The sequence below is a fragment of the Theropithecus gelada genome, chromosome 1 (assembly GCF_003255815.1).
Source record: "Theropithecus gelada isolate Dixy chromosome 1, Tgel_1.0, whole genome shotgun sequence".
Taxonomy (NCBI): Eukaryota; Metazoa; Chordata; class Mammalia; order Primates; family Cercopithecidae; genus Theropithecus; species Theropithecus gelada.
Window position 1 is genome coordinate 51,033,714 of NC_037668.1, and position 71,025 is coordinate 51,104,738.

Genomic DNA, 71,025 nt, shown 5'->3' on the forward strand with positions numbered 1-71,025 from the left:
AAATCCTGACTCAGTCACTTACCGGCTGGTACCCTTGGCCACTTTCTGGATCTCCATATTAAATCCATATTCAAGGATTAATTAGGGCTACAGATGCTCACCTTCCAGGGCTTTTTTTTTTTTTTTTTTTTTTTTGGAGACAGAGTCTCACCTTGTCGGCCAGGCTGGAGTCCAATGGTGCAATCTCGGCTCACTGCAAACTCCGCCTCCCGGGTTCAAACGATTCTCCTGCCTCAGCCTCCCGAGTAGCTGGGATTACAGGCACCTATCACCATGCCCAGATAATTTTTGTATTTTTAGTAGAGACAGGGTTTTACCATGTTGGCCAGGCTGGTCTGGAACTCCTGACCTTGTGATCCGCCCACTTTGGCCTCCCAAAGGGCGGGATTGCAGGCGTGAACCACAGCACACAGCTCTTCTAGGTCTGTTGTAAAGAATGACAGCTCCAATGTCCTCCAAGAAGGAATTGTTGATTGTGTTCATTGCTCTATCCCAGGGCCTACCTAGAATGGTACTTGGCAAATAGTAAACCCTTAGTAAATAACTGCCAAACAAATGAATAAAAGTCCTAGTACAGTGTCCGGCACATAGTAGATACTCAGTATCTGATCACTTTTTTTTTTTTTTTGAGACAGGATCTCACTCTGTGGCCCAGACTGGAGTGCAGTGGTGCAATCTCAGCTCACTGCAACCTCCACCTCCCAGGCTCAAGTGATTCCCCTGCTTCACCCTCCCCAGTAGCTGGGATCACAGGTGCACACCACCATTAATTTTTCTATTTTTAGTAGAGACGGGGTTTCGCCATGTTGGCCAGGTTGGTCTCTAAGTCCTGACCTCAAATGATCCACCTGCCTTGGACTTTTTTTTTTTGAGACAGGATCTCGCTCTGTCACCCAGGCTGGAATACAGTGGTGTGATCATGGCTCACTACAGCCTCAACCTCTCAGGCTCGAGTGATCCTCCTGCCTCAGCCTCCTGAGTAGCTAGGACTACAGGAGTGCACCATCATACCCAGCTAATTTTTGTATTTTTTGTAGAAGCAGGGTTTTACCATGTTGCCAAGGCTGGGCTCAAACTCCTGGCCACAAGCAACCCGTTCATCTTGGCCTCTCAGTGTTGAGATTCCAGACGTGAGCCCCTGTGTCCAGCCATCACTGCTATTATTGCTAATTCCTGAAAGGGACCCCCTCATCAGCTGACCTCAGATTTCCTGCTGTTCAGCCTCTAACTCTCTCAGGATCAGTTAATGTATCAGTTTCTTGTATATTGGTTGGTCTTGGGTGGGTTAACTTGCGTGAGTCGGTGTCCCAGAGTCAGGACACCTGGGCTGGTAGAAGCAGGCTGGGCAAACAAGACTTTGATCTTGCAAAGTTCAGGAGGAGGATTGGGGCATCAGGGCCTTGCTGAGGGCTGCTGCTGCTTGGGAGGCTCAGCTGGTATAGGCAGCTCTGCAAAGACTCTTCTCCCAGGCCTCTCCTTCCAACTCCATACCTCCGGAGATGGTCCCCATGAGTGATCTCGCCTTTGGAGGATAGGAACTTTCCTTCTGCAGCTGTGGTGAGGGACAGAGAAAGCACTTTGATAAAAATAGGAAAACTGGTGCTGGGCGTGGTGGCTCACACCTGTAATCCCAGCACTTTGGGAGGCTGAGGCCTCACTTGAGCCCAGGAGTTCAAGACCAGCGGGGTAACATGGTGACATGGTGAAACCCCATCTGTACCCCCCAAAAAGGGAAACAGGCTACTGGCTCCTTGTGTCAGTCAAGGTTCCAGCCATCCAATAGGTGGCTTACTCAAAGGAGCCTCTGGAGAGAGCTGAATGAAGGGACTTACCTATAAATGGAGGAGTAAGGGGGCACCCAGGGACCAGCAGCAGCAGGAAGTCCTGGCACCATTATCCTGAAGGCAGGAAGGGAAGGAGTGGTGAAGAATATATCTGCAATATAGGAGCTGTGGCCTTAGGGAAGGGGACTTAACACAGCCAACCAGCCCAGTAGGAAGGAGGGAGCCAGGAAGATCCAGGCCCCCAACCCTTGCTCTTCCTTGAGACCCCAGTTTTTTGCCATTGCTTCCATTGGCTAAACCCAAGTGCAAGCCAGACTCAAGTGAAAGCCAGAGGCCAGGGAAGCCCAGGAGCTTCCCCAGGTAGAGAAGGAGGGGCTGCTCTGGAGGGGCAAAGGCAGAATACATGGTATGCTTTGTTTCTGTTTTGTTTTGTGCCTTGGGGGGATTTACATCATTATTGTTATATGTATTACATATATTCTGACAGTCCCTCTGGGGGGTGGGGAAACCAGAGAGGTGAAGTCACTTGCCCCAGGTCACGCAGACAGGTAGGTCTTTTGAGCCCCAAATCCATGTTCTTTCTATGCAGTATCCCCTGATGGAGCTCACACTGACTTTCTGGCTGATATGTTCTACTTTCCAATGGAAATCTCTCTTGACCAGGTGATGCTAAGACTCAAATGGGAGGAAACTGGGGGAACAGGAAACTCAAAAGGGAGGAAACTGGATGACGGGGAAGGTGTTTCACTGTGGAGCATCTGTGGTGCTTCTCAGAGCAGAGGCCAGCCCTGTGGCTGGCTCCAATTCATTCTGTGATTCAATGGCTGTGAAGCCGACAGGGCAAGGGGAGCAGAGGCTGGGCTTGGGAGGGGGCATTGCCCTCATAGAGATGAATAAATGATTAGGTAATTACCACCTTACGGTTCCTGTCCTAGGGAAATACAGACACACGTACCAAGATGACGGCTGCAGCTTTTCTATAACACAAAAGTTCAGACCCTCTACATGCCCATCATTCAGGGTTTTAATTGTGGCTAGGATTTAATTTAGAGAGATGATGATGCAATGAGGTCAAGGCCATTGAAAAAGTTTTACTCCTTACGGTTCCCAAGTGGGGGTGAAGCGGGCGCACTGTGTCACACAGGGCCACATGGGGAATCTCTGGGATCGGTCAGAAGGCAGGAATGCAAGGAGAGCATGGCCCAGAGCCTTTAGTGCGATTTTTGCGGAAAGGAATGGGCGAGGTAGGGTAGGCAAGTTTGAGCAAGTTTAGGACTGGACAGTTTGAGTACTGTTAGCAAGCTCTAGGCTCTAGGGGTGGTCTCTCGTTGTCTAGTACCTGACCCTGGGGTGATGCAGGGCAGGGGAGATATTGGCTTGGCGTATGAGAGTGGTTAGTTAGTATATGAAAGGCATGTTCACAGGCAAATTGTTTACCATCTCTACGAATTAGCTAGCCTGGGAGGGGCCATCTCTCCAGGATTAGCAAGGCCCCAGATGTCAAAGCATCGTAAAATACAGAAAATAAAAACATGATTCATACATTCAGGGAATGATTGGAAAATGACATTATGTACATACTTTGGAATACTATGAGGTAGGTAAAAATAGGAAGGTAGGTCTACACAGATGACCTCCAAGACATTAAGTTTTTTTGCTGTTTGTTTGTTTGTTTTTGAGACGGGGTCTTGCTGTGTTATGCAGGCTGAAGTACAGCAGTGCAATCAATCACAGCTCACTGCAGGCTTGACTGCCCAGGTTCAAGCAATCCTCCTGCTTCAGCTACCACGCCCGGCTAATTTTCTTTTTTTGTAGAGACAAGGTCTCGCTATGTTGCCCAGGCTGGTCTCAAACTCCTGGGCTCAAGTGATCTGCCTGCCTTGGCCTCTCAAAGTGCTGGGATTATAGGCGTGAGTCACCGTGCCTGGCCAAGACATTAAGTAGAAAAAAGAAGTTGTGGAACAATACTTACCCATATGATTCCATTTACATGTGGAAAAAATGAACAAATAAACCTTAAAATTCTATGTATTTCTGTATATGTATGCAATGCACCAAAGAATGTATGAGTGGATAGACACCAAACTAGCATCAACGGTTATTCTTGGAAAGCAGGGGAGTGGAACTGGAAAAGGATCAGAAGGAGGTCTTTTACTACATCTGTATGTTTGAAGTTTTTACAATAAATACATGTTCATGTATTATCTGTGTAATTTAATATAAAATAATTAAATCCTCCCTTTTCCTCTAGATAATGTTAAACCCATTTGATGGGGAAGTATAGGGGCTGGCTGGTGTGTAAGCAGAGAGGCAGGTCCCTTACCCTGATTAGGCAATCAGGGAGGACTTCCTGAAGGAGGTGAGTCCTGGATTATGTTTTGAAGGATGGGTTAAAATTAGCCAGATGAAGAAGTAGAGAAAGAGTATTCTAGATAAAGAGGATGGTGTGTCTGGAGAAGTGATGAAGTAGCTATATTTAGGAGTGTAAGATTGTGAGAAAGAGGAGGGTAAGGGATGAAGCGGGAGATGTGAATGGAAGACCTCGAGGAGCCTCATAAGCCCAGCTGAGAGGTTCCAGTTTCACCCAGAAGGCAATGGGGAAGCCTCAGAAGGGCTTTAAGTTTTGCCATGCGTGGGCCAGGATGGAGAAGCAGGGAGGAGGAGGCGGGGCTGGAGTGACGCTAATATCAGCTGCCATCAACCTCACCCTCCCACACTCTAGCTACACGGCTTGCTTTCTGAGCTCTAACTCACTGATCCTAAACTTTCAGGTGCATCAGAACCACCTGGAGGGTTTGTTAAAAACTCAGCTTGCTGGGTCTCACCCTCAGAGTTTTAGCAAGTCTAGGGTGTATCCCAAGACTGGACATTTCTAGCAAGGTCCCAGTGATGCTGATGCTGCTGGCTGGGGGAACTTCCTATGAGAACCACTACTCTAACATACCTTTCCCTTCCCACCTCAGTGCCTTTGTTTGTTTGTTTTGTTTGTTTTTGAGAGGGAGTTTCACTCTTGTCGCCCAAGCTGGAGTGCAATGGCGTGATCTCGGCTCACTGCAACCTCCGCCTCCTGGGTTCAAGCGATTCTCCTGCCTCAGCCTCCTGAGTAGCTGGGATTACAGGCATGTGCCACCATGCCCGGCTAATTGTTGCATTTTTAGTAGAGACGGGGTTTCTCCGTGTTGGCCAGGCTGGTCTCGAACTCCTGACTTCAGGTGATCCTCCTGCCTCGGCCTCCCAAAGTGCTGGGATTACAGGCGTGAGCCACTGCGCCCGGCCAACCTCAATGCCTTTGCACTTGCCTTTCCTTCACCTTGAAATGTCTTCCCCACATCTTTGTCACCTCCTTAGGAAGCCTTCCTTGACCACTCACTCAATTAGCCACTTGGTCACTACCTTCTTGTCCTGTGTTATTTTCTTTAGGGCACTGGCCACCGCTGGAGATGATCTTGGTATGGTACCGGCTGGCTTTGTTCGTTGTCTGTTTGCTTCTATTAAAATGTAAGCTCTAAGAAGGCAGGGATCTGTCCCTGGGCTCCTAGGGCCGTGTCTGGCCCACAGCAGATGCTCAGGAGTCTGGTACGCTAACAGCTGGTAGAGTGGGTTTCTGCAGCCTGGAAGAGCCTGATGGGGCTGGGGCTTTTTGACGGTGGAGGGCTGGTGATGGGCACCAGGAAGGACAGCTGTTTGGATATTGAACTGAGCTGTTGACACAGGTTAGAAAAACTCGTCCTCTTTTTGGGGGAAGGGCAGGGTGGGGTGAGAAAGAGTTTAAAATAGGTGACCTTTTCAAGCAGATGCGGGAGGAAGGAAGAGCCCGCTGACATCACAGCTGAGAGGCCCAGAGCTCAGTTGTGGCCCAGGGGCCAGCGCTACCAGAGCAGGCCCCCAGCCTGAGTCACTCCCACCTGTAAGTCAGGTGACCAGGCCAAGCCTGGGGGCGGGGGCACTGTTCTGAGAGGCATGGGGCGGGCACCCAGGGCCTCCTCCTTTCTTCCCTCAGGCCTCCTCCAGCCATTCACTGTCCTCTGCATTATGGAGGCCTGGGTAAGGCACAAGTCTTCAGTTTCCCCATCTGGAAACAGGAGTAGAGGGAGAGGAAGGGTTTGGGCTCAAAGGTCTCAGAGGATCAAATCCAGGCATCTCTACTTGTCATAGATAACCTTACTCCAGCTATTGATCTCCACTCCCTTGCACCCACATCTGCCTTGTGTTCCTGTCTCTGGGCCCCCATTCAAGCTTTTCATCCTTCTCTGCCCCCACTCCCCAATATACTACTACCTCCTCTCCTAAGCAAACACTTTCCACCCTCCAGGCTTGGGGAGGCTGGGTACAGGAGAGGAAGGAATATGGGCTTTGGAGCCTGACAGCTGGTTCCAGATCCGGTCTTGTCCCTGACACCTTTGGTCTATTGTCACCCTTTTGACCTCAGTTTTCCTTTCTATAGAGTGGGTACATCTACCTTCTAGATTGTGGTAAAGATTTTTTTAAAAAGCCCTGTTGTGAAAGTTGGTTTCCTTTGCCTTTTTTTTTTTTTTTTTTCTAGTTTGTTCCTGCTGCTCTGAAGCTTTTCAGCATTTCTTAAAACAATGAATTCCAGTAACACTGATAGCTCTTGGCCGGCTCACCATGAAGCCCTTGATCCCAGCCTGGCTGAGAGCAGAAACTGTTTCACACATCACTAACTCTGCCCCAGCCTCTGGCTCAGAGCTAGTAGCAGGACATGAAGGTTTACTGAACACCAAACAGATGGTGAGTGCCCTGCTAAGAACATCACATACATCTGCCTCCTCCATCCTCCTCACTGTGAGGAAGTGTCATCGTCCCCACCAGAAAAACAGGCCTGGGAGGTGTCCTGACTTGCCCGGGCAGAGACTGGTGAGTGATGAGGCTGGAAAAGTGACAGGGCCCAGTTCTTGAAGGGCCCTGAATGTATTTTATCTTTTTAATCATTTTATTATTTTTAGAGAGATGGGGGTCTCACTATGTTATCTACGCTGGTATCAAACTCCTGGCCTCAAGTGATGCTCCCACCTCAGTCTCCCAAAGTGCTGAAATTACAGGCATGAGCCACCACGCCCAGCTGAATACACTTTACCTTAAGGGCAATGGAGAGGTTTTAGACAGGGAGGCAACATGATCAGACTTGGGCTGAAGGCTGGGTGGGGTTGAGATAGGTAGGGAGGAAAGAGAGGGGTAACAGTTTGATTTCTGCTTCCCAGAGTTGTAAGAAGGGTGAGCCTGCCCTGTCAAAGAGGGAAGGTGATTGGGCAGGGCACATGGGAACACAGCTAACACATGTGAACTGGAATGAGCCACGTGAGCTGGGATTGGGTGAGAAGCTTGGGATGGGCCCATGTTGCCTAATACATGGCCTTAGGCAAATTATTTGACTTCTCTGAATCTCAAGTTTCTCATCTGTAAAATGGGCTTAATCACAGTATAACTTCCTGAGGAGCTGTGAGACTTCAGCAAGATAATTAAGACATGCAAAGCACTTACTTGGGCCAGGGCCTGGCACAGAACAAGTGCTCAAGAACCACCAAGCATTGTGAAAAGTGAGACATCATCATGATTTTTATTGTAATCCTCATGGCTCCTGAGATAGCCCTTCCAGTCGGCTGGGGGCTTCAACTCCCAGGAGCATTCCCAAGCCCAGCGATTTCAGGTGGACTCTGCTAGCTGACGTTTCTCTGCTTCCTGGCAGGGGGGTGGGAATGGCAGCCAAGAGTGCAGGTGTCACGTCCCCTCCCTCCCCATCTATTTCCAGCGTGGCTGCCTGAGGCCACTGCCAGGTGTGGGTGGTGAGTCAGAGCCAGGCTGAGAGGACAAGGCAGCCCTGGGGGCCTGAAGCTGTCCCAGCTGCCCTCCCTTGGCCTTTCCCATGGGCATTTTGAAGGGGGACGGCTGGGCCAGTGCCTAATGGTCCTCCATCAGTGTCACACAGAGGACACAGGGCAGAGCCCCAAGGACCCCCAATCTACCTGTTTGCTGGCTGGAGGTGGGGGCAGAGGCCATGTTCTATTCATCTCTACCTCCAAGAATACCTAGGACAGGGCTTGGCACGTAGTAGGGATGCAAGAAATGCACATTGACTGAATGAGGCAATGTTTGTTCAGGACTTTAGAGGAGCAGGATTTGTTCATGAGAACAGACTATGAGCTCTGCAGACAGACAGACAGATAGACAGATAGACAGGGTTAATATGACCCTGGACAGGGGAATTTGCCTCTCTGAGCCTCAGTTTGCTCATCAGTGAAATGGGGATAGCAATGTGTACCTTATATTAAGGACTATTGTGAGGTGTAAATTAGGCAACCTCAGGAAACTGTCTACTGTGCCTCAGACTATATCTATAATAACATCGATTACATTTTGTTGCAAGTATTTATTGCCATATTTGCCCCTCTCTGGATGGTGAGCTCCTCTCGGGTCAGGACAATAGTAAGTAGAGGCTTCTGAGACAGGAAGGTATGAACTTGAATCCTGGACCTATTTTTATTTTACTGTGTGACCTTGGACAAATCACCCACCCTCTCTGAGCCTCAGTTTATTTGTGAAACAGAAATGATGGCCGTAGAGGCCACAGTGAGGATTAAAAGAGGCATGTTGTGCAAAGCACCCAGCCCAGTATCTGGTACCTGAAGGCAACTATATCAGGAAGAGAAACAGGCTTGAAATGGATCAACAAGGACCAGCCCCATGGCTGGGTGAATGGAGAGATCTTGGACTGATAGTGAAGAGACCTGGGCTCTGGAACTGACTTTGAAGCCAACTGGCTGAGTGTCCTTGGACAAGTCCTTCAGCCTCTTTGGGCTCAGCCTCACATCTGTAAAATGAAGGGCTTGGATCCAGTGGCCCAAGGGTCCTTCTGGCTCAGCATCCTCTGAGGCAGGTAGCCTTGGCCAGACCCTGTGAGCTGACTCCTCAGTAAGAAGCAGAACATGGAAGATCTTGGTGTGTCCTAGACGTGTCTTGAGTCCATGAAGGTAGTCAGTCAAGTGCATCCTGGCCCTGGCCCCAGCAAGCCACAGGGATGAACCTGAGGCCTCTGCAGGCAAAGAAGATGTGCCCAGTGCACACAGCTAATGAGCGAGCAGGCAGGTGAACCATGCATGGCTGGTCCTAAGATCAAGGCTCGCCACACTGCTTCCCGTAGGCTGCCCTCCCCCAACCCTGCCCTTAGCCACCTCTCATCCTGGTCTGTCCTCAGGGCACGCTGCGAAGGAGGCCTTGTTCCTCATTTTATTAATGCAGAAACAGGCCCAGCAGCACTCAACTGCAAAGTCAAGGAGACAAAACTTGAACTTGGGGCCTCCTGCTCCCAGGCCTTTCCTGCTACACTTAGGACCTTTCGCAGGGAACTTTCTTTACCCGAACGTCACTGCCCCCTGCTCTGACCCTCTCACCCACCCAATGTCCTCTCCTTGTCCTCAGCTCATCTTCTTCCAGTCCATCGTCCCCCTGGCTCTGACTGAGTTTCCTAAAGTGGCTCTGACCATCTTGCTCTCACCTAATGGCATTCATTCATTAATTCATTCATTCTCTCAATAAATATTTGTTGAATGGCTTCTATGGCACCTGGCTCTGTTCCAAGCCACCAGGAACACAAAAAGATGGACAAAACAAAGTCCCTGTCCTCATTTTGCATTCTAGTGTTGGGGAGGAAATAGACCATAAATAAACGAATAAAATACAAATTGCTCTGAAGAAAGAGAAAGCAGGATAAGAGGGTGGTGTGATGGATGCTATTTGAGATGGGGGGATGGGTATCAGGCATATAAACATCTAATTACCATGTAAGGTGCCAGGTGCTGATTCAGAGTTGGGTACAAAGTGCATTGGGAGCTTGAGGAACAGAGCAGGTCATTCCTGCTGGGAAGGAGGGAGGGGCTTTTGAGAGGGTCATTAGGGAAGATATCTCAGAGTTGCTGCCATCTGAGCTAAGCTGTGAAGGATAAGTGTACTAAGCCAAGAAATTGGGGAACAGCATGTGCAAAGGCAGGGAGGTTTATGTTCAAGGGGGCAGGAGCATGGCAGCAAGGGTAGAGAAATAGAGCCAAAACTGTAGCCAGAGGGTAACAGGTGATGAATGTCGAGCTCAGGAGTTTGGACTTGATCCTGAGGATAACGGGGAGCCTTTGAAGGGTGTTGAGCATGACAGTGACCACTACAGATGGGTTTTAAAGCCCTTAGTGGGGTGGCAGTGCAAGGAACTGAAGGGCCTGGGCTAGAGAAGCTAGATATAGAGCGGTCTGGTTTAGGCTGGCCCTGGGGATTGGAGCTTGGAAAGTTCTACCCATGGAATCATGGCCTATAAACATCCAGAACTGCATTCAGCAAGCTGAGAGGACCTGATTTAATGCTGATGGCATCTGAAGAGTGAGGACTCCCAGATTTGAACTGAGAGAAGCAAGCAGGCCCAGGATTAGACTTGGGAAAGTTAGACTAAGGAATTCACTGGTGGCAGCCCAACCTGTGACCAAGCTAAGCCTCATGTCTGAGCCACACACAGCTCCTACCCTAAAGAGAAGCCGGCTTTTGGCTTATTAAAGAACCTACTGTATGCCAAGAGCTTTGCAGTACATTTCATCAAATTCTTACGGCACCACAGGAGCAGGTCCTACTCTTAGCCCCATTTTACAGGTGAGAGGACTCACTTGCTGAAGGTCACATGTTGACCTAGTGGTGGAGCTGGGCTCAGACTGCAGTCTGTGTGGCTCTGTGATGTTCTGCATGGTCCCTGATACTGCTGGCATAGACAGAAGTGGGAGTCAGGGAGTGCTAGTGGATTTCCTTGCTCCTTGCTGATTTATGCTGCCTTGAGATAGCCAGGATCTCAGGACTGTGATGGCCTGTCATCTATGCACCCCCACCACTACTGGGACTTTTTTTTTTTTTTTTTTGAGAGGGAGTTTCACTTTTGCTGCCCAGGCTGGAGTGCAGTGGCATGATCTCAGCTCAGTGCAACCTCTGCCTCCTGGGTTCAAGCGATTCTCCTGTCTTGGTCTCCCGAGTAGCTGGAATTACAGGTGCCCACCATCATGCCCAGTTAATTTTTTGTATTTTTAGTAGAGATGGGGTTTCATCATGTTGGCCGCTGGTCTTGATCTCCTGACCTCAGGTGATCCACCCGCCTCGGCTCCCTAGAGTGCTGGGATTATGGGCGTGAGCCACCGCGCCTCGCCAGTACTGAGGACTGTAAGGGATGGGACTACGCTATTGTTTGGATGTTTGTGTCCCCTCCAAAATTTGTGTTGAAACTTAATCCCCAATGCAACAGTATTAAGAGGTGTGACCTTAAGGTGGTGATTAGGCCATGAGAGCTCTGTCTTCATGGATGGGATTAGCAACCTTATATAAGGGCCCAAGGGAACTAGTTAGGCCCTTTTTCCCTTTCGTCCCTTGCACCACGTGAGGGCACAGTATTCCTCCCCTCCAGAGGTTGCGGTAACCAGGCGCCATCTTGGAAGCAGAGAGCAGCCCTCACCAGACAACTGAATCTGCCAGCACCTTGATAGTGGGCAGCCCAGCCCCCAGAACTGTGAGAAATAGATTTCTGTTGTTGATAAATTACCCAGTCTCTGGTATATTTTGTTTCAGCCGTGATCTGGTTTCGATGTTGGTCCCCTCCAAATCTCCAGTTGAAATGTGATTCCCAGTGTTGCAGGTGGGGTCTGGTGACGGGGTCACAGGGGCAGATCCCTCATGAATGGTTTGGCACCATACCCTTGGTGATGAATGAATTCTCGCTCAATGAGTTCTTGCTCAGTGAGTTCGTGAGACATCTGGTTGTTGAAGAGTCTGGGCCCTCCCCCTTCTCTCTCTTTTGCTTCTGGTCTTCTTGCCATGTGACCTGCTGGCTCCCCTTCGCTTTCCACCCAATGTCCTCCCCTTGTCCTCAGCTCATCTTCTTCCAGTCCATCGTCCCCCTGGCTCTGACTGAGTTTCCTAAAGTGGCTCTGACCATCTTGCTCTCACCTAATGGCATTCATTCATTAATTCATTCATTCTCTCAATAAATATTTCTACACTTTCTGTACAGCCTGCAGAACTATGAGCCCATTAAACCTCTTTTCCTGGCCGGGCATGGTGGCTCATGCTTGTAATCCCAGCACTGTGGGAGGCCAAGGCCGGCAGATCACCTGAGGTCAGGAGTTCAAGATGAGTCAGGCCAACATGGCAAAACCCCATCTCTACTAAAAATATAAAAATTAGCCAGGTGTGGCGGTGGGCGCCTGTAATCCCAGCTACTCGGGAGGCTGAGGGAGGAGAATCGCTTGCACCTGGGAGACGGAAGTAGCAGTGCACCGAAGTCGCGCCACGGTACTCCAGCCTGGGTGACAGAGCAAGACTCCGTCTCAAAAAGAAAACAAAACAAAATAAAAATCTCTTTTCTTTATAAATTACCCAGTCCCTGGTATTGCTTTATAGCAGTACAAGAATGTACTAAAGCCCGGAGCAGTGACTCACACCTGTAATCCCAGCACTTTGGGAGGCCTGGGTGGGCGGATCACAAGGTCAGGAGTTCGAGACCAGCCTGGCCAACATGGCAAAACCCTGTCTGTACTAAAAATACAAAAAATTAGCCAGGCATGGTGGTGCATACCTGTAATCCCAGCTCTTTAGGAGGCTGAGGCAGGAGAATTGCTTGAACCTGGGAGGCGGAGGTTATAGTGAGCCAAGATCGCGCCACTGCACTCCAGCCTGGGCAGCACAGTGAGACTCTGCCTCAAAAAAAAAAGAATGTACTAACAGGGGCTGGGCCTAGTGGCTCATGCCTGTAAACCCAGCACTTTGGGAGGCCGAGTGGGAGGATCAGTTGAGGCCAGGAGTTCAAGGCCAGCCTGGGCAACATAGCGAGACCCTCTCTCTAAAAAAAAAAAAAAAAAAATTAGGTGGGCATGGTGGCACATGCCTGTAGTCCCAGCTACTCAGGAGGCTGAAGAGAGAGGATCACTTGAGCCCAGGAGTTTGAGGTTGCAGTGAGCTATGATCACACCACTGTACTCCAGCCTGGGTGACAGGGAGACCCTATCTCAAAAAAAAAAAAAAAAAAATGGACTAACACACATGGCACAAACTAACAAAACCAGACTATGTCTCCTTCACCATGGGATCTTCAGTGCCAAGCACAGGGTCTAGCGTATAATAGGTGCTTAATATGAGTTTCCGGGGAGAATGAGTAGCCTTTGACCTTTTCTGTTGACTGGGGGGTCCCACACTGTTGGGACAGCACAAACAACTTCACTTAAAGGCAGTTTCTGGGTACCAGTGCAACCCAGGCTGGCGACGCAGGCATAGAAGCAGAGCTGAACTGGCTTCTTAGTCACGGCCAGTGCTTTCCTCCATTTTGGATTCTGTCTGTCCAGCCCCCAAGCTTAGCCTTTCCCAGATTGAGTCCCCCTCTCTGCCGTCTAAGACACTGGAACACTTCTTCCCCCCACCCCATGACAGCTCTCACACTTGGCAAAGCAGAGACTTGCTTTAGAAGTCACTGAAGCAGTTATGTCAGGTAGGCTGGGCCTTTTACTTAGTTCCTTTGAGTCTCTGAGCCTTTGGCTATTGCTAGCACAGTGGTGGGCCCATCATAGGTGCCCACTATTTGTTAAATGAATGAACAAAGGAATGATGAATGAATGAGAGAGTGAATCAGGACTCAGTGAATCTGTAGCTCTACTGAGCTCTCTGCTGGTAAAGCTCTGGATTGATGTGTGTGTGACCTTGGCACTTCTGGGCCCTGGTTTGCCCACCTTGGAAATGAATAGGTTGGATGGAACTGTCAGGGGCATTTGAACCAGCAACTCCATCTTGAATAAGGGCTGGGTAAAATAAGGCTGAGACCTACTGAGCTGCCTTCCCGGGAGGTTAAGGCATTCTTAGTCACAAGATGAGATAGGAGGTTGGCATGAGATACAGGTCATAAAGACCTTGCTGATAAAACAAATTGCAGTAAAGAAGCCGGCCAAAACCCACCAAAACCAAGATGGCGATGAGAGTGACCTCTGGTCATCCTCAGTGCTACATTCCCACCAGCACCATGACAGTTTAAACACAAATGCCATGGCAACCTCAGGAAGTTACCCTATATGGTCTAAAAAAGGGAGGAATCCTCAGTTCCAGGAATTGCCCACCCCTTTCCCAGAAAACTCATGAATAATCCATCCCTTGTTTAGCATATAATCAAGAAATAACCATAAAAATGGGCAACCAGCAGCCCTCAGGGATGCTCTGCCTACAAGTAGCCATTCTTTAATTCCTTTACTTTCTTAATAAACTTGCTTTCACTTTACTGTATGGATTCACCTCAAATTCTTTCTTGTGCGAGATCCAAGAACCCTCTCTTGGCATCTGGATTGGAACCCCTTTCTGGTAACAGAACTGGCCCCATCCACCCGTGTCCATACTGGCATGCTGGACAGACAGGGAACATTGCCATGCTGAGCCTCCCTGCCATGTACACACCCAGACTTTGATGAAACTCAAAAATTGTGTGGAAAGCAAAGCCCTAAAATGATTTGCAACCATCACAATTGGTGACCCAGGAAATAGCAGCTCACTGTGGGTTGGGGCTTACAATCCTCAGTGCAAGAGCAAGACTTCCTTTTGTTCTCCTCAAGGAAGCAGATGGCAGAGCCTAGGGTGTGAATGACATTATTACAGGGATTCAAGTGTTCGTCTCTTTATCTAGTTAACTATTTATGGAGCATCGTCTAAGTCCTTGGCCCTGGGGATGCAACAATGAGCAAGAAGCCCTTTTGGAACTTACATTCTGGTGGGAGAGACAGGAAATTCAAAAATAAAGATACATATTAAATGAGAGGATCGCTGATAATAAGTGTCATGAAGGAAATCACCCAGTGCTGGGTTAGAGGGGGCAAGGGAAAGGGGGTTACCTTAGCAGGTTCCCAGAGCTTCACTGAAGAGCTTTATTTGAGCTGCAACTAGAGGATGAGAAGGTGCTGACCTTGTAAAAAGCAGAGGAACGAGCACGGCAGGCGGAAGGAACAGCATATGCAAAAGCTCTGAGGGGGAAAAGGGATGGTTGGGAATCCTTTTTATTTTTCTAAACAAGCAAATCAATATAAAACTATAATTATTTAGTTATTAGTAGTGCCAGATTAATTTTTTCATTCAGCAAATCAAGCCCCTACTGTGTAGACGGCCCTGGTTTAGGCCCTGGGGACAAACAACGATGAATGAAAGCGACATTCTTGTCGCACAGGTCCTCAGCCTGGCACCCCATGGAGATGAGCTGGTCTGATGTTTGCAAAGGGCTCCCCAGCTTGGATCCTTGGGGAATCCAAATAAACCCTGCGGGTTCTGGCATCCCAGGCCTCCCTCCAGCCGGCTGGCGGCTCCAGGCCTCCATAGGCAGGCGGCTTCTCTGTTTCCTGCCTTTCCCTCCCCCACCCACCTGGGCACAGAGGGTCTTTCATCCATTGTTACTGCTTCCTGCCCATCCATCTCCAGCTGCTGGTCTGAACCCTGCAGATTTACACTGACAAGCGGATGCTTTTACCAGGACCCTCGAGGGGGATAGGGAGGGGAGTGATGTGGAGTGTTGGGAGGAGAGGGGGGAGGGAGGACAAGAGCTCTGTGACAAGGAAGAGTTTCCTGCTCTGAAGAGGTGTTAGACCCTGAGGGCTGAGAGGACGGGAAGCAGGCCTCTGTCCCCAAAGCCTCCCCCACCACGCTGGGGGAAGGGGTGATTTATGACCCCTGACCTGGCAGGGCCTCCAATCCCCTTGGACTGGGTTTGGGTTCAGCTACATCTTCCCCGGCTGAGGGATGCATAAAATGAGCACTGAGCTTGGAGTCAGGAGACCTGGGTTTCCGTACCCTCTCCACCAACTATCAGCTGAGTGACTTAGGAAAGTTTCTTAGCCTCTCTGGGCCTCGGTTTCCTCACTGGAGAGGTGGGTCTGATAACCCATGCCCAGCAGAGGTTATTGTGAAAATGAATATGATCATGTAGGATAGATGGTTGCAAAATACCATAAAATGAAGAGCATTTCCTCCCCTGGAGCTCTTTCTCCTTCTATCCGAAGAAGAAGGTTATAAGCTGGCTTCTGTTAAGACAGACTTGATTGAGCACCTACTATGTGCCAGCTGCTGTTTGGGGTATTGAAGATAAGGAGACACAAGTTCTTGCTTTTTCTTTTGAGATGGAGTTTCACTCTTGTTGCCCAGGCTGGAGTGCAATGGCACGATCACGGCTCACCGCAACCTCCGCCTCCCAGGTTCAAGCAATTCTCCTGCCTCAGCCTCCCTAGTAGCTGGGATTATAGGCATATGCCACCACGCCTGGCCAATTTTGTATTTTTAGTAGAGACAGGGTTTCTCCATGTTGGTCAGGCTGGTCTCGAACTCCCGACCTCAGGTAATCCACCCTCCTCGGCCTCCCAAAGTGCTGGGATTACAAGCGTGAGCCACCACGCCCGGCCAAGTTCTTGCTCTTAAATGAAACAGACAAACAGACATTCAGCATGCAATTGACTGCAGCATTTGGACACAGCGGCCAAGAATGTGGCTCTGGAGCCAGGCTGCCTGGGTTCATTTCCCAGCTCTGCCACTTACTGGTTGTGTGGTCGTAGGCAAATTAGGCAAATTACTTAACCTCTCTGTGCCTCAGTTTCCAGTCTGTACAGTGGAGGTAATAATTGCCCACTGCATAAGATTGTTGTGAGGACGAAATGACTTAATACTTTTTTTTTTTTTGAGACGGAGTCTTGCTCTGTCACCCAGGCTGGAGTGCAGTGGCCGGATCTCAGCTTACTGCAAGCTCCGCCTCCCGGGTTCACGCCATTCTCCTGCCTCAGCCTCCCGAGTAGCTGGGACTACAGGCGCCCGCCACCACGCCCGGCTAGTTTTTTTGTATTTTTTTTAGTAGAGACGGGGTTTCACCGTGTTAGCCAGGATGGTCTCGATCTCCTGACCTCGTGATCCGCCCGTCTCGGCCTCCCAAAGTGCTGGGATTACAGGCTTGCGCCACCGCGCCCGGCCCGACTTAATACTTTTAAAGCATTTAGTATATGCCTGTCATACAGAAAGTGCTCCATAAATAAAGTTATTATTATAGGTGCTGATGAAGTCAGCGTGGAGTGGGGAGGGCATGGCCAGCCTACAATCCCAGCACTTTGGGAGGCAGAGACGGGAGGATAGTTTGAGCCTAGGAGTTTGAGACCAGCCTGGGCAACATGGCAAAACTTGTCTCTACAAAAAATACAAAAATTGGGCCAGGCACGGGGCTCACATCTGTAATCCCAGCACTTTGGGAGGCCGAGGTGGGCAAATCACTTGAGGTCAGGAGTGTGCCTGTAGTCCCAGTTCCTTGGAAGGCTAAGGTGAGAGGATCACTTGAGCCCAGGAGGCAGCGGTTGCAGTGAGCCGAGGGTGCCACTGCACTCCAGCCTGAGTGATGGAGTGAGACTCTGTCTCAAAAACAAACAAACAAACAACAACAGAAGAAACATCACCATGTTCGTGAGCTGATTCATTCAGCTGCTGGTCTAGCTTCTGGCTTCATTCATCCACCCACTCTTCGGTGAGCACCTACTATGCGCAAGGCACCTTCCTGAGCACCTACTATGCGCAAGGCACCTTCCTCGGTGCTGGGGCTATAAAACAAAGCAGAGCTGGTCGCTGGCCCTGGAGCTCACCATTCATACAGGGAGGAAATGAGGAAATAACCTGTTTCATCAAATGACCAGAGACTGCTACAGCCTCTGGAGCTGCCCCCAGGCAGACTCTCGGTGGTTTGTACACTTCTCAAATGAACATGCCCCAAACCAGATTCCCACACTCACCCCTCCTGCTTGCAGGTTCCCCTGACTAGAGAATGGCACCAGCACCTCACAGGCGCTCAGGTCAGAAACCTGTGTGTCCCCTCCGGTACCCTCCACGCTACCCCACCACTCATCCCATCCATCTGCAGCCCCTGTGACTTTTGTTTCAAAAGGACATATTTGTAATCCATCTTCTGTTCTCTCTGTTTTCCCATCTTAGTCCAGGCTGCCATCACTGCTGCCTGGATGCCACCACGTCCATTGCCTAACTTGCCTTCTTGCTGCCTGCCTTCCCCTCTAATCCTTGTCCCACACAGCAGTCAAGAACAGGCTTCTCCAGGCAGGGGGCAGTGGCTTACGCCTGTAATCCCAGCACTTTGGGAGGCCGAGGGGGCAGATCACCTGAGGTCAGGAGTTCAAGACCAGCCTGGCCAACATGGTGAAACCCTGTCTCTACTAAAAATACAAAAACTGGCCGGGCGTGGTGGTGGGTGCCTGTAATCCCAGTTATTCGGGAGGCTGAGGCAGGCGAATTGCTTGAGCCCAGGAGGTGGAGGTTGCAGTGAACGGTAATGGAGCTACTGCACTCCAGCCCAGGCAACAGAGCAAGACTCCATCTCAAAAGAAAAAAAAAAAAAAGAAAAGAACAGGCTTCTTCAAAGGCAAACCACATCCCCGTTTCACTACTGAAAACCTTGCTTCAGTAGCTTCCCACCGCTCTGGAATCAAACCAGAAGCCTATGCACATCCTTAAAGCCAGCACACGTCTGGCCCTGCCCTCTTCCAACCTCCTCCTGCAAGTCTCCACCCTTTTCCCCCTGTTCACTGGCTTTTTAGTTCCTTGAGCCACCAGACTCCCTCTCCTGGAGATCCTCTTCTGTTCTTTCTTTGCTGGGCTGGCTTCTTCTCACCCTTCCGGTCTCAGCTTGTATCTTCCCTCCTTCCAGAGGCCTCCCTGCCCATCCCAGCTAAAGTAAATCTCCCCTGTCAGTTTTTTGTTTTTTTGAGACAGAGTTTCGCAATCTCAGCTCACTGCAACTTCCGCCTCCCAGGTTCAAGCGATTCTTCTGCCTCAGCCTTCCTAGTAGCTGGGATTACAGGCATGAACCACCATGCCTGGCTAATTTTTGTATTTTCTGTAGAGACAGGGTTTCAACATGTTGGTCAGGCTGGTCTTGAACTCCTGACCTCTGGTGATCCACCTGCCTCAGTCTCTCAAAATGCTGGGATTACAGGCATGAGCCACCACTCCTGGCCCCCTGTCAGTCTTTCTCAGCACTGTTTGTTTCCTTCATAGCACTTTGTAATTATTTTATTTGTTGATTTTTATGTCTGTCTACCCCCTCTAGAGATCAGGCTCTCCCAAAGGCAGCATCCAGGCCTGTCTTGTTCCTTAGGGTTCCTGCAGCCGACAGCCTACTAGCCTACAGCCTACAGTGCCTGCCAGAGCCGGCCCTCTGTTCATGTTGCCAAATACTGAGACTCGGTGGGTCCAGACCACTCTGCTCAGTCACCCGCAGTGACTCCCAGCTCCCTTTCTGCTCACCCAGAATCACGCTCTCTCCTCTCCCCAGTCTCAGTGGAATAACTTGTGGGTTATCTTGTCATCTATCAATCTCTAATAAAAACCAGATTATTTTTAGAACAGGTGAAAGCAACGATCTAACATCTCTGAGAGGATTTTCCACTCCCATCTGCCTTTCTACTACAATTTGGTTTCCTGTGGTGGTTGCAGAGGCTGCCGAACCAGCCAGCTTTGTTATTCTGGGGTGCAGAAAAGAGCCTCAAAAGAAAGCCAAGCCCCTCTTCTTCCACCCTGCAGAGAGAAAGAAATGTGGTGTCTAGTGCATGTGCCTGGTGTACAGTGGGAAGCCTGGGATGAAGCCTTGTGCTCATTTGCTGTGTGACCTTGGGCTGGTCACTTTCCCTCTCTGAGCCTCAGTCACCCACCTGTAAAAGGAAGGGGTTGGAGCATTAATTACTAAAGGTCTGTGACAGCGAAAATTTGGATGGCACCATGGGCATCGGTTACACTCTTGGGCATCGGTTACGTGACAGTCCCAGTTCTTTCTATGAAATGAACTGTAGTTGGTGCCTCTTTTAAGTGTATGTGCAGATGTATGCAAATTAACACAAAATAAGAACCCCAGAGGCTCTCGTTCACAGGACCAACGTCTGGCCAGACCTGGGATGAAAGAAGAAATGTAGCTCATATTTTCAACACTGCTTGGTGTCTTTCCCAACATCGCACTCTTACAGAGAGGAAACTGAGGAGGGAAAGTGACTTGCCTGAGGCCATGCAGCAAGACACTGACAAAGTATAATTAGCAGCCAGGTCTCCATTCTAGCACTTTCCTGACCTCATCTTCCTGCCATTTAGCCATAGGCCTGGGGCTAGAACCTAGCTCTAAGGAAAGTTTGTCCTCTAGTTGACACAAAGTGGACTGGGATGAGCTTCCTAAAGAAGTTCAAACAAAATACTTTTTTTTTTTTTTGACAGAGTCTCACTATGTTTCCAAGCCAGAGTGTAGTGGCGTGATCATTGCTCACTACAGCCTCCATTTCCCTGGCTCAAGCAATCCTCTCACCTCAGCCTTCTGAGTAGCTGGGAGTATAGGTGTGTGCCACCATACCCAGCTACTTTATTATTTTTTTAATTTTTATTTTTTTTTTGAGACGGAGTCTCGCTCTGTCGCCCAGGCTGGAGTGCAGTGGCCGGATCTCAGCTCACTGCAAGCTCCGCCTCCCGGGTTCATGCCATTCTCCTGCCTCAGCCTCCCGAGTAGCTGGGACTACAGGCGCCCGCCACCTCGCCAGGCTAGTTTTTTGTATCTTTTTTTAGTAGAGATGGGGTTTCACCGTGTTAGCCAGGATGGTCTCGATCTCCTAACCTCGTGATCCTCCCGTCTCGGCCTCCCAAAGTGCTGGGATTACAGGCTTGAGCCACCGCGCCCGGCCTACCCAGCTACTTAAAAAAAATTTTTTTGTAGAGATGAGGTCTCACTATGTTCCCCAGGCTGGACTCAAACTCCTGGGCTTAAGCAATCTTCCCAAAGTGCTAGAGTTACAGGTGTAAGCCACCACACCCAGCCCCCAAATACTCTGTCTTCGGAGCAGGGAGAGGTGGGTTATTTTGGTTATGTGCCGGGGGCAGGGCGGGAGGCGTCGGGGAGGGAGGCAGGGGGATGAATCAGAATGGAGTTGCAGAGAGACCATTCCATGTAGGGGGACCAGCATATGCTAAGATGCAGATGTAGAAAAAAAGCACAACCAAGCTCAGAAGTTGTTTATAAAGACAACTTCAAGACATGTCAGCCGGGCACATGGCTCACACCTGTAATCCCAGCACTTTGGGAGGCTGAAGCGGGTGGATCACCTGAGGTCAGGAGTTTGAGACCAGCCTGGACAACATGGCAAAATCCCATCCCTACTAAAAATACAAAAATTAGCTGGGTGTGGTGGCGAATGCCTGTAATCCCAGCTACTCAGGAGGCTGAGGTAGGAGAAGCACTTGAACCCAGGAGGCGGAGGTTGCAGTGAGCTGAGACTGTGTCACTGCAGTCCAGCCTGGGTGACAGAGTGAGACTCTGTCTCAATTAAAAAAAAAAAAAAAGACATGCCTCCCCACTGTGTCCCTTCTAATCAGAATGCACCCCCCTCCCCGTCAACTAAGTCTCTTTTAATTAGAAATTCCGGAACCTCCATTACCTGTAAGATAGAGCATGTGTAGAGAAATCATGAAAAACAAGCCTGGGGACCAACTTGTAAAGCCTGAAATGGCAACGCTTAGGAATACAGACTTTATTCTGAAAGTAATAGGGAGCCATTGAAGGTTTCATGGCAGTCAGAGAAGTGATCAGATTCATATTTAGGGTGATCCAATTACCTGCTGGTGGCAAGGAAATCAGTCTGAAGACTGAGGCCGTAGTTCCAGAGAGAAAGACAAAGGCCCGAAGCAGGTCTACGTGGCAGGGTTGGAGATGGGCATTTGTCTGAATGGAGCAGACTGAGCCTGTTTGGATGGGGAAGTGAGGGAGAGGGCTGAGAACTGTGGGTTCCACTTAATCCAGTGAGCAAGGGCGCTGAGGCCCCTCTGTCCTTTTTGTTACTGGCTATTTCCCCAAGCCAGTGCCCAGGCAGACGGTGAGGCTGGGGTCAGTGGAGCAACTGCCCGCCACCTATACAGGACAGAGGGCAGCTTGACTTTGTTCCCTGGAAACTTTTACTCTATTATTTGGGCTTATTAAGGAAAGACTTTAGGGCCTTAGGGGACCACAAGTCAAGTATTTCTCAAACCTTCATTTAGTACCCGCTAGGGCAAAGTTCTAGTGTAGTGGACAGATATATTGAGGCTATATTTTCTGAATATCAAACTGGGACACATGAACTGCATAGGAGTTTTTCAAATTTGACATTTATTTATATGAAAAGTCCTTTAATGACATTTTTTGGGTTGAATTGTGTCTCCCCAAAATATATGTTGAGGTCCTAACCTGTAGTGCCTCAGAATGTGATCTTACTTGGAAATAAGGTCGTGGCAGGTATAATTAGTTCAGATGAGGTCATACTGGAGCAGGATGGGCCCTTCATCCCATATGACTGTTGTCGTTATAGGAAGAGGAGAGAGACACAGGGAGAATGCCACGGGATGACGGAGGCCGAAACTGGAGGGGTGTTTGTCAAAAACCTGGGAATGCCAAGAACTGACGGCCACCACCAGAAGCTAGGAAGGGGCAAAGAAGGACTCTACTCAGATTCTCAGGGATAGCACAGCCCCGAGGACATCTGCATTTCAATCTCTGGTCTTCGGAACTGGGAGAGAAAACATTTTTGTTGGTTTAGGCCTCCCAGCTTGTGGTACTTTGTTATAGCAGCCTAGGAAACTGATAGTGTCTACGTTAGGCCGGGCGCAGTGGCTCATGCCTGTAACCCCAGGACTTTGGGAGGCCGAGGCGGGTGGATCACCTGAGGTCAGGAGTTTGAGACCAGCCTAGCCAGTATAGTGAAACCCCATCTCTACTAAAAATACAAAAATTAGCCAGGCGTGGTGGTGCGCGCATGTAGTCCCAGCTACTTGGGAGGCTGAGGCAGGAGAATTGCTTGAATCTGGGAGGCGGAGGTTGCAGTGAGCCGAGATCATGCCACCACACTCCAACCTGGGTGACAGAGCAAGGCCCTGTCTCAAAAAAAAAAAAAAAAAAAAAAAAATTAAATCACATATAATTGTCCGTTTGGGCCCCTACTGATCACCACTTCTTTTTTTTTTTTTTTTTTTTTTTTTTTGAGACGGAGTCTCGCTCTGTCGCCCAGGCTGGAGTGCAGTGGCCGGATCTCAGCTCACTGCAAGCTCCGCACCCCGGGTTTACGCCATTCTCCTGCCTCAGCCTCCCGAGTAGCTGGGACTACAGGCGCCCGCCACTGCGCCCGGCTAGTTTTTTGTATTTTTTAGTAGAGACGGGGTTTCACCATGTTAGCCAGGATGGTCTCGATCTCCTGACCTTGTGATCCTCCCGTCTCGGCCTCCCAAAGTGCTGGGATTACAGGCTTGAGCCACCGCGCACGGCCTGATCACCACTTCTAAGGGAGGGCGCTTCTCTAGAACAACCGTGCCTATAGGTCCCCAGTCCCAGAGCAATGCTTTGAGGGGCTTTTTGCCTGGGCTCTGACTGCTCCCTGGCCCCTCCACTCAGCAGCCTCCCTCCCGTCCCCTCTCGGCTCCAGCACATCATCTTCTGTTTGGGCTTCTCCTCCTATTGCGCCCTCCATGTGGCCCCCCTTTTCTCCCAACACCAGCTTCCACTTCCCCTTCCTCAGTGGAGTGGGTAAGAGCAGACCGCTTGGTTTCAAGTCCTGGCTGTGCCATTTTCTAGCATCCAGCAGTGAGAACTTGGGCAAGTTCTTTCCTTCTCAATGCCTCAATTTCCTCATCTATAAAAGGGGAATACTAGCAGTTCCTAGCTCACAGGGTTGTTTGGGGATGGAAAGGTATTAAAAAGCCTTACGAGGGCTTAGCTCTTTAATCTGGCTTCTAGTAAGCTCACAAAAGTGGTTGTTATTATTATTATTATATTATTTTAGAGATAGGGATTATTGTAGAATGCAGTGGCATGATCATTGTACACTACAGCTTCAAACTCCTGGGCTCAGGTGATCCTCCTGCCTCAGCCTCCATAGTAGCTAGGACTACAGGCACATGACACCACACCTGGCTAATGTTTAAATTTTTTGCAGAGATAGGGTCTTGCTATGTTGGCCAGGCTGGTCTCAAACTCCTGGCCTTAAGCGATCCTCCCACCTCAGCCTCCCAAAGTGCAAGGATAAGAGGTGTGGGTCTCCATGCCTGGCCTAGAGTGGTTATTGTTATCTGCTTGTCCTCCTGGCCTCCAGAATGCCTCCCTGACCACGGACTCAGCCTCTCGCTGGATTGTGTTACCCACATGGTATTGGAGCTGTCCGCCTTGCCTGCCTCTTCCAGACTGTGCTCCTCTCTGGTTAGGAAAGGGGCTATTCTGCATCCTTGGGTCCTAGCACATAGCAGGTACTCAATGCATGCTTGTTGAATGACCCGTTGAGCAGAGAAGAGGAGAGAATTGGCCGAGGCCAAGAAGGTCTGGGATGTAGAGGTTGGGGACAGCTTTCATAGGACGGTGTGCCCATCTTTCTAGAAGTGACAGTCTTCTTTTTTTTTGAGACAGAGTCTCACTGTGTCGCCCAGACTGGAGTGCAGTGGCGCGATATCGGCTCACTGCAACCTCTGCCTCCCAGATTCAAGTGATTCTCCTGCCTCAGCCTCCCGAGTAGCTGGGACTACAGGCGTGTGCCACCATGCCCAGCTAATTTTTTTGTATTTTTAGTAGAGATGGGGTTTCACCATGTTAGCCAGGATGGTCTTGATCTCCTGACCTCGTGATCCACCCGCCTCGGCCTCCCAAAGTGCTGGGATTACAGGCGTGACCCACCGTGCCCGGCCCAGAAATGAGATCTTACTCTAGGTTCTCGAACCCTGCTCCAGCACCCCTGACCTTGCCCCCAAGCCCAGCACATCCTGCCCTCCCATGGCACAACCTCCACACCCTGTTGCCCACGCACACCTGCCCCGTCCCCAGGCAGCAGCTTCCCCTGACACACATTTTCCACTGCTAGGCGGGGCAGAGCAGGTTACAGGTGAAAACAAGGTTTCCTTTCCTGAGTCCTTCCCCCACCTCCCAGCCCTACTCCCTTGTTTGGTTTCTGTCCCTGCAGAACATACCTGTCCACAGTCCCTGACTTCAATGGCACAGGGTCCGTTGGGGGCCAGAACATTCGAGGCTATGTGACTGCCACCTAGGGTCTTGGATCAGGTACAGGGTATAGTGAGGACCTTGGCCCTGCTGCATTTGAACTGTGTGACTCTGGGTAAGGCCGTTCCCCTCTCTGAGCCGAGTGACTCTGGGCAAGCCCCTTCTGCCCTCTTTCCCCATCTGCAAAAAAGAGTAGTAATTCCAGTCCCCTGGGACTGTTATGGGAATTAAAAGGGACAATGGAGGGAGTGCAAATGAGTTCTATTAATCCGATTATTTGTGGGGACAGGGCAGGTACCCAGTGTAAGTAGGAGAGGTCCCCTTCTCTGGGCCCAGCACTATGCCAGCCACTGAGGGGTCGTGAGTGTTTAGAATCTAGCGTGTGTTCAGGATGGGGGAGGGAGACTCCAGTGGACAGTACACTAGCCTGGATATAAGAAACCTGGGTTTGGATCCCCGAACTCTCTGTGTAACTTTGGCATGTCTCCTCTCCTCTTCAGGCCTCAGTTTCCCTGACTTGCAATAAGGGGACTAACTTGTATGCTCCCCAGGTCTGATGTCCTAGAACCTGCACGGTGCCAAGAGAAGGCAAGGCCAGGTAAGAATGGTGCGAACTTCCAAGCTGACACCATTCCGAAGTCACTCCTGCTGAGAACCTGAGGTGAAATCTTGGCTGGAGGTCAGTTCTCCTTGATTTCCTCCCATCAGCTTCTGTGGCAAGCTCTTTTGCGTCCCCGGCTGGTCTGAATCGCTGCCCATCTCATCAGCCAGGCTTTCTTCTTCTGGCTTCATGAGCCCCTGCCCCTCTTTGAAGACCAGCTGCAGTGTTCCTTCCTCCGGGAAGCCTTCTCTGACTCCCTCCGGCAGAATTGGGCATTTCCTCCTTGGAGCTCTCACTGCCCCTCCTAGAACACTCCATCTCCACACTTACCTCTCTTGCTTAGACTAAGTGTCTGAATACCTCACCAGGTTTGAAGGCAAGAGCTGAGTCTTGTGGTTGCATGTCAGGCATCCAGCACAGGACCATGTGCAGAGTCAGTGGTAATAATGGGAGGATGGATGGGGGAATGGGGAGAAAATGAATGAATGGATGAATGAAGGAATTGAGAGGTGGATGGCTGTGAGGGCTATGGACAGATGATTTGATGGGGGGATGAATAATGTCAAAGTGAATAGGTCAGCAAATAATTAGCTACTGATAATTATTGTTAGCACCACACATCACTGGAGTCACCAAACACACACCTGGACATGCCAGCGAATTCCCCTTGCTTCCGTGATTCTAGGGCTCTGGTTTCCCCTCCAATGCATGGATGTTGGCCAAAGAACCCTCCTATGTCTCTCTCCACATGAGAGCCTGGGGTCAGCTGCCCATTAGAATGTCTTACCTTTCTCAATACATTTTAATTTCTCAAGCATCAGGATTAAGATGATGGTGACTAATTCACTGTGAACTCTGCGTCCTACACGAGGCTCGGGAATGGGTGTTTCTGGATGTTTTGGTGAGGAGGGAATTGCTGACCATGACACTGGCAAAGATGCCAAGATGACCCACTGGCCACTTTTCCTGCCTCGTCTAGTTTCCCCTCCTCTCCCCCCAATCCAGTACAGCCTGTACCTTCACCCATGAACAACCCTCTCACCTGCTAAAAGAGAATTTTACAACTGACCTTGAGTCCCCAATTCTCTGCTGCCACCTACTCCATGTGACCCAGAGACCCCAGAAGAATAGGGGTCAGAACCCAGATTGAAGCTGGTTGTAGTGGCTCACGCCTGTTATCCCAACACTTTGGGAGGCAGAGGAGGGAGATCACCTGAGGTCAGGGGTTCCAGACCAGCCTGGCCAATATGGTGAAACCCCGTCTCTACTAAAAATACAAAAATTAGCCGGGCGTGGTGGCGGGCGCCTGTAGTTCCAGCTACCGGGAGGCTGAGGCAGGAGAATCCCATGAAGCTGGGAGGTGGAGGTTGCAGTGAGTTGAGGTTGTGTTACTGCACTCCAGCCTGGGCGACAGAGCGAGACTCTGTTTCAAAATAAATATGGAACCCAGTTTGGAGGGTTGCTGCCTTTCCCTCAGTCTGTCCCCTAGAGTTGGTTGATAGCACTGAGGGACTTGGGGTCAGAAGACTTCAGTTCAAATTTTTACTTTTCAGCCCTTGTCAACTGCTTTCTTCTGGGAGGAGGGGCCCAGAGGTGGACAGAGCAGCAAGGAGAGATAGACTTTGGAATGACACAGAAGCAGGTTTGAATCCTGCTCCGCCAGGGAGTTACTGTGACCTCAGGCAAGTGATGAACTCTTCTGAGTCTCTGCTTCCTCATCTGTAAAATGGGAGAAGAGTACCATCACCTCCCACCTCCCAGATGCTGTTCAACCTCTAGCCATCTGTGATGATGGAAATGTCTAATTCTGCCCAAGAAAGTCACAGAAAGTTTCCTGGACATTTTTCTATGTCTTTTAAAATCTCAAGAATTTTTATATTGATTATAATGGATAATATTTCATATTGATAATATTTTGAGACATTGGGTTAAATATGTTACTAAAATAGAATTTAAAAAAAGATGCCGCTCAAAAGTCCTTCTGCTGTGCGGCCGTCCCAGCCTCTCCCAGAGTTTGGTGGCTTCTCTCCTGCCTTGTCACAGGGTTTGCACGTGCCTCTATTATAGCTTTTAGTTTTTTTATAACTCTGTTGCCCAGACTGGAGTGCAGTGGCGTGATCTCGGCTTACTGCCACCTCCACTCTCGGTTCAAGCGATTCTTGTGCCTCAGTCTCCCAGGTAGCTGGAATTACAGGCCCATGCTACCATGCCCAACTAATTTTTGTGGGTTTTGGTGGAGATGGAGTTTCACCATGTTGGCCAGGCTGGTCTTGAACTCCTGACCTCAAGCAATCCACCCGTCTCAACTTCCCAAAGTGCTGGGATTACAGGCATGAGCCACCACACCCAGCCTGTTACAATTTTTAGAAGTTATATTGTAGTTGTCTGTTTAGGGTCTGTCTCACTGACTAGCCCAGGAGCTCCTTGAGGGCAGGAACTATATCTTGGTCATCTCTACTCCCAATTCCTTGCATACAGCCTGGCACACAGCAGATGCTAAGCAGTAGTTAATAAAGTGGATGACTACACATATGTGAAAGCAGTGTGAATTGCAGTGAGAATTTTATTATTCTTCCATACCTGGAGTTCTAGGTGAAAACAACAGGATACATGCCACATAAACCATGGTCAAGGCTTTGGCAGGAAACAGATGGTACAACCAAATGGGTAATTTGTAAAAAGTTTAATGAAGGGACTACTAACAAAGGTGTGGGCAAGGTTTAGGAAAACCAGGGGGAATTGTGCAGTACCCCAGGGCTGGCAGGCAATATGAAGAGCTGTTACCACCTGTGGCCTGAAGGGTGGGCAGGGAGAGGTCACCTGGACCCATGGCCAGAGATGTATGCACAGGGCCGACTGATAGGAGCATAGGCTTCGGGTGAGGGACACAGCCAAGGTGGCAACCCTGCAGGAAGAGGCTGGGGAATAAATACCAGTCCCCACTTGCCACCTGTCCTCTGCCCTCCTGCCTCATCCAGCCAGAAGCCAGAGGGCAATGGGGGCCATTGATGTCACCCACAAAGGTCACCTAATCAAGGTACAGAACAGGTTGAGGAAGGGTGAAGGGGAGTTCTGGAGGGGCAAACAGATTCAGCATGAGAAAGAACATAATACCCTCCGGATCTTTAAGGACTTCTGGATATGCTTATAAAATACAAGAAATGCTGGGTGCAGTGGCTCACACTTGTAATCCCAGCACTTTGGGAGGCAGAGGCGAGCGGATCACGAGATCAGGAGATGGAGACCATCCTGGCAACCACGGTGAAACCCCGTCTCTAATAAAAATACAAAAAATTAGCCAGGCTTGATGGCAGGCACCTATAATCCCAGCTACTCAGGAGGCTGAGGCAGAAGAATTGCTTGAACCCAGGAGGCAGAGGTTGCAGTGAGCCGAGATGGCACCATTGCACTCCAGCCTGGGCAACAGAGTGAGATTCTGTCTCAAAAACAAACAAACAAACAAAAAAATACAATAAATGGCCATACCCAACAATAATCATTAGCCCTTAAGCACCTACTGTGTGTCAGGTGCTATGCTAATCCATTTTCCAGTTGTGCAAACTGAGGCTCAGAGAAGCCAAGCAACCTACCCAAGGTCACACAACAGGAAGTAGCATAGCCAGGACTGGAACACAGGTGGGCCCCAAAGTGCAGGTTCTCATCGTCCTTCAGCAACTACCTATTGCTAGGCACTATTTCCAACAATCCAACAAAGCTCTGCAAGATCAGTGGGTTTTTTTCCAGAAACTTAGAGAGGTCAGGTGTTTTCTCTAGGGTGATTTCTTCCTAGCTCATAGGGGGTGGGGGTAGGGGCAGGGAAGCAGGGTTGGAGAGTTTGCCATTAGTTGGAGCAGGTGACTGGCAGATTGCACGGTGGCAGCCTCAGGGAGTTTTTTTAGCCCCAACGGGTGGAGCCACCTCTCACCAGGTGCCTCCTGGAGTCACTCCCCAGCTGCAACCACAGGATTTAGACTTTCAAAGCTGGGCAGGCCCTCAGCATCCTCTAGGCTGCCTCTCGCCTGTGACTTTAAAACTAATAATAATGATCGCAGTCAGCCATGGTTTCCTGAACCCCTGGTGTACTCATTCATTATCTTTCTCTACATTGTTGCTAATCTGACCACAACTCTCCTTTAGGATTGTACAACATCTACAGGCAGGTATCATGGGCTGCTCATTTTGTAGATGAAGTCTGAGGCTTAGAAGGCAAATGACTTGTCCACAATCACAAGGCAAGTCAGACCCTTCAGAGCCAGACCCTGACCCCAGGGCAGTGTATGCAGCTTAGAACAGATCCCGGACCTGGAAAAGCTGCATCCACATCCCCAATTGCACCTACCAGCTGTGTTGACCTTGGACAAGTCATTTCTCTGCATCTTAGTTTCCTCATCTATGAAATAGGAACAGCAATAGCATCTGCTTCATCTGGTTGTGGTAAGGATGAAATGAAGGATGATACGTAAAGCACTCAGAGCAGTAATTAGAAACACCCTAAGGGCTTTATAAGCATTGTATCCTGGAGTCCACTGAGCTTTCCAGCCATGTCTGAGGAGGCTCTTAAAATTGCTTCTTTGTGACCCTGGCTTTCATAGTAATCAACTGAATGGTTCCCACCAGGGCCATGCACTATGCTTGACAGGCCATGCTTGCCCCATTCAGCCCTCACCATCACCCCGTCCCCATTTTGCAGACAAGGAAACTGAAGCCCAGAGAGGAATTATAACCTGCCCAGGCCTCCGCACCTCAGAAACTGCAGAGCCAGGGGGGCTCCTCCCAAGTCTGAAGCTGGTAGTTCCCCCTCCCCACTGCAGGAAACCCAGATTGTTATGATTATTGGTATTGTTGTCCAAAACAATACTGGAGACGATGACAATACAACAATCATGGAGGGTGCTTCTTTCCACTGGCTCAACAATTATCCCTACGCCCATAGGGAGGGGGCCTGGGCCTTCAAGAAGAGGCTCCTCGAGCAGGATGAACAAACAAGCAGTGAAAACCCTGCAGCTGGGCCCCAGGTGCTGGAAGAGAGAGTGGGGCAGGAAGCGGGCAGGCCATTTCTTTCCTCTTCTTTCTTATTTGTTTGAGAAGCAACTTTACTTTCTAAATCGGTCATTGTCACCCGTTAGCCCCCGCCCCACCTGGGCCAGGGCCTCTGGTGACGGGAGCTCAGGAGGAAGCTCTAGGGGGCAGGAGGGATGAGGGTGCAAGGTGGGGCAGGGCCTGGGCCCAGCTGGACGTGGGGGCTTCTTTCCTGCAGGAGCCTCATGGGCCACCTTCAGGTGACCTGGGCCTGGCAGACAGTGCCTGCTGGAGGTGTGACCGGAGTCCTCCAGGTTCAGCTGTCAGTGGGGAGGGGAGGGTACCCTCATAAACAGGGAAGTAGCTGGCACAGTGGTCAGAAGTAGCCTGGCTCTGGAGTCAGACACATTTGACTTCCACAGTCTGTCACCTTGGGCAAGTTACTTCACCTCTCTGAAAATGGGATGGTTTGTTGTGAAGGTTAAACATAATCAAACAACATGACACATGTAAAGCATTTAACATGTTTACTAGCACATTTACCACTGGAGATTTACTCAAGAAGCCAATAGGTATTGGGCATTTACTACACACCGGACACTTTTAAAGCATTCTACACATATTAATTCATTTATTCAGCACAATTAACCTTCTTCCCACTTAACAGATGAGAAAACTGAGGCACACAGAGAGGTAGAGTTCCTCACATAGGGGCAGATCCAGGCTTGGCAGGATGTTGGTAAAGGGGGTCTCAATACTGGGGGGGTCTCTTTAAAAAATAATGAAGTACAACGCCATGCCAATGGGGGACCCAGGACTTAAACCTCACCATCCTCACCTTAAATCTCCCTCTAAGCTCTGCCACCATGCTAGGAAGTGGTGACAGAGGTCAGGTGGCTAGCTCCAGAACCCATAAGAGTTATAAGCACTATTGAGAGTACATGAGACAGTCACTGCAGAATGCCACACAAATAAGAGGCAGCACTTCCACTGCACGTCCCATGGGCTACACACTCATTTAACCCTTCCAGGAACCTAATGAGGGTGGCATGTTATTACCACGCCCATTTTACAGATAAGGAAGTCAAGGTTCAGAGCGGACCAATGGTTTGCCTGAAGGCACAGTGCTAAGGAGTGGTAGAGCAGGATTCCAGCCAAGGCAGCCTGATCTCAGGGGCCACCTGTGTAGCCACTACAATAACTGTCACCTCGCTTATGACTGGGGCTCAGCACCTTCCCCTCACCTCCCCTTGCAGGCTCTCTCATCTGTTCCCTGACAGCAGCTTGGGGTGTGGACAAGACACCCCTGCTTTGGAGTCAGAGATGCCTGGATCCTAATCCTCACCCTGTTGCTTGCTGTCCCTGAGACAGTCTTTTCCCATCTCTGAGCCTTAATTTTCTCATCTGTAAAATAGGGATTGTACAATTTATAGGGTGGTCACAAAGTGCAGATACGCCAATGATTATTTTATGTGTTTTGTAACATACTATCAATAAGCCATGTATTATGTACGTACAGTTGCCTCTGACTAACATTTCATAGGGTGGTTTGGAGGGTCAGAGTAAGGCGAAGTGTCTGGCCCATATTAAATGCTCAGGACCAGTAGAGATCACCATCCTGGGGACAAGGGGACAAGTCATGTGTGAGGAGTCGGGGGAATGGAGAAACGGACAAAACCAGATGTTGGGACGCCTGCATTCTAAATGGATTTCTACTACCAGCTTGTGGTGTGACCTTGGACAAGTCACTCCCTCCTTTCTGAGCTCAGTTTCTCCATTTGCAAGTTGTAGGCATCACTCCCCACTAATGCATGAATGAAATTGTCTCTAAGGTCCTTAAGAGACTGAATTTCTGGGTAGGAGTACAGGAGCATCTTCTGGGACTCTCTGAGGGCTGTTCCCATGAAGCTTCCCCCTACTCTTGGGGTGCTCTTCATGGCTCCCACTCTTGAGACAAACAGGAGGGTTTGCAGGGAACTCATACATCTCATCTGCTCCAGCAGAACCACAGTGCATGGCTCAGTCATGGGCTCTGCAACTGAATAGGTTTGATCTGATCTGTTTCTCACCTGTAAAATGGAGATGAAGATAATATAATAGATGTCCTTAATCTCATTTTATAGAGGAGAAGATGGAGGTTCCAGAAGGCACAGGGCTTGCTGGAGGTCATGGCTCTCACCTTGCCCTTGTCCTACTGCCTCTGGCCCACCCTTCTACAGATATGGGCTTTCCCTATGGGAATTCCAGTTCCCTCTCCCCATCCTAGAGGATTGGATCACATTGTCCTTTGCCCTCTGCCTGACATCCTGTCTCTCCTCTCTCCCCATCTGGCAAACTCATCCAGTGGAGTTGGGCCAGCCCTGGTGTCCCTACTTATGAGCATGGTGACGCTGAGTAAGCTGCCCACCCTCTCTGGGCTCCATCCCCTCATCCATGTCACAGGAACAATGTGGAAATGCTTGGCACACCCAGTACCTGATCCATTGTGAGTGCACATGAAATGTCATCTCAAATGTTGTCTTCTTAGGGGGCTGCCTGGGGGCCTCCATGTGGACCAAATTTCTCTGGGCTTGCAAAACCCAGTCCCTTCAGCACTTATCACTCCATATCGCAACCATCCACCATCAGGTCTGTATCCCATCCATCCTCAGATCCCTGTGTCTTCTTTACATCTGCTGTGTTTGGCATAGGGACTGATATACAGGAGGCACTCAGTTAAAGATTGTTCAGTGAGTGAATGAATGAAGGAACGAATGGTGCCTGAGTGGTGCTACATTTGTTATCCTTTCTGCCCTGTTAAGATGGCAGGATTCTGGGTGCTACAACTACCACCAACAACTAATACTATTTCTTTGGCCAGCACTGTAAGTAGCTCCCACTTATTGGGCATTTGCTATGTGCCAGGCACTGGGGTAAGCATTTCTCGGTGTCTCTCACTCAGCCCTCTCTGTCACCCTATGGGGTGGGTGTTCTGTCATTGCCCCCATTTCACAGATAAGCACACAGGCTCTGCTGGGGGAGGTGGCAGAATCAGTGTTAGTGACACCGGGTCCCAGAGCCTTTCCATGTCAGAGGAGGGTGGGTGGTTGGAGACCAGAACAGTGAGTGTGAGTGACCCCTCCCAGAAGTTGCCTTTGACCAGTCCCTCCTTGTAGAATTTCTCTCCTCCCTCGAAGACGCTGCTTCTCCCGGAACCTCTCTCATACCCCTCAGTCTCCTTCCCAAGTTCCACCCAACCCTTGAATATTAGTGTTCCCCAGGGTTCTGCCCTCAAGCTTCATTGTAAACTGAGGCAGGGCTGGAACCTTTTTTGTCTGCCTGGCATATTTTTCCAATCCTCTCATTTCCTGTCCATGTGGTCTGGTCAGGTATCCCTCACAGGGCCCCACATTCTGGGAAGGGAAGTAGGCCAATCACAGTGTCCCATTTTCCTTGATGCAGTGATTGGTTTGGGCCTGGGCATGTGATACAAGCTGAGCCAATCAGAGCCCTCCCAGGAACTTTCCATGCAGCCAGTGGCGAACCTTGGCTCTCTCCTGAAATGAGAGCTGGTAGGATGTTTTGAGCATCTTTCCTGGGACTGGAGAATGCCTATCTGCCATAGGAGAGAAGGCCCATTCTTTTTGTTTGTTTGTTTGAGACAGAGTCTCACTCTGTTGCCCAGGCTGGAGTGCAGTGGTGCGATCTTGGCTCACTACAACCTCTGCCTCTCAGGTTCAAGCAATTCTCCTGCCTCAGCCTCCCAAGTAGCTGGGATTACAGGCACTCACCACCACACCTGGAGAATTTTTGTATTTTTAGTAGAGTCAGGGTTTCACCATGCTGGCCAGGCTGGTCTTGAACTCCTGACCTCAAGTGATCTGCCTGGCTCAGCCTCGCAAAGTGCTGGGATTACAGGCGTGAGCCACCATGCCCGGTGGAGAAGGCCCATTCTTAAAGAAAGGCACAGACAACAGAACTGACTGATGGGGGTGATGGGGAGATAACCCAATGTTATCATTGGAAACCCTGGATCCAGCAATGCCCGAAGTTTGACTCACCCTTGAAACTCTAAGATAAAGGAGCCCCTACGTTTGTAGGATCGTTTTGCTTTTTGTTTTGTTTTCCATAACCTAATTTGAACTCAGTTTCTGTCACTTTCAACCAAAAGATTCCTAATATTCTCTCTCTCGCCTCTCCCTGGATGATCTCGGGTCTTATCTAGTCCTATATCTGGGTGTGTAGTGCAGTCAGTTCTTGAGGAAATGGACATCTATGGACATCTGGGAGGTACCTCAAAGGTGACCTCGCTCTGCCTGCCGCCTTCCTGAGTTAATGCTGTCATCATCTACCTCAGCTCCTGATACAGGAAATTCTGTCACCTTTATTTTGTGTCTCTCCCTCTTAATTGTTCTCCTGGATCTACTGCTACTCAGTTTCAGAAAGTTCTTGCCCAACTTCCCCCGCTCCCTCCCCATTGCCATTACCTTGGTTCAGGCCTCCTTCAGCTCACCACAACAACTTGAATCTGTCCTTCCTTTCCTCCCCCTTTGTCCATCCTCCATACCTACTACCACAGAGATTTTTTTCTTTTTTTTTTTTTTTTTGAGATGGAATCTCATTCTGTTGCCCAGGCTGGAGTGGAGTGGTGCAATCTCGACTCACTGCAACCTCCGCCTCCCAGGTTCAAGCAATTCTCCTGCCTCAGCCTCCCAAGTAGCTGGGACTACAGGTGTGCACCCCCACGCCTCGCTAATTTTTGTATTTTTAGTAGAGACGGGGTTTCACTATGTTGGCTAGGCTGGTCTCGAATCCCTGACCTCAAGTGATCCACCTGCCTCGGCCTCCCAAGGTGCTGGGATTACAAGCGTGAGCCACTGCGCCCAGCCTGCCACAGAGCTCTTTCTTTTTTTTTTTTTTTTTTTTTTTGAGACGGAGTCTCGCTCTGTAGCCCAGGCTGGAGTGCAGTGGCCGGATCTCAGCTCACTGCAAGCTCCGCCTCCCGGGTTCATGCCATTCTCCGGCCTCAGCCTCCCGAGTAGCTGGGACTACAGGCGCCCGCCATCTCGCCCGGCTATTTTTTGTATTTCTTAGTAGAGACGGGGTTTCACTGTGTTCGCCAGGATGGTCTCGATCTCCTGACCTCGTGATCCGCCCATCTCGGCCTCCCAAAGTGCTGGGATTACAGGCTTGAGCCACCGCGCCCGGCCCAGAGCTCTTTCTAGAACCCACACCTGACCATGTCACTCCTACTGCGAACCCTGAATGCCTCCCTATCAACCTCAGCCCTCTCTGTCACCCTATGGGGTAGGTTTTCTGTCATTGCCCCCATTTCACAGATAAGCAAACAGGCTCTGCTGGGGGAAGTGTGAGCTCCCTAGGGTGGTGCTGGAGGCCATTCCCAATTTGACTTCATCTGTTTTTTTTTTTTTTTTTTTTTTGAAACAGAGTCTCACTCTAGCATCCAGGCTGGAGTGCAGTGGTGTGATCTTGGCTCACTGCAAACTCCACCTCTGGGGTTCAAGTGATTCTCCTGCCTCAGCCTCCCGAGTAGCTGGGATTACAGGCATGCACCACCACACCTGGCTCCAATTTGACTTTATCTTGAACCCATTTCTTCTCCCCACCCTGTATTTCAGTCACGTTTCACACTGTTTTCCTGAGCGCACTACCCCCTTTCTTGTCTCTGGACTTTTCTGCTGGAATCTGTCTCTGTCCAGCACTTGCCTTGCCCCTCTCCCAACCTGAGCTACAATCATTTTTCAGAGGGTCCCGTCAAGGCTGACTCCTCTGGGAAGTACCCCCTGTACCAGCCTGATCCCCCTTGCCCAGAGAGTCGGCTTCCCCCCTCTTCTGTGCTCCCATCACACCTGGGCCTTTGCATCCTGGGCTAACTGGGACATGAGCCCCCAAGGGCAGGACCTAGCCTGACCTCGACCTCCCTCTCCACCCTTGGGCCACTGCTGCACACTGCAGTGAGCTCCATGGGTAAAGGGGAATGCCATCCAGCCCTTCTCACAGGTATCCTCCTGGCTCATCTCATTTGGTTCTTGACTCATCCTTGACTCTTTAGGGCAAAGAGGCACCTGGAAGAAATAATTACAGTCTTTGCATGTGGGTAGTACATCACAGTTTACCAGGTGTTTCTGGGTTTCTCATTGGTCTTTATATGTCTGAGGGTTTTGGGGAAGGTGTTGTCAATCCCATTTTACAGATGGAAAGCTTGGTTCAGAGAGTCAGGGATGGAACCAATCCCCAGTCTTGGGCAAGCCCCTGACCCTGAAAATCCCTTTCTGATCCAAGCCCCCTATTTCCTAAATGTGTGCTGAGAACCAGGGAAAACCAGAGAATCAAAGTAAGAAGAGGGAACACGGATTCTGAACTGGGCTAACAGCAACAGTAATAACGACCCCACGGCAGCCACTGCCCTTGTCCTGCGCTGTGTTCCATCCACATCATGAGCATCATCTGCTTATGAGGAAGCGTTACTCATTCGCATGTTACAAATAAGGAAACCGAGGCCCGGCACAGCTAAGAGACTTGCCTCTCTTGGCCAGTTTCCTTCCGATGCCTTGGTGATTGCTACAGCCCTTTACAGTTTGTAACTTTAGCACCCCTTCCCTGATCTCACCAGTCTAGCACCAGTAGGTGGACGTGCTTCCATTTGACAGAAGCAGCAACTGAGGCTCAGAAGTCAAGGGCGGAGCTGGGAGACGGCACCCAGCCTTCCGATCGGGGGGAGCGCGCCCAGAGCCTGGTGGTGCAACTCTGGCGGGGAGGCGGGGAGCAAGCGGCAGGGCCGCGAGTGGGCGTCCGCGTCTCTTCCCCGCCAGCCGCCGCCGCAGCCCAAGCCTGACTTCCCCGCCGCGAGCGCGGCAGGTGCGCAGCCGGTGGCGGCGTCGGCGCGGCGGGTGCGCCCGCGTGGCGTGGGCGAGGGACCCGGGCGGGCGGGGCCCCACGCCCATCCTCCCTCCCCCTTGCCCTCTCTCCCGTGGCTGGTGGCAGGTGAGTGGGTGTCGAGGAACCGCCAGGCAGCGGAGAAAACAGGACGCCGCAGAAATCAGATTACTCACCTGCAGCTGCTACTACCCAGGGCTAATAAAAGCAGAGCTTCCTGTTGTTTCTTTATTACCGCCCTCTGCCTCCCTCCGCCCCAATCCGCTCCCAGCTGCAGCCAGACCCCCAACTGATCGCCAGAAACCGGTTGCTTGGGGTCCGGACCAATCCAGTGCCTGAAATACCCTCCTCTGTGCCGCACAGGGTTGGGTTAATGCTGCCTCAAGGGTGGACTTCCGTCACCTGCATGGGAACCACCTGGGGTGCTGGTTAACAACACACATCCCCAAACACGGCTTCACACCTGCTCGATCAGAATTCCTGCAGTTTGGGGCCCAAGAGCAGAATTCATAGGAATCTCAGGTGATTTGTAGGCAGGCTGAAGTTTGAGAACCACTGAGTCTGGATGTTGTAGATTCAGATGATATAGGTTTCCTTTTCTCAAATGCGACCCACAAGTTAGGGATGAAACCTACCCCCAGTCTTGGGCACGTGGGGCAGAGCCTTAGTCTGCTCATTTGTAAAATGGGGGTGAAAATAATACAGACCTCTCAGGACTGAAACAAGGCTCAAGTGGAGAATACACTTACTGTGATTCCTAGTGATTGCTCCTGGAGTTTACAGACCAATCAGGACTAGGCACGGAGTACCATCCATGGAGTATGAGGGGCAGGATGAAGAAGCAGGCAGGATGGACCTCAGCTGGGCAGGGGACATGATTCACCCTGGGTGCAGTGAGAAAGACCTTTCACCATCGAGCTTCTCCAAAGTTCAGTCTCTCTCACACCAGGAAAATGTTCCTGCCCAGGGCATGGACAACCCTGATGGCTAGATCCACTGGCCTCTTCTCAACCCTTCTGTGACACTTGACTCTGGGGTGGACCTCACCTTTCTCCTCCAAGCTGACACCTCCCTCAACTTCAGGGCAAGTTTGGATCCCCATCTTCATCTTCCTCCTATCTAGCTAGCAGCTCCCTTGCAGGCACCCCCGCAGCCCTTCTCCTCCTGCCTCTGCAGTCATGGGCACCTTGGCCTATGCGCGGCCTGTACATCCTCCCAGGACAACCTCACCCACTCCCAGTTACCTTCTTGAAACTGAGCTCTGCCCTTCCTGAGTCCCTGATTCATAAACACAGCACTTCCTAGACAGCTCTGCTTGGCAACTCCCCTGCACCCAACTCAGCTTGACCAGTTCCAAACTCATCATCTTACTCTCCCCTGCCACCCGCCTCTTCTGGTTCCTCGGTCTCAGGACAACATGCCTGGATATTGTCCCGGGTGATTTCTGCTCCTCAGCTCCCACATCCAGCTTCCCAATCCAATCCATTTTATCTCCCCAGTTTTGCTCCAGAATCTGTCCCCTTCTTCCTGTCCCTCTGCGCTCCAAGCCCCCTAGTTCAGGACTCCATAATCTCTCACCTGGATGATTCTAACAGCCTCTTTTTTTTTTTTTTTTTTTGAGACGGAGTCTCGCTCTGTCGCACAGGCTGGAGTGCAGTGGCATGATCTTGGCTCACTCCAAGCTCTGCCTCCCGAGTTCAAGCAATTCTCATGCCTCAGCCTCCCGAGTAGCTGGGACTACAGGCACCCGCCACCGCACCTGACTAATTTCTTGTCTTTTTGGTAGAGACGGGTTTTCACCATGTTAGCCAGGATGGTCTCGATCTCCTGACCTTGTGATCCACCCGCCTCAGCCTCCCAAAGTGCTGGGATTACAGGTGTGAGCCACCGCGCCTGGTCTCTAACAGCCTCTTAAATGGCCTTCCTGGCTCTAGTTTTACCCTTACTTTAGTCAGGGGGCTTATTCTGAGACAGAAATCTTGTCCTTGCTTTGTTTCAAGCCATCAGGTGCTCCAGAGTACAACTCAAACTCCTTCTCCTTTTCAAAGCTCACCTGGACAGAGCAACATTCTCCTCTCCACCCCACCCTCTCGGCAGTTGGCACAAACAGTGACATTTACTGAGCTCTCACTCAATGCTCAGTAACATGGCAAGCCAGTTATCTTCGTAGCTTTATCTCAGCCTCATACCATTTCCATGATTATCATTCCTGACTTACAGATGAAAAAACTGAGGAAGAGGGAGGTTAGGTAGCTTGCTCAAAGTCACAAAGCTAGTAAGTAGCAGAGCTGGAATTTGTACCCAGGTCTCTCTGGATCCAAAGCTGGTACTGTTAGCTGTTCTAATCTTGAGCCACCTCATCCCAGTTGCATAGTCTTCTCCTTTTTTGTATCTTCCCTGGCATCTCAGAGGATGCCTGGCATATGGCAGATGTTTGTTGAATGAATAAACAAATCTATCTGCACTCCCATTTAATTCAATTTTTTTCTTTCTTTCTTTTTTTTTTTTTTTGACAGAGTTTCACTCTTGTCACCCAGGCTGGAGTGCAGTGGCGTGATCTCAGCTCACTGAAACCTCTGCTTCCTGGGTTCAAGCAATTCTCCTGCCTCAGCCTCCGAAGTAGCTGGGATTACAGGCATGGGCCACTACACCCAGCTAATTTTTGCATTTTTAGTAGAGCCGAGGTTTCACCATGTTGGCCAGGCTGGTCTCGAACTCCTGACCTCAGGTGATCCACCCACCTCAGCCTCCCAAAGTGCTGGGATAACAGACATGAGCCTCCACGCCCGGCCCCATTTAATTTTTACAACAACCCTAGGAACTACATTTTTTTAAAAAACAGCAAAACTTACTATGTAATATTTGATAACTACAAGAAAAGTGTGTTGAATATCTGGCGTATGAAGACAAATATCCGTGAACCCATGGCCCCAGCTTAGGAACTAGGCCTTTACCAGCACCACTGAGGCCACCTGTACATGCCTACCCAGTCCTATTCCCTGCCTTCCTCCAGAAGTAAACACTATCCTGAATTTTGTGGTCATCATTCCATGCCCTTGCTTTGAAAAAAAAATAATAATTTTACCAAATGGGGAGGATCCTATGCAACACATTATTTTGTTTGTTTTTTTATCTTTACATAAACAGCACAATGCATGTGCATTCTTCTTTGGCTTGATTTTTTCATGCATCACTATGTTTCTAAAATACATACATATTTTGCATTTTTGGCTGGCCTTCATTCCTTTTTCCTGCTGTCTAATACTCCATTGTCTAATAGAATTCAGTGACTTTATCCATTCTCCAGTTGATGAGCACATGGATTGTTTCTAGTTTTTTGCCATCACCAATAAGGCTGCCATGATCATTCTTTTTTTTTTTTTTTTTTTTTTGAGACGGAGTCTCTCTCTGTCGCCCAGGCTGGAGTGCAGTGGCACAATCTCGACTCACTGCAAGCTCCGCCTTCCGGGTTCATGCCATTCTCCTGCCTCAGCCTCCCGAGTAGCTGGGAGTACAGACGCCCGCCACCACGCCTGGCTAATTTTTTTGTATTTTTAGTAGAGACGGGGTTTCACCATGTTAGCCAGGCTGGTCTTGAACTCCTGACCTCAAGGGATCTGCCTGCCTCAGCCTCCCAAAGTGCTGGGATTACAGGTGCGAGCTGCTGCACCTGGCTCATTTATTCATTTCTCAAATGTCTGCTGATGACTTTCTCAGTAAATACTGGAGAGGGAGTAGATGGTTGTGGTTAAGAGCATAGATTCTGGAACCCCCTGCCTAGATTTTCATCTCTACCTCTCACTAGCTGTGACCTTAGGTAAATTTCTAACCTATCTGTGCCTTAGTTTCCTTTTTATAAAATAAGGATGATAATAAAGTCCCCTCTCACAGGGTTGATATGTGAGGACTGATGAACGAGTTAATTCGTATAAAGGGCTTCGGAGGTGGGGTGGTACACAGTCAGTGCTGAATAAATAAAGAGCACATGCCAGGCACTGGGCCTGCAGCGCACCATTCTGGGGACACAGGAATGAAAAGACAGACAATGACACTGACATCATGTAGCTCACTGTCCAACAGAAAGAGACAAACACAAAACAAGTAAATAAATAAAATAATGTGGCTGTGATAAAGGCAAGGAAGAAAACCACAAGGTGACGAGACAGAGGGTGACGAGACAGCGACCAGGCACTGACTCAGCTGAGGGGTCATGCAGGGAAAGCCCCCTGTAGGAGTTGACATTTAGGCCGAGGCATGGAGGAGGAGAAAAAGCCACCCAGGCAAAGAGCAGAAGAAGGTGGCCCAGCAGAGAAAATGGCAGGTGCAAAGGCCCTGAGGCAGGAAGAGATTGACATTTCAAGAACAGCAAGGAGAGCAGCGTAGCCGTGGCTGCGGCCAGGTGAACACAGAGATGACAGCAAGAAGAAGGTGGGGAAGCACCAGGGCAAAGGGGCTGGATTTTTTTTTTTTTTTTTTGAGATGGAGTCTAGCTGTGTCACCCAGGCCAGAGTGCAGTGGTGCGATCTCTACTCACTGCAAGCTCTGCCTCCCGGGTTCACACCATTCTCCTGCCTCAGCCTCCTGAGTAGCTGGGACTACAGGTGCCCGCCACCACGCCCGGCTATTTTTTTTTTTTTTTTTTTTTTGTATTTTTAGTAGAGACGGAGTTTCACTGTGTTAGCCAGAATGGTCTCCATCTCCTGACCTCGTGATCCACCCACCTCAGCCTCCCAAAGTGCTGGGATTACAGGCATGAGCCACCATGCCCGGCCAGGGGTTGGGTTTTATTCCAAGTGCAGTGGGTGGTTTTGGACATCAGAGAGTTGTGATCTGATTTATATCTTTATTTTATTTTATTGAAACAGAGTCTTACTCTGTCACCCAGGCTGGAGTGCAGTGGCATGATCTCAGCTCACTGCAACCTCCATGTCCCAGGTTTAAGTGATTCTCATGCCTCAGACTCTAGAGTAGCTGGGATTACAGGTGCCCACCACCACACTCAGGTAATTTTTTTTTTTTTTTTTTTTTTTTTTTTTAGTAGAGGCAGGGTTTTGCCACGTTGGCCGGGCTGGTCTCAAACTCCTGACCTCAAGTGATCCGCCTGCCCAGGCCTCCCAAAGTGTTGGAATTATAGGCGTGAGCCACCAGGCTCAGCCTGATTTATATCTTTAAAACATCCCTCTAACTGCCCTGTGATCAACTATCTATGAACTGATCTAAATACTTCTTGAAGCCACTAGTATTTTTAGCCAGTGCCCCCTCTGTGTGAAGCAAAACTTCCCTTTACTGGTCTTAAATTTACTTCTTTCGGGTTTCAAGGGGAGCCCCCTTCTGCCTCCTGTCTTAGGGTTAGTGGCCCAATGTGAGATCTCTAGTAAAGGTTTTTACAGAGTGGGTGGGAGGAGGGTCTCCCAGTTTACACCTTACCTGGTCTATGATGTTTCACCACCTGTAAAATGAAAATAATGAGAGTGGCCACCTCAAGAGGCTTTGATGATGAAATGGGACACAGGTTGGCAGCAGGGAGTAATCAATATAGGCTAGCTTCCATGCAGATGACAATTATTGGTGATCAGGAGGAGGGTGATAATGATAGGGATGTTGGTGATGGTGATGATGGTGATGATGGTGATGTTGATGGTGATGATGATGATGATAGGGATGTTGGTGATGGTGATGATGATGGTGATGGTTATGATGGTGATGATAATGGTGATGATGATGGTGATGATGATGGTGATGATAATGATAGGGATGTTGGTGATGGTGATGATGGTGATGGTGATGATGATGGCGATGGTGATGATGGTGATGGTGATGATGATGGTGATGGTGATGATGGTGATGGTGATGATGGTGATGGTGATGGTGATGATGATGGTAGGGATGTTGGTGATGGTAGGGATGTTGGTGATGGTGATGATGATGTAGGGATGTTGGTGATGGTGATGGTGATGGTGATGATGATGGTAGGGATGTTGGTGATGGTGATGATGGTGGTGATGGTGATGATGGTGATGGTGATGATGGTGATGGTAAATGGTGATGATGATGATGATAATGATAGGGATGTTGGTGATGGTGATGATGGTGGTGATGGTGATGATGGTGATGGTGATGATGGTGATGATGATGGTGATGGTGATGATGGTGATGGTGATGATGGTGATGATGATGGTGATGATGGTGATGGTATGATGGTGATGATGGTGATGATGGTGATGATGGTGATGGTGATGATGATGATGATGATGGGGATGATGGGGATTCTGCTGTGTGATATTGGGTGAGTCAGTGAACCACATTTTCCATGTCTGTCAAATAAGGGTGTTGGGCCAGATGATCTGTGGGGGCCCATGCAGGTCTGATGTTCTAGAATTTTCTGGTTTAGGCTCTCTTTTCCTCCTTTCAGCCTGGGTTACCTTCTTCCCCTCAATTTTGGTGCTCCCTAGTGATGTATGATGAGAGATGCAGTATTATAGTAGAGAGAAAACTGATGTGGAGTCAGGAGGCCTGAGGTTCCAGCTGCACCATTTACAGTGAAGTCTTCATGGTGCATTTAACTTACACAAATGGTGCATTTAACTTAACACACTTTTTTTTTTTTTTTTTTTTTTTGAGACGGAGTCTCGCTCCGTCGCCCAGGCTGGAGTGCAGTGGCGCGATCTGGGCTCACTGCAAGCTCCGCCTTCCAGGTTCACGCCATTCTCCTGCCTCAGCCTCCCTCAGCTGGGACTACAGGCGCCCGCCACCTCGCCCAGCTAGTTTTTTGTATTATTTTTAGTAGAGACGGGGTTTCACTGTGTTAGCCAGGAAGGTCTCAATCTCCTGACCTCGTGATCCGCCCATCTCGGCCTCCCAAAGTGCTGGGATTACAGGCTTGAGCCACCGCACCCGGCCTTTTTTTTTTCCTTTTTGAGACAGGGTCTTGCTCTGTCACCCAGGCTGGAGTGCAATGGTGTGATCTCGGCTCACTGCAACCTACACTTCCTGGGTTCAAGTGATTCTCATGCCTCAGCCTCCTGAGTAGCTGGGGTTACAGATGCGTACCACCACACCTGGCTAATTTTTGTATTTTTCGTAGAGACAGTGTTTCACCATATTGCCCAGACTGGTCTCGAACTCCCGGCCTCAAGTGATCTGCCTACCTTGGCGTCCCAAAGTCCCGAGATTACAGGAGTGAGCCACTGCACCCAGCCTAATTTACAGACATTTAAACATGCATGTAAAGGGAGGGGAGAGAGAGAGAGCACGTTGTGCATGAATCACTGCTACAGAGTCACACTCCCATTCCACTTGGTGAGCACTCACCCCTTGAGGGGGAATGGCACCTGCCAGGGTCCCCCTGCCGGTCCAAGTTCCTGCACATCCAGCCTCATGTGGGCTCTCATCTTGCTGAGTGTGATCCTGCTGTTCATAGGGTTTTTATGTGATGTGGCCCCAGATACAAGCCAACCATTTCACCTGTGGTGAGCGGAAGGTGCAGCTCTCTGTAACACCTGAGGAAAAAAGAACCTCCTGTATTGGCTGTCAGCTGCTAGAGGACCCTGCTTTCTGTTTCACTGGGAAACAGAAGCAATCAGAAAGAAAATTCCTCAGACTCCACCTCTCCCTTCACTCCCGCCTGTACCCGTGCCTGTTACCTGAACGCCTTGTGTGAATTCGAATTCTACACCCTCCACTGGGACACTGCCCTTCGTCCTCTCTCAACTCCTCCAGGACAACATCGAGCAATTCCTTGTGTCTCTCCAACAGCTCCAGGGGTCCCCCTCTTCTGCTGGCTCATTCACATCAGCACATAATCGACTGCAGTTCTCTCCATCTTACACACACACGCACCCACCTGCACACACGCACAAGACCATGCACACACACCCCCACCCCCACATCGCTATATTTCTTTGCTCCCCTTCCCAGGAAAACATCTCACAGAGTTTTCTGAATTGACCATCTTCATCCCTCCTTCCTTTTCTCTCTCCAGCGCTCTCTGTGGGGCTTTCACTTCCACCGCTCCACTGAAACCGCTCTTGTCAAGGTCATCGATGACCTCCTGCTGACAAACTCAACCATCTCGTCTCAGTCCTCAGCATCAGCGGTTGGCCAGCAATTGCGCCCTCCTCCCTGCTGGACTTCCTGACCATTTCTTCCTGGGGCCCCTCTCTCTGGGTCCTCTCACCTCACGGGATCCCTCTTCAGTTTCCTTTGCTGGTTCTCCCTCATATCCCCAACTTGCACAGGCCGGAGTGCCCCAGAAGTCATCCCTGGGACCTCTCCTATTCTCTAGCCCACTCCCGGATGCCCTCACCCAGTCCCGAGGCTTTCATACATTCTCTCTGCGGATGGCTATAAATGAGTATCCCTAGCCCAGCCCCTCCCACTCGACTCCAGGCTCACATGTCTCCAGTCAGATATCCAACAGGAACCCAAACTGGATATATCCACAGCTGAACTCTTCATTTTGCCTCCAAACTTAATCATCCCTGGGTCTTTCCATCCCAGCAAAAGGCAACTCCCTCCTTCCATTGTTCAGGTCACAACTTGGGCTGTCCTTGACTCCGCTTTCTTACACCCCCAACTGACCCATCACGAATAACGTGAGTTCCACCTTCCAAAGCTTCCACGATCTCACCATCTCAACCATTCCTACCTGTGGCCAAGGCACCACCATTTCTTGCCTGGAGTTGTGTAACAGCCTCCCAGTGACGTGTCCTGCTTTCATCCTAGCACTCCCTGCCGCCTTTATACCCCATAGAATAGCCAATGTGATCTTTTTATTTATTCATTTATTATTATAGTTATTGTTATTATTATTTTGGAGACAGAGTCTCGCTCTATCACCCAGGCTGGAGTACAGTGGTGCAGTCTCGGCTCACTGCAAACTCCGCCTCCTGGGTTTAAGCGATTCTCATGCCTTAGCCTCCCAAGTAGCTAGGATTACAGGCCCTTGCCACCACACCCTGCACCCAGCTAATTTTTGTATTTTTAGTAGAGACGGGGTTTCATCATGTTGGCCAGGCTGGTCTTGAACTCCTGACCTCAGATGATCTGCCCGCCTCGGCCTCCCAAAGTCCTGAGATTACAAGCATGAGCCACCGCGCCTGGCCAATGTGATCTTTTTAAAACATGAGTCAAATTACTTCCTTCCTCTCTTCAAATCCCCCAGTGGCTCCCTTCTCACTCAGAAAAAATCTTAACACTGCTCTGTGGCCTAGAAAGTCCTACCTGAGCTGTACACACCCCTCCCCACCTTACCTCCTGTTGCTTTTCCCTCCCTTGCCCAAGCCACACTGGCCTCCCTGCTGTTCTTTGAGCAGCCAAGCACAGTCACACTTCCGGGCCTTCTCCCCTGTATTCCCTCTGCCTAGAGGAGATAACTGCCCCTGCCCATTTATCCATGACAGGGCTTACTTCCGCTCATCACTAGACAAGCTCTCTCTGGCCATCCTATTACACATACAATAGCACCCTAATCCTCTCTCATGTCTCCCACTGTCTAGCCCCCTCTCCTGCTTGACTTTTCTTCATGGCATTCATCACTGTAGAACTGACCTTTGTTTACTGTATGTCTCTCCCATTAGAATGTTCTAGTCCTCGTCATCAGCAGAGACTTTGTTTCATCTTCTGCTGTAGCTGGAGTGCCTGGCTCATTCACGGTAGGTGTTGAATAAATATACGTTAAGTAGATGAAAGCGTGTGCATAACCGGGAAGCTATTTGTTGGTGTCCACTGCACTCCAGCCTGGGCGACAGAGTGAGACCCTGTCTCAATAATAATAATAATAATATTGGTGAGGGCTGGGTGCGATGGCTGATGCCTGTAATCCCGCTACTTTGGGAGGCTGAGGTGGGTGGATTGCTGGAACCCAGGACTTCAAAACCAACCTGGGCAACATGGTGAGACCCTGTCTCTACAAAAAAATGTTAAAAAGTAGCCATGTATGGTGGCACGTGCCTGTGGTCCCAGCTATTCATGTGGCTGAAGTGGGAGGATCGCTTGAGCCCAGGAAGTCAAAGCTATAGTGAATCATGATCATACCACTGCACTCCAGCCTGGCAGTCTGAGGGAGACTGCTTCTGTGTTGGTGAGGATGTGGGTAGTTGGAGAGTCCTAGGCATTATCAGTGAAAGGTTGAATTGCTATGGCCCTAGTGTGAGGCAAGTCCTTTGACTCCTGAATCCTCAGTCTAGGAATTTACCCTCAGGTAATTCTTACCCAATGGCAAAAGGATGCAGGGCTGTTCACAGAACTTTTTTTGTTTTCATAATAGTGAAAAATTGGAAATGTCACCAATGTCCAACCATGCAAGGGTTGGTTGTTAAAATTATGATAGAGCCATATAATGAATACTAAGGGGCCATCAAAGATGATATTGTGAAAGGATACTTCATGAAACTTGAGAATAGGTTTATAATATATTATTAAGTGAACATTTTTTAAAAAACCAACAGGCCAGGCGTGGCACCTCATGCTTGTAATCCCAGCACTTTGGGAGGCCGAGGTGGGCTGATCACCTGAGGTCAGAAGTTCAAGACCAGCCTGGCCAACATGGTGAAACCCAGTCTCTACTAAAAATACAAAAATAAGCCAGGCGTGGTGGCGTGCGCCTGTAATCCCAGCTACCGAGAAGGCTGAGGCAGGAGAATCGCTGGAACCTGGGAGGCAGAGGTTGCAGTGAGCCGAGATCACACCACTGTACTCCAGCCTGGGTGACAGAGCAAGACTCCATCTCAAAGAAAAAAAAAAAAATTCAGAGCAACATGTAAAGCGTGATATCATTCTTGTATACACATACCTGTATGTTTTCAGACCCAGGAAGCTATTTAGGAAGAGGACACCAACACGTTTAAAATGTGGTGGTTTCCATTGTTGAATCGAGCTAGTGGAGGGTGTAGGGGGGTTCACTGTGTTATTCTTTCAACCTTTCTGTATGTTTAAAAAATCTGGGCCAGGCGCAGTGGCTCACACCTGTCATCCCAGCACTTCGGAAGGCCAAGGCAGGCCTTGGCAGGATTGCTTGAGCCAGGAGTTTGACACCAGCCTGGGCAACATGGAGAAACCCCATCTCTACAAAAAAAATATAAAAATTCGCCAGGCATGGTGGTGTGCACCTGTAGTCCCAGACTCAGGAGGCTGAGGTGGGAGGATTGCTTGAGCCTGGAAGGTTGAGGCTGCAGTGAGCCAAGACTTCACCATTGCACTCCAGCCTGGGTGACAGAGTGAGGCCCTGTTTCAAGAAAGAAAGAAAGAAGGAAGGAAGGAAGGAAGGAAGGAAGGAAGGAAGGAAGGAAGGAAGGAAGGAAGGAAGGAAGGAAGGAAGGAAAGAAAAGAAAAGAAAAATCTAGTCAGGTGTGGTGGCTCACGTCTGTGGTCTCAGCACTTTGGGAGGCTGAGGCAGGAGAACCACTTGATGCCAAGAGTTTGAGACTGGCTTGAGCAATGTAGTGAGATCCAGCCTCTAAAAAAAAATTAGCCAGATGTGGTGGCAAATGCCTGTGGTCCCAGTAGCTCTGGAGGCTGAGGTGAGAGGACTGCTTGAGCCCAGGAGGTCAAGGCTGCAGTGAGCCCTGATTGTGCCACTGCACTCCAGCCTGGGTGACAGAGTGAGACCCTGTCAAGAAAGAAAGGAAGAAGGGAAGGGAAGGGCGAAAAAGAGAGAGAGAGAGAGAGGGAGGGAGGGAGGGAAGGAGAGAGAGAGAAAGAAAGATCTTACAATAAAAAATTGAAAGACCTGTAATCCCAGCACTTTGGGAGGCTGAGGCCAGTGGATCGCTTGAGGTCAGGAGTTCGAGACCAGCCTGGCCAATGTGGGGAAATCCCGTCTCTACTAAAAATACAAAAATTAGCTGGGTGTGATGGCATGTGCCTGTAATCCCAGCTAGTTGGATGACTGAGGCAGGAGAATCGCTTGAACCCAGGAGGCAGAGGTTACAGTGAGCCAAGATCGTGCCACTGCACTCTAGTCTGGGCGACAGAGTGAGACTCCGTCTCAAAAAAAAAAAATTTTTTTTTTTGAAAGAAAATATGGTTATTTGGGGGTAGAGGGATTTGGGAAAATAGTTTTTCCTCTTTGCACATCATGTATTTTATTTACTTTCCTATAAGGAGCATCTATACTTTTACAAAACTAATGAATTGATATCAAAATAAAATACAGCTCTTGTCACACAAAACGTTTAAATTAAAATAAAAAAAAAACAATAGTTGTCTTGATAGTTTAACAAGATGGAAGACAACACAAATACCTGTAAGCAGAGAACTGAGTAAGTAAATTATAGTAGTCATACAAACATTGTACCCTCGTTTAAAAATACGTTATAGAAAAGATATTTACAGTAATTTGGTAAGTGAAAAAATGGGTCATAAAACAGACTGTAGAGTATTAACCCATTTTTGAAAAAAAAATATATATATGTTGCCCACCCATAGAAAAAACTGGAAATATCCATGCCAAAATGTTCACAGTGGTTTTCTTTGGGAAATGGAATGACAGGTGTTTTTTCCTCCCTTCCTTTTGCTTATTTATATGTCATAAATCGGTTTTATCCAATAGAACTTTCTGTGATGATGGAAATATTTTCTATCTGCCTTGTTCAATATTATTATAGCCACTAACCACATAGGAAGTACTTCACATATGGCTAGTTGGCCGGGCCCTGTGGCTCATGTCTGTAATCCCAGCACTTCGGGAGGTCCAGGTGGGCGGATCACTTGAGCCCAGGAGTTTGAGACCAGCCAGGGCAACACAGCAAAACCCTGTCTCCACAAAAAAAATACAAAAATTAGCTGAGTATGGTGGTGTGTGGCTGTAGCCCCGGCTGCTTGGGAGGCTGAGGAGGAAGGATCGCCTGAGCCCAGGACATTGAGGCTGCAGTGAGCCATGATCGCACCACTGCACTCCAGTCTGGGCAACACAGCAAGACCCTACCTCAAAACAAAATAAATAAATAAATGTGGCTAGTGAGACTGAAAAATGAAATTTTTATTGTATTGAATTCTAATTAATTTAAACTTAAGTGGCCACATGTGGCTAGTAGTTACTGCATTGGACAGCATAGGTCTCAAGTGTTTACCAAGAACACACATACTGGCTTTACAAAGAGAGAAAAAGAGCTTTTCTTCCTTTTTTTTTTTTTTCCTTGTGTGTTTATTTGTTCTGCCCTGGCTTCTTGAAGAGCTCCTTTGAAATCCCAGGGAGAGGCAGTGAATTCAAGGGCTTTGCAAACTGTTAAGTGCTGTACTCAGGAGATGCTGCTGTATGAGACTATTTTTCCCTTTGCCTGGAATTCTTTTTCTCCTCTCCTTACGGGCTCCCAGCTAAGATAGAGCCCTGACCAGAGAAAGCATCTTTGGGTGGTCTCTCCAAGGGGAAGAGAGTATCCTGGGGTCTGGCCCCTGAAGCTAAGGCCCTCTCCTGAAAAGACTTTCCAGCATTCATTCACTCATCTATTCATTCAACAACCATTACTAGCCCTCCTCCTTCTCACCAGTGGCTGCACTAGGCCCTGGGTACAGTGGGGTGGCTTAAAGTCTAGGCTTTGGGAGGTATGGAGTGGCAACTCACAGGGCTGGGACACAGAAGGCCAGCTCAGCCACCTGTGGGCATGCCCCTTAATTTTCCTAAATCTCTATTTTTCTCTTCTGTAAAAGCAGGAAAATAGTGACACTGTCTTGCCAATCCCATAGGGTCAATCAGGGCTGGGAAAGTGAATTACAGAGGGCTGCAGAGATATTCGTGATTAAAGAATATGCTTTCCTGGGAGAATAAGTGGGTCGTGACAGCCAGTTCCAATGCCCATGTAGAAATTATTATTAATAATATTTTATCGGCCAGGCGTGGTGGCTCACGCCTGTAATCCCAGCACTTTGGGAGGCCAAGGCAGGCAGACCACAAGGTCAGGAGATTGAGACTATCCTGGCTAACATGGTGAAACCTCGTCTCTATTAAAAATATAAAAAATTAGCCGGGCGTGGTGGCACGCACCTGTAGTCCCAGCTACTCTGGAGGCTGAGAATTGCTTCAACCTGGGAAGCGGAGGTTGCATCGAGCCAAGATTGTACCACTGCACTCCAGCCTGGGCAACAGAGCGAGACTCCGTCTCAAAAATAAATAAATAAATAAATAAATAAATAAATAAATTGTATCACAACACATCACAGTTTAAGAGTAGTTAAAATATCAACCTTAAGGAAACCAGGAAAAGGGTGTTATCATTCATCCATACAGCATTTGTTGATTCTCACTGAAGTTCCAGGCCAAGGTGGGGTAGGGGATCAGTCTGGGAATACAGGCCTGGGTCATGGCCTTGCCCTTCGGGACCTGACATGGGAGAAAGACACATAAGGGAATAGCCCCTTTTTATTCATTCATTCCTCTGGCATATGCCAGCCCTCTGGGGACATAATGAAAGACATCCACAGCCTTGCTCTCAGGAAGCTTTTAAAGGAAGTGGGGAGGCAGATATTCCTCAAATAGCCACTCAAATACATAATTATAAACAGTGATAAGAGTTAAGGAGAGGAAGTACAGAGTGCTATGAAGACATCACGGGGGACCTTGATGTACTTGGTGGTGGGAGGGTCAGAGACGGCATCTCCGGGGAGGTCAGCATCTGAAGGAGTTGAATAAGGACTGATAGGGTGAGGAAAGAGGGTCCAGGAGGCAGAAACAGCTTGTGCCAAGGCCCTGAGCTGGGAGAGGGCAGGGTGCTTGTGAGGCCAATGTGGCTGGAACCCGGCTGGCAGAAGGAAGGGGTGCGTCATGCAGCTGAGGCTCTAGTGGACCATACTTAGGAGCCAGTGAAGGCTTCAGGGAAGGACAGTGAGGACAGCTGTCCATTCTGGATGGGACACTGGAGAGGCAGAGTGGGCGAGGCATGGGCACAATGACAGCTGGTGCCAGGGAGGCAGCAATGGGGCGGAGAGAAGGGGAGAGTGGGTGCATAATGAGCATGATGGCAGCCTGTGCCAGGGAGACAGCAGGGGATTGAGAGAAGGGGAGAAATTTGAGGGCTGCTTGGGAGGTAAGTGAGGCAAGACGTGGGGTTGGATTGGCCCTGGGAGAGGTGGCAAGAGAGGTCCCAGTGGGTAAGCTCTGTGACCCAGGAAGGGCTGGCTAAAGCTGACCTGGGGAAGGCCTCCCAGATGGGGTGAATCTCCCCAGCATAGTGAAATAGGTTGCAGCACCCCTGGTGGACAGAAAGGAGAAAGACAGTCTATCCCTGGCGAGCAGAAATTCAGCTGGGAATTGTCAGTGAAATGAAACTAACATTGAGTATGGACCGTGTACCAAGCCCTTTCTAAGTGCTTTACCTTCATCACCTCGTTTAATCCTCCCAACAACTCTACAAGGTCAGTGGTATTATCACTCTCATTTTACAGACGAGGAAGCTGAGGCTCAGAGAGGCGCTGCCACTGGGTTGTGGACTCCAGGAAGCCTGACCCTATCCTGCCTTTTAATCATGGCTCTTGTGGTTTGGGATGATTAGAACCTGAGAGAGTTGGAGAGGGGAAGAAGAGGGTTGAGTCTGAGGCTAAGAGATGGGCTGGGACCAAATCCCAGGGGGCTGCTGGTGTTAGATTTGGGGGTGGTGACATCATTGCAGATGAGTGGGTAGCACATTCTTAGGGAGAAGGTGGTGGGATCACGTGTGCTTTTCTGAGAAGTCACTCTGGGATGGGGCAGAGAGGAAGTAAAAAACAACAGAGGAGAGACAGTGAGGCAGGGCGTGGGTATGAGGCCAGGGCAGCAGGGCTCTGGGAAGGGTGAACACCAGGCAGACAGTTCCAAGGAAGATCTAACAGGTGACTGGGTGGTGGAAGGTGAGGGGTGAACAATCAAACGTGGGTAAAGGGTCACATTGCTTTTATTCATTCACTCAGCAAACTTTTTTTTTTTTTTGAGACAGAGTCTTGCTCTGTCGCCCAGGCTGGAGAGCAGTGGCTCCATCTCGGCTCACTGCAACCTCCACCTCCTGGGTTCAAGCGATTCTCCTGCTTCAGCCTCCCAAGTAGCTGGGATGACAGGCGCGCATCACTATGCCCAGCTAATTTTGTATTTTTTTTTTCTTTGAAATGGAGTTCTTGCTCTGTCGCCAGGCTGGAGTGCAGTGGCACGATCTCAGCTCACTACAACCTCCACCTCCTGGGTTCAAGCAATTCTCTTGCCTCAGCCTCCCAAGTAGCTGGGACTACAGGTGAGTGCCACCATGCCCAGCTAATTTTTGTACTTTTAGTAGAGATGGGGTTTCACCCTTTTGGCCAGAATGGTCTCAATCTCTTGACCTCGTGATCTGCCCGCCTCGGCCTCCCAAAGTGCTGGGATTACAGGCGTGAGCCACCACGCCCAGCCAATTTTTATATTTTTTAGTAGAGATGGAGTTTCACGATGTTGGCCAGGTTGGTCTCGAACACCTGACCTCAAGTGATCTACCCGCCTCAGCTTCCCAAAGTGTTGAGATTACAGGTGTAAGCCATGTGCCTAGCCCACTTAGCAAACCTTTGTTGAGCACCTACTATGTGCCAGGTCTCGAACAAAGTGCTAAGATCGTAGAGAAAAAGGATGGGATTGCTGGCCAAGAAGGGATATGGGAAACCTGGGAGAGGAGAAAAGAAGGGAGGACAGTTATGGATCTGGCTGGGGATGTACCGAGTTGGCGGGGCAGGGGACAGCCAAGGGACAACAGCCAAGGGGCAGCTGAACACATGGTCTGGGACTCAGAAAAGAGGTAGAATTTGAGATGCAGGATTTTGAAAATCAAATCTTGAGCACAACTTGATAAACTTACTGAAAATCGTTGACTTGTACCCTTAAAGTGAGTGAATTGTATGATCTATAAATAATACCTGGATGAAGTTTTAAAAATACAATTAGGAAAAACCCAAGAAGTCTCAAAGTTCCTAGGAAATCGTGAAACAAAGAGGGAGAGAACATTCCAGTCAGAGGGCAGAGGGCGTGAGTGAAACCTGGGGACCTGGCTGGAGTGGGCATGGGGTGTGGCTGAAGCCAGGGGCTCTTAGCAGGGATGGAAGATGGAGCTGCAGCCTCGCTCTTTAGTGGGTTGTACCAGTCATGTCACTGAGCACTGACGCTGCAGTCTGCATCTTGGAGCAAATCAATCCTCCAACAACCCCAGAAGAAGGGATGCCAGATGAGGAAACTGAGGTTCAGAGAGGTTAAGCAGTTTACCCAGTCACATTGCTATTAAGAAGGTGTAATCTTTTTTTTTTTTTTTTTTTTTTGATATGGAGTCTCGCTTTGTTGCCCAGGCTGGAGTGCAATGGCACAGTCTCGGTTCACTGCAACGTCTGCTTCCCGGGTTCAAGCGATTCTCGTGTCTCAGTCTCCTGAGTAGCTGAGATTACAGGTGCCCGCCACCACGCCGGGCTAATTTTTGTATTTTTAGTAGAGACTGGGTTTCACCATGTTGGCCAGGCTGGTCTCGAACTCCTGACCTCGTGATCCACCCACCTCGGCTTCCCAAAGTGCTGGGATTACAGGCATGAGCCACCATGCGCGGTTTGAGGGTGTAGAATCTGAGATCCAACCGCTCCAGAGTTTGGGATCTTGAGTAACAGTTTCGCCGCGTTTAACAAATGTCCCGGGCCTGGAGCTGAGACACTGGCGCTTCTATGGCGCCATCTGCTGGTCAAAATGTAGAGCTCAACCGGCGACGGAAAGGCGTTGGTTCCCAGGCTTGACAGGATTCCCTTCCGCCCTCTTCTCAATTCTGTTTCTCCCAACAACCCTGAGTGGGTGGTAGGCAGGAATTGTCCAGCCTTATCTTACCAGTGAGGAGGCCAAGGCTTGGCGAGGAGAGAACTTCTCAAAGATGATCCAGAGGAGTAGAGGAGTCCCTGGGATTCAAACCCCACTCCGTGAGGTGCTCTCCACCTCCTGCTGTCCTCAGTGTGGACTTAGGTCCCAGAGCATCTGCACCCCCTGAGGGGGCGAGGCCAGTCCCCTCCCTGGCTGGCTTGTAGACGGTGACACAGGTTCAGGTAGCGGCCTGACCCACCCAGCTCTGTCTCTGGGGTGGGGTTTGACCTGATGCAGGTTTGAGCCTGTATCAGGCTCTGTGGGGAGTTAGGGCAGGGTTTTCAAGGCTGAGCAGAAAGCTTCCACCCCAACCCTCCACTGGGGACTCCAAGCAGGTGACATTTCTGTTTGGGAGCTGGCTGCCCCTTCCCTGTCCCCAGCCCTTCAGGAATTCTGGGTCTCAGGCTCTGCAAGGAGGGAGAGGAGAGAGAGAGGAGGCCCAGGCAGAAGTGCAGGGACAGTAGGCTGAGAGAAGGAGGGGCATGGGGTTGGGGCCAGAGCAAGGCCACAGCGAATGACTGTGACAGCAACTGTGCTAAGCAGAGCTGCCACTGTGAAGGGACAAGTGCTGCAAAGGTGCTTTTTGGGAATTAGGAGCCTTAACCTTCTCTGTGGTGCTGAGAGGCGGGGAGGATCATGACCCTCATTGACAGTGGAGGAGCAGTATCTGGGAGCTTGAGTGATGTGCCCAGGGTCACATGGCCAGTGAATATGAAGTCAGAGTCACAACCCAGGGAGTTGTGACTCCCAGAAGGAGGGGACTGATGGGAAGCAGAGTGAAGGAGCAAAGGACTGACTATTGGGGCGGCCATCAGGCTGGAAGTGGGGAACAAAGGCATCCGGCTGCGGGGCCGTCCATGGCTGCCATCGTGTGTATGAGTGTGTATGTGTGCCAGGGAGGGAGAGTGTCTGAGAGTCTCAGTTGTCAAATCTTGGTGACACCCTGGTGGCATGGGTTGTCTGACTGTGGCTGAGCAATCTGTGTTGTTGAGGGGCAAGGAAGGCTTCTTCTCTCCCCCAGGAAGTCTGGGTCAACTTTGAGTCATCCTTCCAAGCACATCTTAAAAGTCACCTCTCCTGGGGAGCCCTCCTGGATTGCTAAAATGGGGTCGAATTCCCATGTTACACACTTGCAATGCTTCTCCTGCCAAGGACCCATCATAAGTGTAAGTGGTTAAATATTTGTATTTACCCGGTAGAAGCCCTGCGTTCTGACCCAGTTGGAGCTGGTAGTAGGCACATGCCAGGACTTTAGATAAAACCAGATGTGCAGGGGCAGGTTGCAGAGGGAAACCCTGGCTCTGAACATTCGTTGTCTCCTGAGTTCCAGGCTGTGGGTTTTATTGAGAGAACGGAGACTGCTGGTGAATTCCCAAGGGGGTTAATTGGCGTTTTATCAAGCCAGCTTTCATTGTGTCTGCTTAATATTCTTCTCTCCAAGCTTCCCACCAGACTGCAAAAGCTGAGGTGACTGCCTTGACCCTACTGTGTCTCTAGAACTTAAAGCCCTGTGGATGGTTCTGGCACTTAACAAACACATATTAAAGGAAAGAATGAATCAGTGAAGCATGGGTTTGGGTGTCGGGCTGGGTAAACCAGGTTTGTGAGTGAGGGGATGAGGGGATGGGACCCAAGCAGGGCTGGCATGGGTGGCAGCAGAGAACCACAAAACCACGAGTGGTCACCTATGTGATGGTACCTCCTGGAGTTGTTCAGAGCAGTGCACAGCCTGTGGTAGGGGGCTGGCTTCTCTTAAACGCAGTTTGGGGAAGAAGAGCCTGACAATAGATTTTCAGGAACTGGGGAGACCAGAAGGTGCTCTGATTCCCTTCCTCCCTGATCTCCCCTGGCACCAGCTCCTTGCTCAGCCTCCTTGCTTCTCCAATGTCTTGCAGCTGCAACATTCTGAACAGCAGTCCAGCTGTGAGGGGAGGTGCCCGTGGCAGGCCTCAGCTGACCCCGGAGAGGCCGTTAAGACCTGGCTGTCGCCTCCACAGTTGCTCAGAGGCAGGTGAGTCTGGTTCTCTGACTCTCCCTCCTAGAGGTGGGCACTGAAGTCAGGCCCAGGGGATGGGAAGGAAAGAGACCAGGGCTGGAGAAGGCAGCCAGCATGTCCCACTTCCTCCCCAACTGCCACTCCAGGTGGTGACCCAGGTGACTGGGTCTCTTTGTCCTCCTCCCTCCCAGACACCCCCCTTGCCCTGGGTTCTCAGGAAAGTGGGGAGGCTAAGCAGCTCATTCCAGGCAGTTGTGCAAACCGCCCCACCAGGCGCCTGGCCAGATGCTGCCCCAGACACCTCCCTCCAGGCTGTCATCCTCCACATCACTGGGACCAGTAGTAAGGGAAATAGAAAGCTCCCCAATGCCCTCCACCTGCAGCCCAGGCCTGATCCTGAGGCATGGCTGGCTCAGAGACAGTGACAGTGGGGTCAGAGGGTATGAGACAGATTCTCCATCTACCAGAAACAGGCAAGTGAGCCCCAGCCTCCTCGTCTGGAATGAGGGACAACAATAGTACCTATTTCATAGTAAAGTTTCGGGAACATAGGTGTTCAATAAATGACAGATGGCTACCATCACTGATTACCAATGTTATAAAACTATAAACAGAGAAGGGTGGCTTTGTAAGAAGAAGAGAACAGATCACTCTCTTTCCACCATGTGAGGACCCAGCAAGAAGGTGGCTGTCTGCAAGCCCAGGGAGAGAGCCCTCACCAGGAATCTGCTGGCACCTTAATCTTGGACTTCCCAGCCTCCACAACTGTAAGAAATAAAAGTATGTTGTTTAAGCCTCCCAGTTTGTGGTATTTTGTTATAGCAGTCCTAGCTGATTAAAAAATACTGTCTCCTATAACCTATGAGTTTTGTTTCAAAGCACTTAACACAATCTATAATTATACATCTACCTATGCAATTTATCTTTTTAAATTTTATTTTGTTTTATTATTTTTGGGGGATGGAGTCTCACTCAGTCGCCTAGGCTGGAGTGCAGTGGCATGATCTCGGCTCACCGCAACTTTCACCTCCTGGGTTCAAGCAATTCTCCTGTCTCAGGCTCTGAGTAGCTGGGATTATAGGTGTGCACCACCACGCCTGGCTAATTTTTGTATTTTTAGTAGAGACGGGGTTTCACCATGTTGGCCAGGCTGATCTCGAACTCCTGACTTCAGGTGATCCTCCTGCCTCAGCCTCCCAAAGTGCTAGGACCCGGCCTGTGCAATTTATCTTTTTAAGTTTTTCCTGAAGTATAACAAACACAAAAACACACAAATCCTGTGTACAGCTCAATACACCTTCACAAAATGAACCCATCTGCATAACCTGCCCCTAGGTCAAGAAGTGAACATAACCAGCTCCCCAGAAGCCTCCTTGTGACGCCTCCTCATCACTACCTCTCCCTGGAGGTAGCTATCGGATAATCATTCATTTAGTTATCAATGTGGGTGTCATCTGTGTCCTCTATGGATTATTTTCTTAGGGCTGCTGTAACAAATTGCTACAGCCTTGGTAGCTGAAAGCAACAGAAACTTATTCTCTCATGGTTCTGCCAGAAGTCTGAAATCAAGGTGGGCTGGGCACAGTGGCTTGTACCTATAATCCCGGCACTTTGGGAGGCTGAGGTGGGAGGATTGCTTGAGCCCAGGAGTTTGAGACCAGCCTGGGCAACATGGTGAAACACCATCTCTACAAAAAAAAAAAAAAAAAAAAAATACAAAAAATAGCCAGCCTGTAGTCCCAACTACTTGAGGGGCTGAGGCAGGAGGATTGCTTGAGTCCGGGAGGTGGAGGTTGCAATGCGCTGAGATCACACCATTGTACTCCAGCCTGGGTGATGGAGGGCCTAAGGGAGGATCCATTCCATGCATTTCTAACTTTTGGTGGCTGCTGGCAAAATCCTTGGCATTTTGTGGAGTGCCCCTACCCTCTAGTCTCTGCTTCTGTCTTCACAAGGCCTTTTCCTCTGTGAATCTGTGTACTCTTTTGTCTCTTATCAAGATACTCTCATTGGATTTCGGGCCCACCCTAATCCAGCACGATTTTATTTTGATCCTTATCTTAATTACATCTGCAAAGACCCTGTTTTCAAGTAAGGTCATATTCTGAAGTTCTAGGTGGACATGCATTTTTGGGAGACACGCTTCCACTCACCATACCCTACAAGATTTCAAGCCCCAGGAGGACAAGTGGTGTCACTCATCTTTGGATCCCCAGAACGAGCCTAGCCTCAGAACCTAGCCTGGCAGATATGAGCTGCTCACAAAATGTGGGCTGAATAGATGAATTATCAGTACATCTTCACATCAGGAGCACCAGTGCTGTGTGCCTGATACATGGTGGGTAGTGAGTAACTGATTGACAAGTGAATGACATTTAGACACCAGTTGAGAGTGACTGCAGAGTGTAGAAATAATGATAGGATGGCCGGGCATGGTGGCTCATGCCTGTAATTCCAGCACTTCAGGAGGCCAAGGCAGGTGGATCACTTGAGGTCAGGAGTTCAAGACCAGCCTGGCCAGTGAAGCCCTATCTCTACTGAAAATACAAAAATTAGCCAGGCGTGGTGGCGCATGCCTGTAATCCCAGCTACTCGGGAGGCTGAGGCAGGAGAATCACTTGAATCTGGGAGGCAGAGGTTGCAGTGAGCCGAGATCATGCCATTGCACTCCAGCCTGGACAATGAGCAAAACTCCGTCCAATAAATAAATAAATAATGATAAGGTGGCCAGGCGTGGTGGCTAATGCCTGTAATCCCAGCACTTTGGGAGGCCGAGGCAGGTGGATCACTTGAGGTCAGGAGTTCAAGACCAGCCTGGCCAACATGATGAAACCTCATCTCTATTAAAAACACAGAAATTAGCCCAATATGGTGGCATGTGCCTGTGCCCAGCTACTTAGGAGGCTGATGCAAGAGAATCTCTTGAACCTGGGAAGCTGAAGTTGCAGTAAGCAGAGATCACGCCACTGCACTCCAGTGTAGGTGACAGAGCGAGACTCCATCTCAAAAAATAAATAAATAAATACAAAGAAGTCCTGGCGTGGTAGCTCATGCCTGTAATCCCAGCACTTTGGGAGGCCAAGGCTGGTGGATCACCTGAGGTCAGGAGTTCGAGATCAGCCTGGGCAACATGGTGAAACCCCGTCTCTACAAAAAACCACAAAAAATTAGCCGAGTGTGGTGGCACGTGCCTGTAGTCCCAGCTACTCAGGAGGCTGAGGCAGGAGAATTGCTCGAACCCAGGAGGCAGAGGTTGCAGTGAGCCGAGATTGTGCCACTGCACTCCAGCCTGGGCAACAGAGTGAGACTCCATCTCAAAAAAATACAAATTAAAATAAAAGAAATAATGATAGGTGCTGCTTACTGAGCACTTACTTTGGGCCCCCTGCTTTCTGTGCATGGTTCTACTGAATCCCGTTTTACAGAGAAGTAGGGGATTATGTGTCCCAATTTGGATGGGACAGACCCGATTGGCACCTATTGTCCCAGCATAGTGAGTATTTTATTCCCACTTTCCCCTTCTATTCTCAGAAGTGTACTGAGCTAATCAATAAAGTACACGGTGCCCCCATAGATAAGGCAATGGAGTCTTAAAAATTTCCGAAGGCAATAAATTCAGCACCTGATTTGCTCTCTTCTCAGAGACTCTAAAGCCCTTGCCCTTAACTGCTAGTGGTGCTGAGGGTGTTAATTAAGAGGGTTTTTTTTGTTGTTGTCCTTGTTTTGGTTTTGGCAGAAATAAGCCTGGTATCAAGTAACCATCTCAAGAGAGAGAGGTCACAGAGAGGCCAGCTCCCTCCCTGCTCCAGTCCAGTGATCTGTGGAGAAGGAGAGAGGTTCACAGACCCCCATCCATGCAGACTGGCTCAAGAATTTGTGGGGCCCAGTGCAAAATCAAAATGCAGGGCCTCTTGTTAAACAATTAAAAAATTGTTAATAATTCAAGACAGCAACAGCAGAACATTAAACAAACGCTGGGCCCTTTGGTGTGTGAGACCATGCAGGTCACATGCCCATGGAACTGTCCCTGCATCCCCCTGTTACTCAAGCTAGGAATCTGGCAGTTATCCTTGACCTCTCCCCCTCCCTCAGCCCTCCTTTCACATTGAGTCCTGCAGATCCAAGCTTATTGAGCAGCTCCCCCTACTCCCTCCCAAATGCCTTGCCTCTGGTCCAGTGGCACGTCTCACCTCTGGACTACAGCAGCCATTCAAACAGCTTCCAGTCCTGCCTGCTCCGGCCCATCCTCCCCTCTGAGGCCAGAGAGAGAACCCCAAAGGCCTATCTGACCCTAGCACCTTCCATGGCCCCTGCTGTGGATTGAATTTTGTCCCCCCAGAATGACATGTTGCAGCTTTAAGTCCCATTGCAACTGTGTTTGGGAAAAGGGTCTTTAGGAAGTAATTAAGGTTAAATGAGGTCATAAGAGTGGGACCCTGATCCCCTGGGATTCGTGTCCTTATAAGAGGAGACACTGCAGAGCTCACTCTCCTCTTCCACCCTGTGAGCACACACACAAAGAAAAGGCCATGTGAGGACACAATGAGAAGGCAGCTGTCTACAAGCCAGGAAGAGAGTCCTCACCAGAAGCTGAATCTGCTGGCACCTTGATCTTGGACTTCTGGCCTCCAGAAGAGTGAGACATCAATGTCTATTATTTAGTTACTAAGTCTGTGGTATTTTTTTGTGGCATCCCGAGCAAAGGCAGCTCCCCGCCGTCTGAGATCTGGACATGATCTCCGTGGCTGTGTGTTAGAGACCCCACCTCTGCAGCCCTTGCCAGACCTTCTTTCCTGTCTCTGGGTATTCTACAAGATCTCCTTCCTCTGGATCGTCCAACATATTCTTCCTCTACCCCTTTCTTACCTATTTATCTGGCCAACTCCGGCTCGGCTCTTAGTCCCCAGCTTAGAAATGAAGCTTCCCTGACGTCCCCACCCATGCACAGTCCATGGAGGGCTCCTCCTCCCTGCCCCCATAGCTCCTCCATGCTCCATCCCTTGTAGGGAATTCTTGTCATTTGTGTCACTACACGTTTTGGGCCTCTCTTGCCCAATAGTTCAGGAGCTTCCTGAGAACAGGGACCTTATTCTGCTCAACCCTTGGTCCTGAGCATCTACAGGTCTGGGGGCCTCTCATCCCTGGTGTCCTTGACCTTTGAGAAGGATGCCAGGGGCAGACTGTGAGATCCAAAGCCCCTCTGGGAAGCTGGGGGCTGAGGAACAGAGTTGGAGGCCAGACTGTGGGTAGAGGAGCAGGGCTGAGGGTGCAGGAAGAGACCTCAACAGCCTCTGTGGGTTCACTTTTCACCCACTTCCTTTCCAAGGAGAACTTGCAACTGACTCTGCTTGGAACGTGTCATTCATTTTATTCAGTCAACAAACATTCATTGTGCTTCCAATTAGGGCCAGGCCCTGGGCCAGGTGCTAGGATGCTGCAGGGGAGGTTCCTGGGTCCCCACCAGGAGACACATGGCACAAGCCGTGACGTTGTGTTAAGTGAGGGACTTCCCCCAGTGTAATGGGAAGGAGAACTTGGAGGTCAGAAAAGCCTAGTGTGACTCCAGGCTCTGCTCCTCATTAGCTGGTAACATGGGACAATCCAAGCATGTGCCCTAGTTTTTTAAATCTTGAAAACGGCTCTGACAGCAGAGCCTCTGGAGGCCTGGGGTGGGATGAGGTCCTGGAAAATGACCCCAGTTCTGGGCTTCTGCTTCCTCCCATTCAGCTTGACATGCCTCATGCATGTCTTCCTCACAGTCACCTACTCCCCAACTTCATGGCCATGGTCAGGCTCGTGTCCATGTGTGGGGCGTACTTGACCACGAGGAAGACATAGCAACAATCTACAGCAGCAACCTTCAGCCAACACCCCCGGTGAGACCTGTCCAGAGACTCAGGCAAAGATTCCTCATGCGACACATTCCTCCCAAACCAACGTACCACTTTCTGCAGAGGCCGCCTCGGCCTCTCTCTCCCCTGGGTTCAGGTTTCTACTCTGACTGGGGATCTTAGAGCTGCCTGACCTGGAGAGAGAGCCCAGTGGATGAAACCTGTTATCAAGGAGGAGGAAATTCACTTTTAGGTCACCCCATTCAGGCAGGCATCACTCGGGCAGCGAATACCAGTTACCATCCGGATAACTGTTTTCCACGTGTTAGGTCATTGAACGCATAAGATACCTTCATCTCATTTAATCATTGCGAAAAGTCCTGAAGTGAGTCCTATTACTCACCCTATTTTACAGATGGGAGGCTGGGGTTCAAAGAGGTGAAGTCACTTGCCTAAGGTCACACAGCTTATAAGTGCTGCAGCAGGAATTTGAACCCAAAAACCAACCACTTAACTTCTATTCTAATTGCCTCCTCTAAGCCTCAGTTTCCTCATCCGTTAAAGGGGAAAATAGTGTCTTTAACCTACTATTAGTGTCTCTAACCTCTAACAACCTACTTCACAAGGTTGTTGGTTATTAAATTACAAAGTTAAGAGCTGGTGAAAGGTGAGAAGTTCTCTGGACTCAGACAGACTTGGGCTTTAATCCCAGCTCTGAAACTTACTAACTGGGTGACCTTAGTTACATTACTTCCCCTCCCAGCGTGAATCTCTCCATTGTTGAAATGGGGAAACGTGGTCATACCTACCTGGAAGGGTTGTCGGAAGGAGTGAATGTGAACATCTATTGGCGTGTGAAGCAGGATTTGGACTGAGGAGGAGAGGGTGCTGCCGGCAGAGGAAAGAACCCGAGCAAAGGCCTGGAGGTGGCGTGTCACGGGGAACATTGCATTGAATGAGATCCAGCTTGACTCAAATCTCATTTGCTGATGGCTTGACCCCCAGAGGACAACCCCAATCCCTCTGCCTCTTCAAGTCTGGTGAAGATGTTAACTTAGCTTGTCTCAATCCATCAACAAATATGCTGGAAGTGGCATACTGGCAAAGACCTCAGAAAATGAGGGACATGTATTGAAATCCCAGTCCCCCCACTTACCAGCAGTGTGACTTTGCTGATAATTTCACTTCTCTGAGTCTCAGTTTCCCCATCTGAAAATGGGGAGAATATACACAGATTGCAGGGCATTATGGAGTGGGCTGAATGGGCTCAGGTGGCAACCCTCCCACTGAGGTCCCAGCCCTCCCATATTGCAAGTGCCTGTGTACAGCTGGAGCTCAGACAGTGGAGCCTCCTTCCTCTTCTGTGCCTTCTATGGCATCCTCATCACCTTGACCGCCATGATTTTGGCTGGACGCGAGCCCTGGATATAGGGCTTCTGGTCTCTTCCTTGTTGTGCCTTCCGGTGTCCAAAGCTGCTGTGCTGGACCCTGGTGACCTTGTCCTGCTGCTGGTCCTGTAGATAGGCGCCCACTTGGAGTGCAGCCCCAGCGCCTGTGCTCAACTAGAAAGGCAAGAAGTCACATTCCAGCTCCCACTTCTAATTTTTTTTTTTTTTTTTTTTTTTTTTTTTTTTTTTTTTTTTTCGGAGACGGAGTCGCCCAGGCTGGAGTACAGTGGCCAGATCTCAGCTCACTGCAAGCTCCGCCTCCGGAGTTTACGCCATTCTCCTGCCTCAGCCTCCCGAGTAGCTGGGACTACAGACGCCCGCCACCTCGCCCGGCTAGTTTTTTTGTATTTTTTAGTAGAGACGAGGTTTCACCGTGTTAGCCAGGATGGTCTCGATCTCCTGACCTCGTGATCCACCCGTCTCGGCCTCCCAAAGTGCTGGGATTACAGGCTTGAGCCACCACGCCCGGCCTCCCACCTCTAATTTTATGAGGAAGCAGGAGCAACCCTTAATTTTTTTTTCAGTTTTAAAAACTGGCATTGGCTGGGCGCAGTGGCTCATGCCTGTAATCCCACCACTTTGGGAGGCTGAGGAGGGCAGATCACTTGAGGTCAGGAGTTTGAGACCAGACCAGCCAACATGGTGAAACCCTGTCTCTACTAAAACTATAAAAGCTAGCCAGGCGTGGTGGTGCATGCCTGTAATCCCAGCTACTTGGGAGGTTGAGGCAGGAGAATCGCTTGAACCTGGGAGGCAGAGGTTGCAGTGAGCTGAGATTGCACCACTGCACTCCAGCCTGGACAACAAGAGCGAGGCTCTGTCTCATAAACAAAACAAAACAAACAAATAAACAAAAAATGACATTGACTATGTGCAGTATGGCTGTATTGGTTGGTAAACTATGCAAATACTTTGCTCTAGTTGTTGAATAGCAGCTGCTGCAAACCCTGTGAGTGCCCCCAGCACCCTGGCAGTCTCAGCCCACCCCAGAGACACTCCCACTGTTGTAAATAGCTCAAGAAAGAACACCTGTAATTATATTTCCTTTGAAAAGTATCTCAGGTTGAATTACTGAGTCAGAAGGATGCACATTTTAAGGCTTTAGATTCGTATTTCCAAAATACCCTTCAGATAAATTATGTGATTTGAAACTCCCGTCAGCAAAGTATGAGACCGAGAGTGCTCATTTTCCTGCATCTTCATCAACAATGGTTGTTACAATTTTTCTATTGCTTGAAAACCTGGAAGATGAAAAGAAATGATATACTGTTTTAATTTGCCTTTTATTTAGAGAGAGAAACAGTCTTGCTCTTGTTCTTCTCGCCCAGGCTGGAGTACAGTGGCGAGATTACAGCTCGCTGCATGCCCAAGCAATTCTCTTGAGTAGCTGGCACTACAGGTGTGTGCCACCATGCTTCACTAATTTTTATTTTTATTTATGTATTTATTTTTGAGACAGAGTCTTGCTCTGTCGCCCAGGCTGGAGTGCAGTTATGCCTCCCGGGTTTAAGCGATTCTGCCTCAGCGTCCAAGTGGCACACACCACCATACCTGGCTAATTTTTTTTTTTTTTTGAGATGGAGTCTCACTCTGTCGCCCAGGCTGGAGTGCAGTGGCGCGATCTCGGCTCACTGCAACCTCTGCCTCCTGGGTTCACGCCATTCTCCTGCCTCAGCCTCCCCAGTAGCTGGGATTACAGGCGCCTGCCACCACATCCAGCTAATTTTTTGTATTTCTAGTAGAGACGGGGTTTCACCGTGTTAGCCTGAATAGTTTCGATCTCCTGACCTCGTGATCCCCCTGCCGTGAGTAGCTCCCGCCACCACGCCTGGCTAATTTTTTGTATTTTTAGTAGAGACGGGGTTTCACAGTGTTAGCCAGGATGGTCTCGATCTCCTGACCTCATGATCTGCCCGCCTCAGCCTCCCAAAGTGCTGGGATTACAGGCGTGAGCCACCGCGCCCAGCCCTAATTTTTTTATTTTTCATAGAGACGGGGTTTCACCATGTTGGCCAGGCTATTCTCAAACTCCTGACCTCAGGCGATCCACCTGCCTTGGCCTCCCGGAGTGCTGGAATTACAGGCGTGAGGCACTGTGCCCAACCAATTTTTTTTTTTTTTTTGAGACGGAGTTTCACTCTTGTTGCCCAGGCTGGAGTGCAAATGGCGCAATCTTGGCTCACCGCAACCTCCGGAGTTCAAACAACTTTCCTGCCTCAGCCTCCTGAGTAGCTGAGATTACAGGCATGTGCCACCACACCTGGTTGGCACCTGGCTAATTTTGTATATTTAGCAGAGACGGGATTTCTCCATTTTGGTCAGGCTGGTCTCGAACTCCCAACCTCAGGTGATCTGTCCATCTTGGCCTCCCAAAGTGTTGGGAGGCGTGAGACACCTCGCCCAACCAATTTAAAAAAATTTTTTTTTGTAGAGATGGAGTATCCCTATATTGCCCAGGCTGGTCTCCAACTTCTGGACTCAAGTGATTCTCCTGCCTCAGCCTCCCAAAGTGCTGGGATTAGAGGCATGAGCTACCCCAACCAGTGGCCTCCTCTTATCGATTCGAAAGAGATTTTTTTTTTTTTTTTTTTGAGACAGTCTTACTATTGCCCAGGCTGGAGTACAGTGGCATGATCTCAGCTCACTGCAACTGCCGCCTCCTGGGTTCAAGCAGTTCTCCTGCCTCAGCCTCCCGAGTAGCTGGGATTACAGGCACCTACCACCACGCCTGGCTTTTTTTTTTTTTTTTTTTTTGTATTTTTTTTAAGTAGAGACAGGGTTTCACCGTGTTGGCCAGGCTAGTCTCAAACTCCTGACCTCAGGTGATTCACCTGCCTCAGCCTCCCATAGTGCTGGGATTACAGGCATGAGCCACCACACCCGGCTGAAAGAGACTTTTGTATATTAAGTTGAGCAACTGCAAAGTAAGCTCTTGATTCCAGAAGCAATTTTGGTATTGCTTCTTCTGTTCATCCATGGAGCTAGGAGAGGAATTATTTGTACTCTCAATCCAGAAAGGCTTCTTTATAGGAGAAATCTGAAGAAGATGGAAAACAAGAGATACTGAAATATTCCAAGTATTTTTTACTTTGGAGGATTTTCTTCTTGAACCTACCCTTCCCGCTTCAAACCGTGGAAAGACCGCTTTGCTCTTCTGTAGCCAGAATGACCGGGTTGCGCCCTCATGGCAGGGTGGGGTCTCTCTGGCTTGCTGCACTCTCTGAGCCAAGTGGGTCCCCACCCAAGAAATCTCCTTGCTCAGGAGCTGTGCTGATGTCAGAAAGACCCAGCTGACCGTCCTCTCGCCAAGCCCTGGCTCAAGTTGTCTCTGCCCCGGCCAGCTGTGTGTCCTTGCCCTGTCCTTTAACCTCTCTGTGCCTCAATTCCCTTGTCTCTGAAATGGAGAAAACATTGCCTACCTTTCAAGGGTCGTTGGGAAGATTAGACAAGGTCATGCGTCTAAGGCTTTGGATACAATGCCTGGCACCGTGTAGGTGCTCCAGAGACACTTGTCAAATCAGTAACGGATGGCTGTTTTCCTTTCCGTTTGTTCTTGTTACTTTTGTGTGCATGATGTGTGTGTGTGTGTGTGTGTGTCCTTTTATAGCCTGCACTTTTTTACCAACTGAAAACTTACTCAACTTTCAGAAAAGTAATAAAGCAAACCCCTTCACTTTAAACTATGTGGGCTAGTTTAAACTATTAAAGTTTAAACACTTTATGTCACCTTTGGTGACAAGAAACAGAAATAAGTTGGAACTTATAGAAAAAATAGAAAGTGGGGAGAACGTATTAAAAAACACAAGGGTTGGCCGGGCGCGGTGGCTCAAGCCTGTAATCCCAGCACTTTGGGAGGCCGAGGCGGGTGGATCACGAGGTCAGGAGATCGAGACTATCCTGGCTAACACGGTGAAACCCCGTCTCTACTAAAAATACAAAAAACTAGCCGGGCGTGGTGGCGGGCGCCTGTAGTCTCAGCTACTTGGGAGGCTGAGGCAGGAGAATGGCGTGAACCCGGGAGGCGGAGCTTGCAGTGAGCCGAGATCACGCCACTGCACTCCAGCCTGGGAGCACAGCGAGACTCCGTCTCAAAAAAAAAAAAAAAAAAAACAAAAACACACACACACACACAAGGGTGTCACAGATTCCAAGAGCCTGAAGTAGGGATTCTTCTCTCTACTAATCCCTGGAGGTGGGCTGTGTTTTCCTCTCTCCTCCTCTCTCTCACCCTCTCCTGTCTTCTCCCCAGACTGGCGTTCTCCTCCACTCAGTCACGCACAGCCTCATGGCTGTAACCGCCTTCTTCTCCCAGGGACAGTCTCAACTACCTGCAGAGACTCACTAACTGACCCTAAGTCCCTAAGGCAGGTTCCGGTTAGGGAGATTCTGATTGGCTCACACTGGGCCAGGTCCAATCAGATGTTGTCCCTCGAGAAACACATAGTGTGTCACAGCTGGAGGGCAGCTGAGTTCATCTGATCTCCTCTTGGTAGGCAGGAAAAGTCTGGGCCAGCTGAGAGGCTCTGGAGGGACTGGGGTGGAGGTAGCTGGAAACTGAATTCAGAGCTCATGGAATTCACCCCAGAAGGTCAGAGCTTGAAGGAGACTCATATATTGCCTGGTCCCACCTCTGCCCACAGTTCATAGAAAGAATGAGGCACAGAGGGGTGTGGTTTGTCCAAGACTGCCTGGCCAGTCAGTGACGGGGCTGGACAGAAACTCAGGTCCCCTAGCACCACAGCTCAGGCTCACATTTTCAGACAGTCAGACGATTTCTCCAAAAGCAGTGCTATTCAATAGAACTTTCTCTTTTTGCTGGGTGCGGTGGCTCATGCCTGTAATCCCAGCCCTCAGGGAGGCAGAGGTGGGAGGATAGCTTGAGCCTAGGAGTTCGAGACCTGCCTGGGTAACATAGCAAGACCCCATTCTCCACAAAAAGGAAAAAGGAAAAATAAAAAGGACAAAAAAAAAAAGAGAACTTTCTATTTTTGTGATAAAATATTTTCTATCCATATTGTTCAATATTGGTTATGAGCCACATGTGGCTCTTAGCACTTGGAATTTAACTATTGTGGCTGAGGAATCAATTTATTATTATTATTTTTTGAGATGAAGTCTCTGTCACCCAGGCTGGAGTGCAGTGGCGCGATCTCAGCTTACTGCAAACTCTGCCTCCTGGGTTCAAGCGATTCTCCTGCCTCAGCCTCCTGAGTAGCTGGAGCTACAGGCGTGTGCCACCACACCCGGCTAATTTTGTATTTTTAGCAGAGACAGGGTTTCACCATGTTGGCCAGGCTGGTCTTGAACTCCTGACCTCAGGTGATCCGCCCGCCTCGGCCTCTGAAAGTGCTGGGATTTCAGGCGTGAGCCACCACACCTGGCCACCCCATTCTCTTAATGAGTAAACTGAAGCAGAAAGAGGCCAGGTGGCTCACTCAAGGCTCACTCAACTAGCCAGCCTCCAAAGTCTGAGTTCTTCTGGTGAATCCTTGCAGAAGAGGTGAAGGTGGGAAGGAGAAACAGAGAGGGAGAGGGAGGAGGGGGAAGGGCAGGAGTGGGGACCGAGGATAATGACTGGGAGGAGAAGTCAGGGAGGACCGAAGGGAGGAGGGAAGAGAGCATATCACCTGGACAGGATTGTCCATCGGTCCACTGTTTCCCCCAAAATGCCAGGCCCTGCCCTATTGCTCTTGGCTGTGATCTATGGGGGCTGTGACTGCAACATCTCAGTCATCTTGTTCTCTCTCACCATGACCTTGACCACCCTCAACCCAAGCAGGCTTCTTGGTGAACCTGAAGATATCGCTCCCAGGTGGGGCCTCTCCTTCCCCTCCCCTATCCTCCCTACCCTCTCCACCCTTCCCACCCTGGGCGAAGGCTTGGCTCTGATTGGAAATAGGAGGTCAGAAGTAGATAGCCCAAACAGAGGACAAAAATGGGACCCATGGGCTAAATCCAATCACAAAAGGTCTGGATTTAGCTGGAATAATGCTTTTATGAAATTTGAGACACCATTAAAAAGTTAGGTCTGACAACACTGGGATGGGTTTATGCCCTTTATGTGGTCTCTTAGCCTCTAAAGCCAATTAAAGGTAAAGTCAGTTACCTTTCATTCTGCCTTTCATACTATTTGAGCAGTCATTTGTCTTCACAGTAAAAAAATACTTTAGTCGGCTGTGGTGACTCACACCGGCAATCTCAGCACTTTGGGAGGCCGAGGCAGGTGGATCACCTGAGGTCAGGAGTTCGAGACCAGCCTGACCAACATGGCAAAACCCCTGTCTCTACTTTAAAAAAAAAAAAAAAAAATTAGCCAGGCATGCGTGGTGGCACACACCTGTAATCCCAGCTACTCAGGAGGCTGAGGCAGGAGAATTGCTTAAACTTGGGGGACAGAGGTTGCAGTGAGCTGAGATTGTGCCACTGCACACTCCAGAAAAAAAAAGAAAAAGAAAAAGAAATGTACCCAGGATCTCTTAGCTATGGAAGATCAGGGCCAATATTTGAGCCTAGCTCCCCTGACTCTAAGACTAAGTGGTTTGTACCACATTAGAGCTGCCTCTAGGACCAGGGGGGAAACTAAAATGCCA

The 71,025-nt window shown here is 49.6% G+C and overlaps 1 protein-coding gene across 1 annotated transcript; it reads left to right on the forward strand.

Moving 5' to 3' along the window:
• The first annotated feature begins 30,333 nt into the window (after positions 1-30,333).
• Positions 30,334-57,934, forward strand: MDS2 (myelodysplastic syndrome 2 translocation associated). Its single transcript, XM_025385053.1, has 6 exons — positions 30,334-30,480; positions 37,282-37,359; positions 37,617-37,709; positions 56,491-56,627; positions 57,056-57,171; positions 57,771-57,934. The coding sequence occupies exons 1-6, from the start codon at positions 30,334-30,336 to the stop codon at positions 57,932-57,934; spliced, it is 735 nt and encodes a 244-aa protein (XP_025240838.1).
• Positions 57,935-71,025: the final 13,091 nt, after the last annotated feature.

Excerpts from the sequence above, each read along its gene's own strand:
- MDS2 (XM_025385053.1), top strand. The coding sequence starts at position 30,334 with ATGGAGGGTGCTTCTTTCCACTGGCTCAACAATTATCCCTACGCCCAT. Across the intron at positions 37,710-56,490 it reads CCTCCTCTGTGCCGCACAGG|GCTGTGGGTTTTATTGAGAG; the intron begins GTTGGGTTAATG and ends CCTGAGTTCCAG. Across the intron at positions 56,628-57,055 it reads ACCAGACTGCAAAAGCTGAG|CTGCAACATTCTGAACAGCA; the intron begins GTGACTGCCTTG and ends AATGTCTTGCAG.